Source organism: Odocoileus virginianus, chromosome 4 (genome assembly GCF_023699985.2).
Source record: "Odocoileus virginianus isolate 20LAN1187 ecotype Illinois chromosome 4, Ovbor_1.2, whole genome shotgun sequence".
NCBI classification, from domain to species: Eukaryota; Metazoa; Chordata; class Mammalia; order Artiodactyla; family Cervidae; genus Odocoileus; species Odocoileus virginianus.
In genome coordinates this window covers 90,175,783-90,247,871 of record NC_069677.1, presented here as the reverse complement: position 1 = coordinate 90,247,871, position 72,089 = coordinate 90,175,783, and the positions used below count along the sequence as shown (strand labels likewise).

The 72,089-nt window shown below is 42.2% G+C and overlaps 1 protein-coding gene across 1 annotated transcript; it reads left to right on the top strand.

Annotated features, from left to right (window-relative positions):
• The first annotated feature begins 43,849 nt into the window (after nt 1–43,849).
• On the top strand, nt 43,850–65,169 carry DAZL (deleted in azoospermia like). The gene is made up of 11 exons (XM_020870887.2): nt 43,850–44,068; nt 52,472–52,618; nt 52,898–52,989; nt 53,566–53,617; nt 54,061–54,124; nt 54,216–54,355; nt 57,439–57,510; nt 58,204–58,254; nt 59,004–59,117; nt 60,229–60,327; nt 63,198–65,169. The coding sequence occupies exons 1-11, from the start codon at nt 44,066–44,068 to the stop codon at nt 63,249–63,251; spliced, it is 888 nt and encodes a 295-aa protein (XP_020726546.1). The 5' UTR covers nt 43,850–44,065; the 3' UTR covers nt 63,252–65,169.
• The last annotated feature ends 6,920 nt before the right edge of the window (nt 65,170–72,089 follow it).

The following is a 72,089-nucleotide window of genomic DNA, read 5'->3' as shown; positions in this document are numbered from 1 at the left end:
CTCTCAAAGTTCAACTGTGGACAGAGATGCTGTCTGCCTGACCTCGGAGCCTGAGCGGTACGCTGTGTGGCCACTCTCTCCTCTCCTAATACTGTTGTGTAAGCCAGAGCACCACAGAACAGTAACATAGGCTACTAGAGGGAAGGAGCTGGACATTCAGACAGTGCACTTGAGATTTTGTAGGGCTTATATGGAAGCGATAAAGTCAAGGGTATAGCCCTGGGTATGTAGTCGGAGGTAAGACAGTCAAGCCAACAACTGGAAGAACACGCCTCACAGAACTCTTTGGTTAAAATCAAAAGTTTGTCATGGGTTCTCTGTAGGTCAAAACATGTGGCAAATTGTGACTGTATTGGAAGTTCCTGTTTGTCTTTTTCACTAGCGGGCATACCCAGCAGAAGATGCGGCCCTCCCTTTTCCTGCAGCTGATCTTTATTAGTGTTTACTGCTCACTGGTATAAACTGTGCTACTCAGAATTGGATTAGGGAGAGATCTGGTCTAAATTAAAGCTGTAATAAATGAGCACTGTTTACATTTCCTCACACCCGCCCTTCTCCACACACACATCAAATTACTCTGGAAATGAAATGCAAAATAAAAACGAGGAAGGACTCTGTTTTTCATTAACGTGTAATTATAAAGTGCTGGGGAGCCCTGCTGGGTGGAGAAGGAAGGCCCATAGTTGGGGCAGCGATGCTGGAGGGTGCGATATTTCCCAGTGCTTTAACTACAGATGGAGTATTATTTCCACATCTTTAAGAAGAGATGAATAACAGTGAGGACTTCGATGGATCGCCCCAGGCTCAAATCAAGACATGCGGGAGCTATGTTCCTTACTATGGGCTCTGAGTGGGGGCCACTTCCTGGTCATTTCCAGCTTCTAGAATTCACCTGCAGTCTTTGGCTCATGTCCACCTTCTGCCACTTTCAAAGCCAGCAAGCAAGTTGGGTCCTTCTTAAGTCATGTCTCCCTGACCTTCTCCACTAGCATCTGCCCTAGCTTGTCTACTACCTGTTTCCATTTTTAAGGACCCCGTGCTTACATTGGCCCCATTCAGACAATCTTCCTATTTTAAGATAATCTAATTAGCAACCTGATCTATCTAATTCAGATAATCTTCCTATTTTAAGATAATCTAATTAGCAACCTTAATTCTATCTGCAACCTTAATCTCCTTGTGCCAGGTTCCAGGGATCAGGATGGGATGTGGGCATCTTGGGTTGGGGCAGATGGGGGCACTGTTCTTTCTACCACATATCCTAACTCCAGGAATCCTTCCATGCTCTGGGACCTAAAATCCATTGTTTCTACAACTTAGAACTTTCTGTCACCTTGCTTCATAGCATCGTTTCTGACTTTTCTCAGCCAGAATTCCACAATCCACTATTAAAATTGTGTCTTTCATACACTTTCCGTGCCCTTGTCCCCATCTCTTGCGTCACTGTTCTTACCTGGCAAAACCTCAGAGAGTAGGATTGAACCCAGCTCTCTGCCTGCTCTCCACCTAAATCCATGTGGCTACAGATCTGGCCAGAGGACAGACACTACCAGTAGGACCGTCATGCTGCTCACCGACGTAGGACAACTCCCAGGCCCGTTCGTTCTGAATGACAATTTCACACTTCTTGTCCTTCAACTCTCGACCCGGCCTCCCCCATCAAAGTATGTCCAGGCTCTGTGGAATTCTCTCCAGCTCCACTGCTGGCGTCCTGGCCCAAGCCACCATCATCTGGACAGAGTCATTGTAAGAACCTCCTAACTGTTCTTCCTGCTTCCACCCTGGCCCCACCGTTGCAACACAGCACCAGAGTAACCCCTGCAAAACCCAAGTCAAAGAGTGTCTCCTGTCTCCTCCGTGGTCGCTCATCTCATCCAGAATACAAGCCAAGGTCCTCACAGGGCATCTCCTGTGCTGTGCTCAGTCGTGTCCGACTCTCTGCGACCCCCTGGACTGTGGCCCGCCAGGATCCTCTGTCCATGGGAGTCTCCAGGCAAGAATACCGGAGTGGGTTGCCATGCTCTCCTCCAGGGGATCTTCCCGATCCGGGATCGAACCCAGGTCTCCCGCACTGCAGGCGGCTTCTTCACCAGCTCAGTCACCAGCTGAGCACTCGTGGTGCCGGATGCTCCGGCTCTCACTCACCTCCGCGTCCTCTGATCGTGCTCTCCCCTGCACCCACACTGGCCTCCTTGCTGGGCTTCGGGTCTGCTGTTCCCTCTGCCTGGACCCCTGCTTCTGCCTCGCCCCCCACCTCACATGCTTGTATGGCGTGTTCCCCTGTTGAAGCCATTTCCCCCAAGGAAACCTTCCTACTCACTCAAAACCACAGGCCCCCATCCCTCCCTATTCTGCTTCCCCACCTGAATTTTTTCCCATTGGATTTATAGCCTTCAAAAAAGACTATAGAATGTGTTTACTTTGTACATCGTCTGCATTCACTAGCATCTAAGTACCAGGAGAGTCAGATATGGTCTATTTTTCTTCACTGCTCTATGCCCAGTGCTTGGTACATAATAGGTGCTAGAAAATATTAGTTGGGTGTGAATGAATGTGCGGCTTGTTTTAAAAAGATCATTCTCAGTGAGAAGTTGGACTGTTAAAAAAAAATTCAGGGAATTTCAGCCGATTATACACCTAAGTACATCACTCTTTTTTTTTTTAATTTAAAGGAATTGTAGTAAATATTATCATTACCTGCAAAAGCCATTCTCCTCTCTCCATCTCTTTCATGCTGATACAATTCTGATTTTGTTTGGGATGTGTGTCCCTACTTCCAAGAATGGAATTACAAGGGCCTAAGCCAGTTCTGGCAATTCTAGAAACTCACTTTTTTCATCACTTTGCACCTACAGCTGGCTGAGTGACAGAGTTACTGGATGTGACGATGTTAACTGGGCACAGCTGGGGAGGATTCTGCCCTCTGGTGGAACAAATGCTCTCTTTGACCTTTTCTGCTCTGAGTCTCCAGATGTCTGGGACAGCAATTAGTGATTGGGAGTTGACAGACATAAGAAAGGAAGCCCTCACCAAGAGGATGGTGGAACAGAAAGACACAAAGAGCACATCTTTGATGATGCTACTGAGCCTTTGGACCAAATCCTGGAGCTACCTACTTTCAGACTTCCTGTTTTGTGGAAGACTTTTATATCTTTTTGCTTAAGCCTCTGCTTGTCAGGTGTTCTGCTGTTTTTAACCAAAAGCATGCCTAATAGGTACAGACCTAGGTGAACCTTGGGGTGAACTGTGACATCAAGCAACACCATACCCAACTGAATGTATGCAGATTCACGGAGCTTCTCAAACCTCAGGGGGCATCGGAATCACCTGGCCAGCTTGTTAGGGTTCCAGTCCCAGGACCCTTCAGAAATTCCAATGCAGGAGCCCCGGGGTGGGCAGGGGACACCGGCTGTGGAGCCATAGAGAAGAGCCCCTCCGATTCCTACCAAGAAAAAAACTGCCTTTTAGCTGGGAGGAGCACAGTCAGAATACGGCCTTGAGGAGCTGGCACCTGCAGGATCCACCCTCATTTCTGAGCCACAAGCAGTGTAGCTTGGTGAGGGTCTAGGACATGGTCACTCCTGCCCATCGTGGGGCTCTTCCGGGCGGTCTTTGCTCTGAAGCTTCCCACTGGCTTGGCTGAGACTTGGAGGACCTGCGTCATGCTCTCATCACTCTCTGCCCAATTCCGCTTCCTTCTCTCACATTCCCAGGTGCCAGGCAGGCACTGGGGTGTGAAGGCGCCATGCTCAGTGCCACAGCTTCTTCTTTCTGCCCCTCGCAGGCACTGCTGCTCAATAAACCTCTGTGCTCCTAATTCCTCCCTAGGAACTGCTTCCTGGAGGACCCAACTAACATAACAAACGTTTGTAAGAAGCCCCGAGGGATGATTCTAATGCAGGTGATCTGTGAGTCACGTGTGGGAAATGCTAGCGTAGGACTTGGAGTAAGGAACAATCCTTACCCCAACTCAGGGAACGGTAAGAGATGTTGTCCCAGCCTCTTCACTCTTTGGTGATACTTCATTTTTCCCACCGGTACCTCTAGCGTGAACATTGGGCAAACGGGCCCAACCGTAGTACCAGAGAGCAAACTTTGTGGAACAGACCATTTGCTGTTGAGTCATTTTACAAAACTTGTACAAAATGGTGGTGTGTGCAGGTTCACCTTGTTCTGGGGTTGTAGCACCGGAACAACTGGGCCATGCCTTCACTTTCCTTTTTCTGCCGCTAGAAGGCCCATCCGCGGTTCCACTTTCTTCTGGACACTCTTATTTCCCTCTTTGGGATAACAGGGACTGGAGAAGGGAACTGCACACCCTGGGGGGAAGCATATCACGGAGGCCCACGGGAAAGAGGTGCCCTGGTATGGCGAACGCCACTTGACCACATTCCCTGGAACCAGATTCACCTGAAGCTCACTTTTCAGGTGTCTACCTTTCAAAACTGACTTTTTACTAAAGTCCATCTTTGGATTAGTGCTAAGAAACCACAACTGACAGATAAAGCCTAAATCGAAATTTTTAAATGCTCATTGAATAGAACCAACCCCTCAAAAGTCAGCAAAGAAAAAGAACATATGGTTCCCCCATTATTTTTTATATTCTATCCACATCGTAAAGTGCCATTTTGTAGAGTGAGTGGTTTAGTACTGAGTTTGGATGAAGTGAAGTGGAAGTCGCTCAGTCATGTCCAACTCTTTGTGACCCCATGGACGATAAAGTCCATGGGATTCTCCAGGCCAGAATACTGGAGTGGGTAGTCTTTCCTTTCTCCAGGGCATCTTCCCAACCCAGGGATGAAACCCAGGACTCCCACATTGCAGGTGGATCCTTTACCCGCTGAGCCACCAGGGAAACCCCAGGACCAGGAGAGCCTTACTCAAATTCGTCTGCACTCCCCGAGGAGGCAGATGGGCTCAAGGGGCCGCTACTGGTACCCAAGCTCCGGGTCCTCGTGGAGCCCAGTTGAAGGAAGGAAGTCCACTCTGGGTCGCTTCATCGGTCGCCATAACTGTTGACTGAAAAGAGATGTCCAACTTGAGAGCTGTGAGTTAAGTTTTATTTGGGGCACACTGAGGACCGCAGCCAGGAGGAAGCATGAGCGCTCATCTCTCCAGCTCTCCTGGTGTCGGTGTCCTGCGACGGCAGCAAGGACGTGAAGCACACACATCCCTCGCTGGCCCTCCACGCACTGGGTGGCTAAAGCCAGGAGTCTTCCTGTCATGAATCTCCTACCTTGCAGACCGAGCTCAGATGTGTCCGCCTACCCCCTGATGAGGCCTCCGACCCCGTCAGCGAAACACCTCGTCTCCTGTCTTTCTTGTTGGGCCTCGTCACCCGTCCTCTGGACTCCTCTGGACCGTCACAAGAGTCCCCGTGCTTGCCGCCTTCTCGATCTTTCTCTGCAGGGCCGTTTCCTAACTCCCAGCCTTCCGATGACTCTGCCCGAAGGCTCCGTGGTTGGCCTAGAAGTCCTGGAGCAACCCGACCCCTTCCCTCCTCCATAGAATCATCTCCCTGCTCCCTCCTCCTTGTTCAACATGTTCCAGCCACTCTGGGGTTCTTGCAAAATTTTTTTTTTTTTGAGTGGGCCAAGTTCTTTCTCATCCCTGCTTATAACTCTCTTCCATCTACTTCTCATCAGAGTCACCACCGCCTAAGTAAGACTTCCCCTCCCCAGCCCTGCCATCTGTATTTGGCCTCTTCTAGAACTCAATACTGGTTCTTTATAGACGTGACCATGTGATTATTGTGCAGTGTATGTTTCTTCTGCTCTATTTTAAGCTCCAACATCAGACACAGTGCAGGCTCACAACATATTAAAAAATGAAGAGGCTTCACTTTATCATACGCAATCTTACTCTCACCAATTTTTCAAGGAGAATTTTTTTTATCCGTCTACCAGGAAATAAAGACTTTAATCCTCACTCCTGATACTCTCTATTTTGCTGTATAAAACATTCTAGGCTTTTTGGAACTAAAGAAGAGGTGAACAGTAAATAATTTTTATTGCTACAAATATACAATATCTTTCTTTTTAAAAAACAAAAAAAAGCTTTCCTGCTTTTGAGATACCTTTATTCTATTTATTTAATTTTTTAAAATGTATTCATTTTGGCCATGCTAGGTCCTCGCTGTTGCACGGGCTTTTTCTAGCTGTGGGCAGCGGCGTCGGTTCACCGCAGTGAGTGGGCTTCTCATTTCGGCGGCTCCTCCCGTTGCAGAGCACAGGCTCTGGGGCCCAGGCTCCAGTAGTTGCAGAGGGAAGGCTCAGCAGTTGCGGCTCCCGGGCCCGGGAGCACAGGCTCAGCAGCTGTCGTGCGCGGGCCTGGTGGCACGTGGGATGTGCAATCATCCCAGAGCAGGAACCGAACCGACGTCCCCTACCCTGGCAGGTGGATTCTTACCACTGCACCACCAGGGAAGTCTCTCAAATACACACTTCTGTACAAAAAACATTTTGGAAAGATAAATAATCAGAAGGTGCTTGAAGGCTTCCAAAACAAAACCTGTGACTGTTATCTCTAGACTCAGATTCTCAGCAAAGCAGTAAATTCTGCCGCGGCTCCCCAGCCCAGCAAGACGCTGCACAGCCTGCCTCAGCTCAGCCAGCTCCCTGGAGTCAGCACCTGCTAACCCAATAAACCGCTGTGCTCCTAATTCCTCCTGAGGCTCTGCTTCCTGGAGGGCTCAGCTGACACAGGTCAGCACAGAGGTCAGGGCTGACATGTTCCCACAGCAGGGCTACATCTAGATTCTGGGCGGCAGACCTGTCGTGAGCTGACTCTCCACCTTTCAAGGCCATGTTTCCTCACTGGGGTGGAGGAGAAGGAAGGAGTTGGCGTGGGCGGCTGTCGGTATAAGCGGATGAGGAAAAGGAGGGAAGGCGTCCAAGGGGTTCAAGAAGATTCAGCCACTAATTACCCAGTGAGAATTTGTCAGAAAAGCTGAACACCAGGAGAGAGAAATAATAAGGACTTCATTTAGGGGTATGACCTGCAATTTGTGGATGTGGTTACGCAGTCTCTGTGAGGCTCCATGTCTGGTGTTAGAACCTGAAGCTACAGCAGGTTGTTGGGAAGAGAAGAGGGAGATAATGAAGTGGTTCTTTATCAGGGCCTACCCCCTTCTCGCCCCCCACGCCTTCGGTCACAGAGTTCACCATGCACTTGATTCACGTGTCAGGAAAGTCAAAGAGCTCCAGGGGCAGGTGGAAACTCTGCAGGCCCAGCTGGGGCTCCAAACCAATCAGGGGGTCCCTCCCATAGCAAAAAAGCACATAATCTACAACATCACCTGGAGCCTCTGCACTCGCCCCCCCCCCCCCCCACAAAAGCCCCCAGTTCCACCCCCTCCACATAAAAGCAACATGGCCACTGTTTCCAAATCTTGGAAAGAATGTACTTGTGGACCCCCCCTTAAACATCTGGGGAAGAAAATTCTGGAAAATGTAGTCTAACACTGTCAACTTCACATTTTATAAAGCCACCATAGGATATACATGGAAGAGTTATATTAGGGTTCTCCAGAGAAACAGACCTAGTTGGATATGTGGGTGGATGGATAGAGAGATAGTAAATAAGGAATTCGTTCATGTGATCATGAAGTCTGACAAGTCCCAGGATTTCTCCTCAGCAAGCTGCAGAACCAGGAGAGCCAGCTATGTAGTTCCAGTCTGAAAGTTGGCAAGCTGGAAATCTAAGAAAATCTACATTTCAGTCCAGGTATGAACACAGGAGTAGACCAGTGTCCCAGCTCTAAGTCAGTCAAGTAGAAGACATTTTCTCTTACTCAGCCTTTTTATTCTATCCAGACCTTCAACTGATAGGATGAAGACCACCCAAATTAGGGAGTTCAGTTCAGTTCAGTCACTCGGTTGTTTCCAACACATTGTGACCTCACGAACTGCAGCATGCCAGAATTCCCTATCCATCACCAACTCCCAGAGTTTACTCAAACTCATGTCCATTGAATCGGTGATGCCATCCAACCATCTCATCCTCTGCCGTCCCCTTCTCCTCCCACCTTCAATCTTTCCCAGGATCAATGTCTTTTCCAATGAGTCAGTTCTTCCCATCAGGTGGCCAAAGTATTGATGTTTCAGCTTCAGCAGCAGTCCTTCCAATGAATATGCAGAGTTGATTTCATTTAGGACTGACTGGTTTGATCTCCTTGCTGTTCAAGGGACTCTCAAGAGTCTTCTCCAACACCACAGTTTAAAAGCATCAATTTTTTGGCGCTCAGCTTTCTTTACAGTCCAACTCTCACATCCATACATGACTACTGGGAAAACCATAGCCTTGACTAGATGGACTTTTGTCAGCAAACTAATGTCTCTGCTTTTTAGTATGCTGTCTAGGTTGGTCATAGCTTTTCTTCTAAGGAGCAAGTGTCTTTTAATTTCATGGGCACAGTCACCATCTGCAGAGATTTTGGAGCCCCCAAAATAAAGTCTCTCACTCTTTCCATTGTTTCCCATCTATTTGCCATGAAGTGATGGGACCAGATGCCAAGATCTTAGTTATCTGAATGTTGAGTTTTGTTTTTTTTTGAATGTTGAGTTTTAAGCCAGATTTTTCACTCTCCTCTTTCACTTTCATCAAGAGGCTCTTCAGTTCCTCTTTGCTTTCTCCCATAAGGGTGCTGTCATCTGAATATCTGAGGTTATTGATATTTCTCCCGGTAATCTTGATTCCAGCTTGTGCTTCATCCAGCCTGGCATTTTGCATGATGTACTCTGCATAGAAGTTAAATAAGCAGGGTGACAATATACAGCCTTGACATACTCCTTTCCCGATTTGGAACCAGTCTGTTGTTCCATGTCCAATTCTGACTGTTGCTTCTTGACCTGCACACAGATTTCTCAGGAGGTAGGTCAGGTGGTCTGATATTCCCATCTCTTTAAGAATTTTCCACAGTTTGTTGTGATCTACACAGTCAAAGGCTTTGACATGGTCAATAAAGCAGAAGTAGATGCTTTCCTAGAACTCTCTTGCTTTTTCTATGATCCAACAGATGTTGGCAATTTGATCTCTGGTTCCTCTGCCTTTTCTAAATCCAGCTTGAACATCTGGAAGTTCATGGTTCACATACTGTTGAAGCCCAGCTTGGAGAATTTTGAACATTACTTTGCTAGTGTGTGAGATGAGTGCAATTGTGCGGTACTTTGAGCATTCTTTGCATTGTTTTTCTTTGGGATTGAAATGAAAACTGACCTTTTCCAGTCCTGTGGCCACTGCTGAGTTTTCCAAATTTGCTGGCATATTGATTGCTGCACTTTCACAGCATCATCTTTTAGGATTTGAAATAGCTCAACTGGAATTCCATCACCTCCACTAGCTTTGTCTGTGCCCACTTGACTTCACATTCCAGGATGTCTGGCTCTATGTGAGTGATCACACCATTGTGGTTATCTGGGTCATGAAGATCTTTTTTTGTAGAGTTCTTCTGTGTAGTCTTGCCACCTCTTCTTAATATCTTCTGCTTCTGTTAGGTCCATACCATTTCTGTCCTTTATTGTGCCCATCTTTGCATCAAATGTTCCCTTGGTATCTCTAAGTTTCTTGAAGAGATCTCTAGTCATTCCCATTCTAGTGTTCTCCTCTATTTCTTTGCATTGATCAGAGTAAGGCTTTCTTATCTCTCCTTGCTATTATTTGGAACTCTGCATTCAAATGGGTGTATCTACTACCAGGGAAGAAATGTTCTCAAATTCAATTTCCATAAGAGCCAGACTAAGTGAACAGGGAAACACCATAATCTTCATTTAAAGGGAATCTATCATAAGAAGTATCTTATGATATAATAGGTAAAAAGTCCTGATGGAATTAGTTTCAAAACTATGTGAAATGCCTCTGGTTTTATGGAAAGAATTCAAGATTTGGAGTTGGAAAACTTGGATTTAATTTCTGGCATTGCCACTTGTGAGCTCCATGACTAAGAAGTGGAGAAGGAGTGTTATGGACCCCCAGATTCCTATATGGAGGCTGTAACCCCAGTGTGACGATATTTGGAGATGGGGCTTATGTTAGATGGGGTTTAGATGAGGTCATGAAGGTGGGGCCCTTATAATTCCTTATAAAGGATTAGTGCCCTTATAGAATACACCAGAAATCTTGATCTAGCTTTCTCTCTCCTTTCCTTCCACCTCCTTCTGTCTCTGCCACATAAGGACACAAACAGAAAGACATCTGTTATCTGCAAGCCAGAGAGAACCTCGCCAGAACTTAACCACGCAGACACCTTTATCTCAGACTTACAGCCTTCAGAAGTGTGAGAAAATAAATTTGTTGTTTAAGCCACCTAGTCTATGGCATTTTGTTAGGACAGCCCGAGCTGACTGATACAGGCAGGCATTAAATTTCTCTGAGCTTTAGTATACCTTAGCTATAGGGTTATTGAGAGAGTCAATAAAATGATATACAATAATAATTTTTAATAAACTTCAAAAAATAGTACAAATGCATGGCCTTGTTCCATGATGACTTATATAAAAGTAGTTAACATCTCTAGAGTACTTTGGAGTTTATAATATACTTTAATAGACACTTTAATTTGGTGGTAAAAACAACTGTAGTAGGTACACAAAACAGATAGTATGCTCATCTCGTTGTTGAGGAACTGGAAGCCTGAGGAACTAGAAAACCAGATCTTCTGACACCAAATTCAGCAGTATTCCCACCCTGCTCTTGAGAGTTTTACTCAACTTTAACAAGACACTAAAAAAGTGTGATAAAGCCTGTACACAAACATAAGAACTATTCTCCCTGGCTACTGCCCACTCTATCTCCTTCCATTCATTGCTCACATGATGGGTGGTATTGATTTGTTTCTGGCACAAGTAAGAAGTGTGGGTACTCAGATTAAGAAAGAAGGTGAGAGATTCCTAGACTTCAGACAAAGCTCCCATAATCACCTGAGTACACTGATGTACCTTGTACCTTGATGTATATTCTCTCTCTGCTTATTTAACTTCTATGCAGAGTACATCATGCAAAATGCCAGGCTGGATGAAGCACAAGCTGGAATCATGATTGCCAGGAGAAATATCAATAACCTCAGATATTCAGATGACACCACCCTTATGGCAGAAGGTGAACAGGAACTGAAGAGCCTCTTGATGAAAGTGAAAGAGGAGAGTGAAAAATCTGGCTTAAAACTCAACATTCAGATAACTAAGATCATGGTATCTGGTCCCATCACTTCATGGCAAATAGATGGGAAAACAGTGAAAAGAGTGACAGACTTTATTTTCCTGGGCTCCAAGAAATCACTGCAGATGGTGACTGTGGCCATGAAATTAAAAGATGCTTGCTCCTTGAATTTTCCAGTAGTAAGGTACAGATGTGAGAGTTGGACTATAAAGAAAGCTGAGCACCAAAAAATTGCTGCTTTTGAACTGTGGTGTTGGATAAGACTCTTGAGAGTCCCTTGGACTGCAAGGAGAGCCAACCAGTCCATCCTAAAGAAGATCAGTCCTGGGTGTTCATTGGAAGGACTGATGTTGAAGCTGAAACTCCAATACTTTGGCCACCTGATACGAAGAGCTGAACTCATTTGAAAAGACCCTGATGCTGGAAAAGATTGAGGACAGGAGGAGAAGGGGACGAGAGTGGGGTAGATGGTTGGATGGCATCACCAACTCAATGGACGTGAGTTTGGGTAAACTCCAGGAGTTGGTGATAGACAGGGAGGCCTGGCATGCTGCCGTTCATGGGATCACAAAGAGTCGGACATGACTGAGCGACTGAACTCAACTGAACCCCTCCTTGGAAGAAAAGCTATGACCAACCTAGACACTACACTAAAAAGTAGAGACATTACTTGGCTGACAAAAATCCGTCTAGTCAAAGGCTATGGTCTTCCCAATAGTCATGTATGGATGAGAGAGTTGGATCATAAAGAAAGCTGAGCACTGAAGAATTGATGCTTTTGAACTGTGGTGTTCAAGAAGACTCTTAAGAGTCTCTTGGACTGCAAGGAGATCAAAGCAGTCAGTCCTAAAGGAAATCAACTCTGAATATTCATTGGAAGGACTGATGATGAAGCTGAAACTCCAATACTTTAGCCATCTAATGGGAAGAACTGACTCATTGGAAAGATCCTGATGCTGGGAAAGATTGAAGGCAGGAGGAGAAGGGGATAACAGAGGATGAGATGGTTGGATGGTATCTCTGACTCAGTGAGCGTGAGTTTGAGAAAGCTCCAGCCAGAATTTGGTGATGGACAGGGAAGCCTGGTGTGCTGTAGTCCATGGGGTCGCAAAGAGTCGGGCATGACTGAGCAACTGAATTGAACTGAGCTGCACTGTAGCATGCCAGGCTTCCCTTTCACTAATTTTTATTGTTGCTGTTTTTCTTTTTAGTTCACTGATTCCTAAAATGTTGATGTTCACTCTTGCCATCTCCTCTTTTAGCACATTCAATTTACCTTGACTCATAGACCTACCATTCCAGGTTCCTATGCAATATTATTCTTTATATCATTGGTCTCTACCTTCACCACCAGACACATCCAAAATTGGACATCATTTCCACTTGGCTCAGCCTCTTAATTCTTTCTGGAGCTATTTCTCTGCTCTTCCCCAACATATTGGACACCTACTGCCATGGGGGGCTCATCTTCCAGTGTCATATCTTTTTTGCCTTTTTATACTGTTATGGGGTTCTCAAAGAAAGAATACAGAAGTGGTCTGTCATTCCCTTCTCCAGTGAAATGTAAGACTGGATACTATAAAACTCCTAGAGTAAAACAGGCAGAACATGCTTTGACATAAACTGCAGTAATTTTTTTTGGCGGGGGGGCAGGTAGGGGCCTGTCTCCTAAAGTAAAGGAAATAAAAGCAAAAAATATACAAATGAGACCTAACTAAACCTAAAAGCTTTTGGACAGCAAAAGAAATCTTCAACAAAACAGAAAGTCAACCTATTGAATAGGAGAAAATACTTGCAAATGACCAATAAGAGATTAATATCCAAAAGATATAAGTAGCTTATACAACTCAACATAATAAAAAACAAAACCAAGCAACCCGATTAAAAAATGGGCAAAAAAAGCTGAATATTTGTGTTTCCAAAGAAGACATATAAACAGTCAACAGACACATAAAAAGATGCTCAATATCACTAATCATCAGGGAAATACAAAACCACCAAGAGATACCATCTCACACCTGTCGGAATGGCTATTATTAAGAATACAAGAGATAAAAAATGCTGTCCAGGATATGGAGAGAAGGAAACCTTGTGTATACCGTTGGTGAGAATGTAAATTGGTGCAGCCATTATAGAAAGCAGTACAGAGGCTTCTTAAAACACAAAAATAGAACTATCATATATGACTCAGCAATTCCACTCCTGGGTATATATCTGAAAGAAAGCAAAAACACCAGTTCTAAAAGATATACACACCCCAATGTTCAGAGCAACATTATTTACAATTGCCAAGATACGGAAGCTACCTAAGTGTCCACCAACAGATGAATGGATAGTAAGATATGGTATGTACACACACACACAATGAAATACTACTCAACTAAACAAATTAATTTTTGCCATTTGCAGCAACATGGATGGATTTGGAGGGCAATATGCTGAGTGATTAGAGAAGGAAATGGCAACCCACTCCAGTATTCTTGCCTAGAGAACTCCATGGACAAAGGTGCCTAGCAAGCTGCAGTCCACGGGGTCACAAAGAGTTGGACATGACTGAGTGACTTTCACTTCACTATGCTAAGTGAAATAAATCAAACAAAGAAATACAAATATTGTATGATATCACTTATATGTAGAATCTAAAAAAATAACAAACTAGTGAATATGACAAAACAGAAGAATATATCAGAACAGAAGCATACTCGCAGATATAGCAAACAAATGGGAAAGGGGATGGGGTGATATATGGGTAGGACATTAAGAAGTTCAAACTATTAGACATAAATTAAGCTTCAGGGATATAGTGTAAACATGGGGAATGTAGCCAATATTCTATAGTAGCTATAAATGGGATACAACCTTTAAAAATTATTAATCACTATACTGAACACCTGTAACTTATATAATATTATATAACAACTACATTGAAAAATTAGAAGTAAAGTAAAAAAAAAGAAAGGGTGAGAGAAGTTACTGGAAATCTGGACAACTGGCAGGCGAATTTAACCTAAATTGAGCCTCAGTTTCTTCATCTGTAAAATGGGGATAATAACAATACTAGGAACGTGAGTCGCTCAGCCACGTCTGACCCTCTGTGACCCCGTGGACTGCAGCCCACCAGGCGGCTCCGTCCATGGGGTTCTCCAGGCTAGAGTACTGGAGTGGGCAGCCATTCTCTTCTCAAGGGGATCTTCCCGACCCAGGGATCAAACCCAGGTCTCCCGCACTGTGGGCAGACTCCACCCTCTGAGCCACTAGGGTGTGACTTAACAATACCATAGGACTGCTGCTAAGAATGAGATGGGCTGACCTATTTAAAGTGCTTCTGACACAGAATAAGTGTCAATTTATGGAGCCTCATGAAGAAGGTGACAGTGGCAAGAAAAAGATGGATGACAAAATGAGAAATGAGGATTCATAGCCCCGTCCTGCCTTCCAGGGAGAGAAGAGCCTGTGTCCCTTCACAGGCCACTAGTACTAGATTTGCTGGCTGTGGTCGTGGGTAAAACGATCACAGAATTTATAGCTTTTGTGTGTAAAAGGGATGCGAAAAGAATTCATATTAGGTAATTTTTTGAAAATATTTTAAAGTGACCATTTGATCTCACTATATTAATAGATTTATAAGAGTTTTTGCTCAAAAACTATTTTCAAAAATAACATTGCTGCTGCTGCTGCTAAGTCAATTCAGTCGTGTCCGACTCTGTGCGACCCCAGAGACGGCAGCCCACCAGGCTCCCCCATCCCTGGGATTCTCCAAGCAAGAACACTGGAGTGGGTTGCCATTTCCTTCTCCAGCGCATGAAAGTGAAAAGTGAAAGTGAAGTCGCTCAGTCATGTCCAACTCTTAGTGACCTCATGGACTGCGGCCTACCAGGCTCCTCTGTCCATGGGATTTTCCAGGCAAGAGTACATTACTTCCCCCAAATAAATGCATCATATATTTTGTACATTACAGCAAATTTAAAACTTCTTTATAGTGATTATTTGAGTTTTAAAATATAACCAGGACAGTAAATATAATAGAACAGTTACTCTTGACATACATTCATTTACTTTGATAAGTTTCTTAGCTAAGTATAATACTACCATTGATATTTTTCAAGGTAGTCTTACTCTTTTCATAAGATAACCTGAAGTCTTCCTTAAAGGTGCATCCTGTGGTTAATAATTTTGAAACTGCTGATACCTTCAATGATCCTTTGCTATAAACCATACCATTTTTAATTGAGAAAATATTCTCTCTATAGACACTGAGGTAGCTGGTAAACTCATAGTATATTTTGCTACATAGAAGATAGTCTCAATTCTTATTTTTAAAATTTGAATGTTTAAATATTTCATCCCAAATATTTTTACATGTATTTTCTCCACTCAGAATATCTTTCTTAAACAAAGAATATTATAAAACTTAACAAATAAATGATCTGTTATTGGTCACCATAGATACTGCAAAATACTGCCTTCTCAATTTCATTACTTTCTAATAATATAAATTAACCCAATTAAAAGTTGGAGCTCAAAAGGAAATGGGGGGCTCCATCCAAAGAGTTAACCCTTCTTCTGGAAAATTCTGACTGCCCCTGAGGTCTCAGCATAACCATCTTCCCCAGACCACCACATTTCCCCTCCTCAGAGGCTAGTACAACCCTTTATCACATGCCTCCACTCCATCTGGCAATATTCTGCTTAAAGTTTCCACCAGGGTCCACAAGGCAGGGGTCATGTCTGTTGGGTTCACGGTGGGATCCAACATGGAACCTGTCACACAGTGAGTACACAACAACTGAATGAATGAACAGCCCATTCTAAAAGGGAACACATAATCAGATTTGACAGGTGAGAACCCAATAAGACCCCATGAACTCTAATTTAACACATTTTCTTTCCCTAATAGTAACTCTGCAGTGGAGAAGCTTGGCAGAGCTACTTTGGCCACGTGATCAAAATTAACATCACCAGTAATAAGACATGTCAACATCATGTACCCCCTAATAAGATGCACTGAGAAAAGCACATCATCACTTCTGTGGTACTCTTATCAAAAAGTCATAACATCAGTGCAACCATGAGAAAACATCAGTTCAGTTCAGTTCAGTTGCTCAGTCGTGTCCGACTCTTTGTGACCCCATGAACTGCAGCATGCCAGGCCTCCTGTCCATCACCAACTCCCGGAGTCCACCCAAACCCATGTCCATTGAATCGGTGATGCCATCCAACCAGCTCATTCTCTGTCGTCCCCATCTCTTCCTGCCCTCAATCTTTCCCAGCATCAGGGTCTTTTCAAATGAGTCAGCTCTTCACATCAGGTGGCCAAAGTACTGGAGTTTTAGCTTCAGCATCAGTCCTTCCAATGAACACCCAGGACTGATCTCCTTTAGGATGGACTGGTTGGCTCTCCTTGCAGTCCAAGGGACTCTCAAGAGTCTTCTCCAACACCACAGTTCAAAAGCATCAATTCTTTGGTGCTCAGCTTTCTTTATAGTCTAACTCACATCCATACATGACCACTGGAAAAACCATTGCCTTGACTAGAGGGACCTTTGTTGACAAAGTGATGTCTCTGCTTTTTAATTTGCTGTCTAGGTTGGTCATAACTTTCCTTCCAAGGAGTAAGCGTCTTTTAATTTCATGGCTGCCATCACCATCTGCAGTGATTTTGGAGCCCAGAAAAATGAAGTCAGCCACTGTTTCCAGTGTACCATGAGAAAACATCAGACAAGCCCAAACTGAGGGCCATTCCACCAAATAAGTGACCACGGCCTGGACTGTTCCAACATGTCACAGTTATGAAGGGCAGAGACTAAGCACCTGTCACAGATCAGAGGAGACCACGGAGACACAACCATTATATGCCCCGTGGGGTCCTGCGTTGGGTCCTGACACAGTCCAAAGGACATTCGTAGGGAAACTGGAAACATTTGAATAATGCCTGTCGATTATATAATAATATTTTACTCATGCTAATTTGGTATGGATAATAGTCCTGTGTCTATGTAACATGTTAATATTAGGAGTAATCAGGTAAAAGCTAAAGTCTCCCCAGGTATTTGTTGAAAGGCCAAAAACCTTAAGCACCACGTTTAGAGTGCCTGCTCTTGCCTGAGCACCTGCACTGGTCCATTAGTGCAGATGTAGGAAGCCCATCCACTCTGTCCACCTGTCAAGGCCCCTTCCAGCCTGACTGCCTGTGGGAGCAGAATGAAGCGGGTTCTGGGGTCCCCAGCACTTGTCTTATCTGTGTACTTACTCACCCAGTCTCCTGGGGATAAGGTCTTCATCTCTTCTGCTTTTGCCAAAGGCATGGTCCCTCTCCAGCTTTATGTGGCTCAGAAGTCATGAAGGCCTTCCAGAATTTGCCCTTCCCAGGGCTGATGACTCCTTCTCCTCCCACGGCCTGGCCCTTGGATGAATATGTGTCCCGCGGCACAGCTTCCTCATGCGTTGTCTAGTCTTACCTTGTGCGTCTCCTGGGACCCCAAACACACCGTGTCCAGCCCGCTCTTGGTTGACTTTTCCACCCTTACTTCCCTTCCCCGTTCCCGTTATCCAAACTCAAGCCAAACAGGATGCTCATTGCGTACTCACCAGGGTCTTATCCAGCACCCAGCGAGGGATCTCACACACCAAAGGAAAGAACTGCAGTTTCCCTCCCAAGTCTTGGGCAGTGATGCTCTCCCAGCTGGAAATCAGTGAAGACTTTTCCTTTGTCTCTTTGTACACATTTCCATCTCCTTTATTAAGGCCTAGTTCAAATACAGTCTGTCTATTTTGGCTCTGTTATAGGAGATGCTGTGGTACACTGCCCAGATGCCCTCTGCCAGGCCCATGCACCCATGCCCCAGCTTCCCTGAGGGCTGACTGCAAACAGCTCACAGATGCCTCCCTTGTCCTGAGAACAGACCTCAGCTGGTAGGACCTCCTTGTCTCTGGAAGTGACTCCCCCAGTCCAACCAGGGCAGCTGACAGCTAACTGCATGATATGAAGAGCAAAGAGCCAACCCCCTTGTCTCAATGGGGAGAGACGGTGGAGCTGTGGATGCTACAGAGCTGCCACAAGTCAGGCCAAGGCTGCTGAGTCCATGTCCCTGCATAGCTTCTTCCCCTGTCTTATCCGCCTGCACGCCCTCCCTTATAGGTTTCTCCTGAAGTACGTTTCCTCAATAAAGCACTTTCACGAGAATTCCCATTTCAGGCTCACTTCTTGGAAGCTGGCCGAGAGCAGACATGAAACCAGCAACATCCAGCTAAAGGCAGGCACAGGCAGTTAAAACGTGTCTGCAATGTGTCATGGACGGCAGCTATTTCACAGGCATTATCTCATTTCATCTTCTCAACAATCCTATGCCTTGGCATTGTTAATCGCTCTTCTGCAGAAAGGGTAACTGCGGAAAGGCTTAAAGTTAAAATCAGAGTCATGATTTCAACTTGAATCCGTCCTCTCCACCACACTCAGTGGCTCACTCGCATAACTTCAACTCTCAGAGGAACTCAATACCTGTTCCTGCGCAAATACATGAGCCACGGTTAGGCTGTCTCAACTCCATCTATACAGTTTAAAGTTGCCTGTTACTTTGTCCAACTCAAAGAAACTGGAGCCAGTACTGTGCTAAGCGTAGGGAGCTAAGAGTTGTAAACTGGGGGAGACTTAGTAAGACCTGTTTTTCGGATTCCTCTAGAGTTCCCGTCTTGGAGATAAAGATCTTCGTTTCTCCCAGGTATACGGAGGACACCTCTCACATGAGGGTCTTAGGACCTTCTTCAGGGGAAGGTCAAAGAGTTCTCATATTCCTTCAGCTTAAAATATTCAACACACCAAGGTGCCATGTTTGGGGGTGGCATATCCTGAACACCCCCAGCGCCCCTTTCCTTATTAAAAACCCTGTAAGAAGTGCTGCGCTAGGGAGAGAAAGACAACGGGTCCGCTTTGAAAGAACAGGGGAGGTGGCAGCTGCGTCTGACGAGGGCGGTGGCGGTGGGAGCGGGGGATCTCAGAAGAGCCTCAGGCGGGTCTTGAGGAACAAGGGAAGTGTCATCTAGCAAGCGAGCGAAAAGGGCGCGGAGGACGAGCTCGGTCCGAGAGGACGTCGAGGGGCGCGTGGGTGTGAGGAAGCGCTCGGACGGCCGCAGGTGTGAGACGTGCGTGGCGTGCAGGCGAGGCCAGCGCGGAGACACGCAGGAAGGCAGCTGCGGGTCGGGAAGCCAAGACGGCCCGAGAAGGAGCTCGAATCCAGAGGGCCCGGCCCGCAGAAGCCCGGAAGTCCCCTCCACGACGTCAGCGCTCTTCCGGCGGCGAAGGAGGGCTGGACGCAGCCCGGGTGAGACCGCCTGAGGTGAGTCGGAGGGAGGGCGGGTCGGCTCGCGGCAGAGGCTCAGCCCAGCGCCCGCCCGCTCAACCGGGCTGCGGGCAGACAGAGCCAGAAATAAACACCCAGCTGTAACAGAACCAAGGTGCGGGTGTTCTTCAAGTAAACAGCCTCACTTCACCTCACCTGAACTCACACGAATTCTCATTTTGTCCTGCCGGCTGGAAACTGACCCAGGAATGCAGGAATTTACTGATAAGATGTCTCGGTTGGAAGGAAAACTGAGCGGCACCCTCTTTGGTCCTTAATCATGTACTTTAGAACACGAGGCCTAGTTCTTAAGGGAAAACTCATCTTGGGTGTGAATTTAAGCCCAAAGGGGTAAGAAAACTGTTGAACGTTGGTTTCTGCATAAGCCATCCGGAATCAATGTCCCAGCCCACATTCTGGAGTCCAAATATTCTTTAAGCAGGAAGTTTTTCTGTTCCTGATTTCTTACCTCCTTGAACAACAGGGGGCCCAACAGTTTAGAGATCCTTATAAAAATGATGTATACTTTTACATAGGCTTGAAGACACTAGAAAATACTGTCTGCCTTCCATCCCGTATGATGAAGAACCATTATTAACATTTCTAAATAAACCGTTTTGCCTAGCAGCAACTAATGAGTTGTATTCAGTAGTCATGTGGCTCTAAATCCTTTATTCCCAGAGATGTGTGTGACAGTACACGAACTCTGCTCATTAGCTCTGGTGACCTGTCTGAGAAGAGATGGGAATAATAAGAGGAACTGGAATGTTCCTTGTGAGTGAACTGGGAGCAGAGCGCAGGAAGACACGGCCTGGTGCCGCAGCTGGGACCCCAGCAAACCCCGTGCCTGGTTCCAGCCTTCTCCCCCTGCACTGCAGTCCCTCCACAGCGAACCCAAGGCCGGCACAGCCCAGGGGCCCTGGGGAGTGCAGGCCCCTTTGTCCTCAGCCTAGTTCATTGCCCGCCGGCAAAGCAGGAAGGTTTCGCTCCCCTCCCCTTTACTGTTCAAATAATTACCTGGGCCTCCAAAACCCCTGTGGATCATTAATCGGTTATGGACCCTGGACTTTCTCCCAGCAGTGAGCTGGAATGCCCAGTGGGACTCTAGGGGCAGAGCAGACGAGGGAATTCGTTACGGGCACCTGCTGTCAGCAAGGTCTTGATTTCAGATCCCTAAACCTAAGGCAAAGCTCAGAAGCCACACAGCCCAGGGGCTGCAGGATTAGCTTTTCCCGAGAGCTGCTCAGTAATGATAAAGTTTAGATGGATAACCACTGGAGGTAGAAAGAACATAGCCATTTCCTCTTTCGGAAAGGAGCCCCAAACGGGTTACTCTACAAGCCAGTATACTAAAGGCCAATTTTTCTTCTTTTCTTTTTTCTTTCTTTATTTTTAACTAAAAAAAAATTTTTTGGCGGGGGGGGTCTGTGCTGTGCAGCTCACAGGATCTTTGCTCCCCGACCAGAGATCGAACCCTTGCCCTCCTTGGCAGTGAAAGCATGCAGTCCTGGCAGCCCCTGGACTGCCAGGGGAATTCCCCAAGGCCACTTTTTCTTGAAAGAAAGAAAATTCAGTCCTTGTCACGATAGTCTGTGTTATCCTAACTAGAATCTTAGACTTTGAGGTTTGAAAAGGTGTTTTCAAGGGCTTCTCTTGCGGTCTAGCACTGAGAATTTACCTGCCGATGCAGTGGACACGGGTCCCGTCCCTGGATCCCACATGCTGTGGAGCAACTGTGCCCACGTGCCTGTAGCCTGTGGCTCTGCCACAAGGGAAACCTCGACAATGAGAGGCCTGCACATGGCAGTGAAGAATAGCCCCACTCGCTGCAACTGCAGAAAGCCCACGGGCAGCAAGACCCGCCCGGCACAGCCAAAAGTTAACAAGCAAATACATAAGTCTTGTTTTAAAAAATGATTTCGTGATGATTTCACTTAAACAGGCCATCTTACAGATGAGGAGACTGAGCTCAGAGAGTCCACACGACTTACTCAAGAACCTCCAGCGAGTCTGTGTTCCCCGAACCTGGATGAGGAATCTCCAGGTCCTGGTCTAGTCCCTCTGGGGTTGAAAGTAACATGCTGGTGTATATGTACCACAGCTTCCTTATCCATTCGTCTGCTGATGGGCATCTAGGCTGCTTCCATGTCCTGGCTATTATAAACAGTGCTGCGATGAACATTGGGGTGCACGTGTCTCTTTCAGATCTGGTTTCCTCGGTGTGTATGCCCAGCAGTGGGATTGCTGGGTCATATGGCAGTTCTGTTTCCAGTTTTTTTAAGGAATCTTCACACTGTTCTCCATAGTGGCTGTACTAGTTTGTATTCCCTCCAACAGTGTAAGAGGGTTCCCTTTTCTCCAAACCCTCTCCAGCATTTATTGCTTGTAGACTTTTGGATAGCAGCCATCCTGACTGGTGTGTAATGGTACCTCATTGAGGTTTTGATTTGCATTTCTCTGATAATGAGTGATGTTGAGCATCTTTTCATGTGTTTGTTAGCCATCTGTATGTCTTCTTTGGAGAAATGACTGTTTAGATCTTTGGCCCATTTTTTGATAGGGTCATTTATTTTTCTGGAATTGAGCTGGAGGAGTTGCTTGTATATTTTTCAGATTAATCCTTTGTCTGTTTCTTCATTTGCTATTATTTCCTCCCATTCTGAAGGCTGTCTTTTCACCTTGCTTATAGTTTCCTTTGTTGTGCAAAAGCTTTTAAGTTTAATTCGACACAATGAAATATTACTCAGCCATTAAAAAGAATACATTTGAATCAGTTCTAATGAGATGGATAAAACTGGAGCCCATTATACAGAGTGAAGTAAGCCAGAAAGATAAACACCAATACAGTATACTAATGCATATATATGGAATTTAGAAAGATGGTAACGATAACCCTATATGCAAGACAGAAAAAGAGACACAGATGTATAGAACAGACTTTTGGACTCTGTGGGACAAGGTGAGGGTGGGATGATCTGAGAGAACAGCATTGAAACATGTATACTATCAAGGGTGAAACAGATCGCCAGTCCAGGTTGGATGCGTGAGACAAGTGCTCAGGGCTGGTGCACTGGGAAGACCCAGAGGGATGGGATGGGGAGGGAGGTGGGGGGGGGGGTTCAGGATGGGGAACACGTGTAAATCCATGGCTGATTCATGTCAATGTATGGCAAAAACCACTACAATATTGTAAAGTAATTAGCCTCCAACTAATAAAAATAATTGGGAAAAAATTTAAAAAAATTTTAAAAAGCAAGAAAGTAACATGCTGGCAAGAAGCAGAGAGCAAGGGGGTTACCATGGCCCATGCTCCCGAGCAATTTTCATGCAATAATAATTCATTAACACATTGTTTTTATATGAAAATATACATGCTATTTTTAAAATTAGATTCTAAAGATTTAAAGCAAGTCTCTTCAAGGAACTTGCACGCTTGTGGTAGTGTTTAAAGCTGTGTTCCTGAGCCATAACACTGGTGATACACTGTCAATGTGGAAGCCACATGTGGCTCTGAAGCATCTAAAATAGGGTTAATGAGAGTTGAGCTAGGCTGTAAGTGAAGACAGACTTCAAAGACGTAGGTCCAAGAAATAATAAAGTTTCTCAATAACTTATTGTGGTTACATGTTGAAACGATAATATTTTAGGTAAATTGGTTTAAATAAAGTACATTATTAGGGCTTCCCAGGTGGCTCAGTGGTAAAGAATCTGCCTGCCAATGCAGGAGACACAGAAGACACAGGTTCGATCCCTAGGTCAGGAAGATCTCCTGCAGTTGGAAATAGCAACCCACTCCAGTATTCTCGCCTGGAGAATTCCATGGATAAAGTACATTATTAAAAATAATTTCACCTGCCTTTTTCTCTTTTTAAATTTATTTCATTTTTTATTTCTCTTTGGCTGTGCTGGGTCTTCACTGCTGCACGTGAACTTTGTCTAGTTGCAGCTGAAGTGGGGGCTAGTCTTCAGTTGCATGTGAGTTTCTCATCGTGGTGACTTCTCTTATTGTGGATCTCGGGCTCTTGAGCGTGGGCATCAGAGTTGTGGTACACGGTGATAGTTGCCCTGCGGCATGGATCTTACTGAACCAGGGATCGAACCCATGTCCCCTGCATTGACAGCTGTATTCTTAACCACTGGACCACCAGGGAAGTCTTTTTCTTTGAATGTTGTTTAACAAACTGGAAGTTACATTTGGGCTTGTGTTATCCCTCTGTTGGACAGTGGCCAGACTAGAGGGTGGCTATTAGGGCTGCTCAATAGCCGGCTTCTCTCCCTTGCAACACACACAAAGATTGCAGCTCCCTGACCCCAGTGATATTAGGTGTGGTCTTGTAATTCATTTTGGTCAATGAAATGTGAGTAAAAAAGATGTACATTCTTCTGGGCAGTGCATGTAACTGCCCACGCAGAACACTCGAACGCCTTCCAAGGAACTTGTGGACATGAATGTGGAGACTCACCACTGTCAAGCTGTGGTGAGCTGAGGCTCCCACCGACTCGCCTAAGATCTGGAATGTGAGCTCAGAATCAACTTTTTAAAAATACACATTGAGATTTGGGGATCCTTCACTCCTGTAACATCACCTAGTGCTAGGAAGTGAAAGTCCCTCAGTTGCGTCTGAGTCTGCAGCTCTATGGACTGTAACCCACCAGGCTCCTCTGTCCATGGAATTCTCGAGGCAAGAATACTGGAGTGGGTTGCCATTCCCTCCTCCATTACCTAACATTACCTAACCTAAGCATTACCTAACACATTCCTAAATATAACTTTCTGGTGTAAAGGTGTGTGGAGAACTATGCCCTAGAGCATCTCCCAAACCTGCTTCACCCCAGCACACTCTGAAGGTGTGATTTATTGACAGGAGACTAATTAGCATTCATGCATACCCAGATTAGCAAAATTTAGAACACACAGATCAGTTAATTGAGCCAAAGATCAAAATTTGACTTGTCTTAGTCAATAAAACCAAAAGTTAATCACTTTTATGGTAAGAATGAACATCAAAATCATTTATTTTACTTTTTAAAATATATTTCATCAAAAATTTTTATAAGAATAATATTTTGTGACTTTTTAAAACTTGGGTGCCTGCTCAGTATCAGAAATACTGTTGCTGATCAAGGATGACACCTTGTATGGTCTTAACTTTTGTCTTTACTACATTATCATCTGAAAAAAGATCACCTTTTCCAGAAAATGAAGAACAACATGATCAGTGTGCTCTGATGTATTTGGGGGTTACTGAAACAGGCTTCTCCAAAATTCAATTATTTCATCCTGAATAGCTCACTTCCTTCTCTTTTTTTTTAGGAAACAAAGTCTGCGATTTTTCCTTTTCAGTTTGAAGGATTTACTTTGTGCTTGTTTTAGACTGACACAATTTGCTAACCACTGAGCCTGCTTTTGGTTTAAAACTTTCTGTTTTCAATCTCAGACCCACAAAGAGCAAGGTAATATAAAAATATAGTATAGTTTTACATTCACTGAGAACTATCATTACAAATTATTTTTTACTGAAATACAATTGCCGCAATCTCTTAAAGTGGTTTTTAGTATATTCACAAGTCATGCCACCATCGTGACTAATTTCAGAATATTTTTATCACCCCACAAAAAACCCCATCCCCATGAGCAGCCACTCAGCTGTCTGTCCCCCAAGCTCCTGGCCACCACTGGTTAATTTTTGTCTCTATGTATTTGCTCTTTCTGGATATTTCTTACAAATGAAATTATACAAGATGTGGTCTTCTGTCTGGCTCCTTCACTTAGCCTAATGTTTTCAAGGTTCATCCATGTTGTAGCATGAATCAGTACTTCATTCCTTTCCATGGATGAATAATATTCCAATGTATGGAGATTAAGAATTATCACGTTTTGTTTATCCATTCATTAGTTGATGGACATTTGGGTAGTTTTCACTTTGGGGTCTTATGAATAATACTGCTAGGAGCATTCCTATATGAGACTTTATATGAAAGTATGTTTTTAATTATCTTGGGTCAAATTACAATTTTAAGATGAGAAATTATTTTTATGACAAAATGCATTACATAGATTTGGGTGTTCTTTCAGCAAAATGGGGCTTCCAGGGTGGCTCAGATAGGAAAGAATCTGCCTGCAATGTGGGAGAACTGGCTTTAATCCCTGGGTCAGGAAGATCCCCTGGAGGAGGGAATAGCAACTCACTCCAGTATTCTTGTCCGGAGAATTCCATGGGCAGAGGAGCCTGGCAGGCTTAGTCCACGTGGTCTCAAAGGGTCAGACATGACTGAGCAACTAACACTCACTTCTTTTCACAGCAAAATGCAGACTAAACATCCTGCATCCATGCATCAGGCCGGGTGACCTCCTGGGGAGCAAGGGCACGCGGGAAGACTTTTACAGGGTCTGCTTTAGACCCAGTTAGTTCAGGCAGGAGCTTTTTCTTCAAGCCCCCATGACCACCACCAGCCTCGACCAGGATCCACCCAACTCTGCATGCCAGCGGGCTCCTGAACATCCTGGCTGTCATCCTCCCGTGATGAGAAGGAGAGGGGGCCCTGAACAAGATCTCAGAACACAGAGGGCCGTCACTTTTGCCAGAGGCTTGAAGAGCACAGTGCCCTCCTCTCTGGACCGCAACAGGAGGCATGGGCAGGCCTGTACTTGGCTTTGAGAGGGCCTCCTGGGGTGGAAGACATGCCGTACTCATTCTGGTGGGAACTCATGGTCTCTCCCAGGTACGCTGCACCCCTCTTTAGTGCTTCCTTCAAATCCTTCCCAGTGTATTTCTTCCATCCCCAGGGTTCTTTAAAAGTATCCTGCTCTTCACCATCTTAGCAATTGTCTACCTTTTGTCAGCATATGTTGAATTCAAGAACTAAAGTATATATTTTCTTGTCTTGGGGGGCCTCTGTCCACCCAGAGGAGAGGGTGACTCATGTCTGGCTACCTGGGCTGGGGGAAGGAGGAGGTGAAAATCTCCCAAAAAAGGAACTGATTTTCATAACGATGTTATCCCACATAGCAGGGAGTTCAGAAATGCCATACCATTTCTTAATGATAAATTATCCCATGAAACTAAGAACCACCACAGACTGGATGTTTTTCTTAGACATTTAAGATGCAAGGACATTGACTAGTATCCTGTGAGTTTTCCCCCCACTTAGCCCTCTAGAGCACCCTGATTTGGAGACGCAGAGCATGCAGCCACACTAAGGCTCTGTCTTGAGCTTTAGATGTCTTCAGCTGTCCCAGCTGAGGAGTCAGGATAGCTAGGTATGTTGCAGAAACAAAAGACCCCAAACGTGAGTTGGCTTACAATAACAAAGGTTTATTTCTCATGTCGTTATACGCCCACGTGGCCTGCTGCAGCTCTGTCCTGCCTCCTCCTCACTCCAGGAGTCCCAGGACAGCAGTTCCTCTCTGGGACACCGCACAGAAGGAAAGACACAGCGGGCTGAACCAGACACTGGCTCTTTGCCTCGCCCAGAGGTAACACACACCACTTCCTCCTATATGTCATTGGCCAAAGCAAGTCACGTCTCAGAGCCACGGCCAGACTCATGAGGTGGGGACGCACCTCTCGTTTGGAGGGGCACCACAGTGAGGAGCCCTGAGTTTTGGTGAGCAGTAAGTGAGTCAACTACAGGACAGGAGCCAGAAAGCCCCATAAGATACAGAACGGTGTGTGGGTCCTAAGTCACCCAGTCGTACCTTCTCTTCCCCTCCGTCTTTGAGATTATTCGGGTCTTTCTGTACCGGGATCACATCTCCTGGTCAAAGCCACCCCATTCCATCGCATCATCTTCCTCTGACTTTGAACCTCACACAGTAGGAGTCGGGGTCCCAGACTCTTCCCTCTGAGAATGCCCTCGGCTCCTTCCTTGGCAGGGAGCAGAGCGCTCTGCTGACTCCCTGTTCTGCTTCCTACCCAGGGGCAACGTCAAGGGCAGGGGAGCCATCTCAGGAAGGGGCCACATGGTAAGCTCCAACCCCAGGCCAAGTCGTGGAGGGCCCCAGAAGGCCGAGCCGCCGATTTTCTCTGCTCATGATTTCCTCCATACACTGATGTTGACTATATTATATAAAGTAGCACATCTTGGATATAAAACCATACAACCAATCAACTAAAGTCAGCAGGGGATGTAGTAATAAGTTGAAAGGACTCAACAAGTTCTCTCAAACATTCATGCTTTTGTTTATTATCTTGAATCTAAAGCTCTCCCTTTCTCTGATTGCTATATTAGTTAACATTGCACACATGGTAAGTTACTTCAGTAGTGTCTGACTCTTTGAGACCCTATGGACCAGAGCCCACCAGGCTCCTCTGTCCGTGGGGATTCTCCAAGCAAGAATTAAGATGGCATTAGTGTGTGCATGTGTTCAGTCACTCAGTTGTGTCTGACTCTCAGCAACGCTATGGACTTCAGCTCTCCAGGATCCTCTGTCCATGAGATTTCCCAGGCAAAGATACTGGAGTGAGTTCCATTTCCTCTTCCAAGGGATCTTCCTGACCCAGGGATCAAACTCATGTCTCCTGCTTTGGCAAGCAGATTAGGCAGGCGGGAATTAGGCAAATAACAGAACCCTCCCCTACCCCCATCCCCTCAACTGGTGACTTAAATGACTAGGTGTTCAAGGGAGCATGTTTTTTTTTTTTTCTTTAACATGACCTTCTAAGTTAAGCAGAGCTAGTACTGAAGTTCGATGATGCTATCACAGACCTAGGCATTTTCTCTTTTTCTACTCCTCCATCTTTAATAACCTGCAGAAGGAAATGGGAAACCACTCCAGTGTTCTTGCCTGGAGAATCCCATGGACAGAGGAACCTGGCGGGGTGCAGTGTATGGGGTCACAGGAGTTGGACACGACTTATTGACTAAACCACCACCATCTTTAATAATGATTTTCACGTCGCGCTTGTCAGTTCACAGTCCTCAGATAGTTGCTGCCCCTCCAAGCCTCACGGCTGTGTGGAAGGAAAAGAGAAAGACTGACGGGCAAGGGGCTTCTCTTCAGGAGGCTGTGCCTTTTCTTCAGGAGGTGACACAGTCAGGGCTGCCCCCTCAAGAGTTTCTGCCTGAATCTCACTGGCCTGAAGTATGTCGTGTGTTCCACTCACCATAATAGAGGATAGAAAAGAAACATTTCCGCTTCTGCCACCTTTGCAATTGAGACAGGCAAGGGAGATGGGGGTTAGAGGTTGAGTTTGCGTCAGCCAGCCTACGGTGCCTGCCATGATCCTTCCTTTGTGGGGTTCCAGCTACTTATACTACTCTCGGTCCGGTCTGTACAATCCCCACAATGCCACCTACTTCTGTGCTCAAATGAGGCATCTGATTAGATTACACATACCTCCTGTGAAACCTCACGACTGTACTCTTGGGAGTGGTAGCTATCCCAGCTTCCTTGTTTGATACCTCTGCGGTCCTCCCTTGGTAAATACCCTAATGCCAGCTGGTTTTCATCCAGGCGTGTAACTATATTAATCTTAGGTGATCAAAATTACACAAAGAAATAGACGCTTGCTTTCTATTATACATTAGAGACACTAGTTAATATTAATCTGATCTGATTTTTCACTGTCCTTGTATTTTTAATTCTATTCTTGGTTCAAGCTCATTTTTCCTCAGAAAAAAACTCCTTTTCTCTTTATATGAGGCTACTAACTTTTAAAATACTAACTGCACCTGATCACAGTTAAATATTTTATTCTCAGTTTAACTCCTCATGATTTGACTCCCTAATGTGTACCAATATAGCCCATGTTAAAGGCCTGATATTAAGAGGGCAGAAAAGAATTTCTTTGTACTGTTTCCCTAGAGAGGTGGGAATCTCTAATTAGATAAGGAAGGAAGACCATTTTAAGTGGTTCTTCCCTAAATAAAAAACTTGCTTTAAAATAATTTGCTGTGTCTTATCTAGTAGAGTTACAAGTTGTATAACAATTTATTTGGAAAAGTAGTACCACACTTTCGAAAACGGGTTGGACAAATAAGAACCTACAAATTCAAACAGTCTGTGTGTTAAAGCCAGTAGTAAACAAAAGTGAAGTCAAATATAATCATGTCAAACATGTATGACAGTGTTACTCTTTCGATTTAGTGAGATGCAGGAAAATATAGAGAAAGGAGAAATGGACTCATATTTCAGTCTCAAACACAAATCTACACACACAATTAAATCTGAGTGTTCCGTCAGTTCCATGTAACAGCGCCATCTGCGGTGTGTCTGTCCTCACCTAATTCCTGCAGCAGCATCATGCCCCTTTGAACTTCCAGGTGCCCTACAACAAATATGCTGATGGTCGTGCTGAAGACAGCACACACGGTGCTTCAGCACGTCCCACAGGGGCCTCTGCAAGCTTCTTTCCAAGCCGGCTGGCATTCACCTGTTGCTCCTTATCTTCTCTTCCCTCTCTTCTCTGGCCAGAGTGCACACATGATGGATGGAACTGGAGCCTCTATCTCAGACCACAAGGTGCCCTTGAGACTAGATGTCACACATGGCGGACCTATCAGACCCAAGCAACCCTGAGTCAAGGGAGACTTCCTGGAGCCAGATCTGCCCTGGACTCCCCACCTCCAGGTGTTTATATGATGAAAAAGGTAACTTCAATCTTATTTATGCCACTGTTGTTTTGTGCATACACTCCAGACAAGCCTGAGCGAGATACACTCAAGGCACAGTTAGAATATGTAAACGCTTCCTCTGTATTTTCATGTTCCCTTCATGGGGGATCTGGCTCTCCTCCATTCCCACTGCCTCTGCAGGAAAGGGCGACAGCCTCTGGAAACTGGCAAGACGGAGAAAAGTTTCCCCCGGCTGCTCAGGAGCCATGTGGGGAGAAGAAAGGGGAGCACGGGCTGTGAGACCCGTGTACCCTGCCACCCCACTCCAGGTCAAAGCCCCAGAGGGCCCGGATACACTGGAGGAAGGGAGGGAAAGCCCCAGGCTGAGCGCTAAGGTGGTGGGCACGCAGAGTGATGGGGCTGGGCTGGGCTGGGCAGGGTCTAGGGCTGGGCCAGCCCCAAGTCCCCCCAGCCCCCGTCCACTTGCTGTGCTTTATAGTGTGGGCTGTGGTGGGGCTCGCAGCGTGGTTTCAGGGTGAGCGCTGCCCAGACCCGCCCCTACAGGAGTATCAGGCCATACAGCTAGGGAGTTACCCGTGTCCAGGCACCCAGGCAAGCCCCCCAGGGGTCATCGGCACAGAGAGCCCACCCCCACCCCCCCCCAGACTCCCACTCTACAGCCCCAACCAGTGAGGAACCAGCCTGGGTCAGAGGCCCTTCTGCCCCCTCCAACAAGAGGCCTCGGAAAATCTCCATCTACCAGCTGCCATTTTTGAGAGAAATGGGAAGGAAAGAAAGCTTCCCTGGAAAGAAAACTGATCCCAAGGCCCAAATGAAATGAGTTCACCCTAAAGGGGACTGCTAAGAGAGACGGAAATGTTACCCACAGGAGCTCGCTCCGCCTCATTCACACCCTCCTCTGTCCCTGTTACCCCTGGGGACCCCATAGAAGAAAGTTAAATTTACAGAAGCCACCTTTTCTCTGCATGTCTGAAGGTAGCCTGGGTGAACACTGGCCTCTGGTGACCCTTGAAACATCAACAGCGGGAGATTGTTAAAGATGAGGAGTCTGTGTATCTGCTGCCACTGCTGTGACAGGAAGGTGTGGGCCTGATATAACATCATGGCTTGAAGCGCTTTGCTAAAACAATAGCATTTACTGAGAACAAGAGTACGGTCGCGGCCCTAATGTGAATTCATAAGTGGAGACTGTTTCTACTTGGAATCAAAATAACAAAAAAATGTACTCCCCTCATTGTTATTGTGGATACATCTGTGGTCCAGTCGTGACATCTGGAATCTGTTGGATCCAGCTCTCTTTACAAACAGAAAGAATTTTAGTATTAATTTTGTTTTTTGAAGACATGGATATTTACTTTACACTGGGGCTGTTTGATATAAAATGTTCAGAGTGTTAGGAGAAAAACAGATTTGTCTAATTTGTAGCTTGAAACAAAAGCTTTTGTGATACTGGATTCTGAAGAAATCTTGTTTTTACTTGTCAGGCTTTTGCAGAAATGCCCATTAAACATTTGGATGATCTGTTAACAAAGTAGCATCCCTTTTAAAAATAGTGAGATGTCAAGAAAACTCAAATGATTTTAGGCTTAAAACATAGCCAAGCAATCTTTTGTTCATTTTTAAAATTGTTTTCAATTAAATAGACCTTTTAAAAAAGTTCTCTAAGGGAAAACTTGTGATTTGGTATCATGTGTGCTTAAAATTGGGTTAAACTTTCCTATGAGAGTAACATCGCATCGACGCATGCTCAGTCACTTAAGTCATGCCCGACTCTTTGCAAACCTACGGACTACAGCCTGCCAGGCTCCTCTATCCATGGAATTCTCCGGGCAAGAGTATTGGAGTTTGCTGCCATGTCAACCTCCAGGGGATCTTTCCAACTCAGGGGTCAAACCCTCATCTCCTGTGTCTCCTGCATTGAAAGCAGATTCTTTACGCACTGAGCCACCTGGGAAGCCGGACATTAATATTATTCTGGACTTAAAAGTCAAAATTCAAATTTAACACAGTTCAATGAAGGCCAAAGTGTCTCTAACATTAAAGTTTATTTGTAGCATACCCCTAGAAAAAAGAAGGAAATTAAGGAACTTGTACTAAGTGGCCAAATACATTTTTCCCTGATTACCTCTTATGAACTTATTTCTTTTCAAATTCTGAAAGTAATTTCATGGCCTGTGTAGAAAATTTGAAAGATTAGTATGATGATAATAGATCCATACTACTACCTGTTAGACCATAATACAACTGTTTTTATATTGGTTTATGTCTCTTTGTTCTTCTGTCAATTTGCTATCTTTTAAACTAATCAAACCAGCAATCTGGAACTGCATTTTGCTAATCTGATAGATAATATATCACCATGTTTTTGTTTTTATCTACTTCTGGAAGTGTTAAAAATATTAACTAGAAAAGAGTAGCAACCAACCATTCAAACAGTTATTCAAAAAGTATGAAAGGAACTCTTCATTCTTTGGGGCCAATACTACGAGGAATAAGTACACAGCTGATTTCTGCCTTGAGGGATGTGCAAAATGAGACAAACATGCATGAAACCATTAAAACACAAAATAGGGCATATAATATCATAATAGTTATTATCTTAGTGATTATTAATTGAGACCATTTAAGTGAGTCTCAGGCTCAATCAGGCTCTCTGATTTCAAGCAACAGAAACCCCCTGAAGGAGACTTACTGGAAAGATGTGAGCTCTATCACAGAATGTCAGGCGCCGGAATCAGGAACTACTGACTCCTTAGCTCTTAATTCATATTCTAATGGGAGAGAACCTGATTGACCCAGAGGGCAGTCATGGTTGACACCTACATTATAGCCATCCCCTAGAACCCCCTTCTGGTATCAAGCGGGAATGTGCCTGAACCCAGAGGAAGAATCATGACTAGTTCAGGCTGATTACTACAAATGCATTTCCCTTTGGCCAGATACACACTTACCCAGACTCCCTTTGAGGTGGAAGTGCATACATCACAGAGTTCTGGCCAATAAGATATAAAAGGCAGTCTACTAGGAAAGATTTTCTTCCCCAATAAAAGAGAGATGTAAAAAGAGATTTCTTTTCTTCCTTCCATGAGGATAAGTCATGCTTTCTAGTATAACCAAAGTGACTCAGAGGTACTGATTCAGAGCCCTGACATCATGAGCCTCAATACCAGAGCTGGCATTGCTTACCCCCAGACTTTACATTTATCAGGTGTTTTTCCTTAATTAGTTTTACTTAATCACTTTTTACCAGGCACTTTTTTTTTTTAACCTGTATCCAAAAAGCATCCAAAACAGTAGGCATCAGTCTGGACTTGTGGTAAGAAGAGGTTCTCTCAGAAGGGTGTGGTGACAGGAAGCAACATATTGCCTTATCTGGGCTGTCTTCTCTTTGGGCCCAGTGTGATGTTAAGTACCAGATACCTATCCTTCCACCTACCTTCTTTCTCCACTGACTCTCTAAGTTAAAACAGCATTTCCCCCATTTACAGGCAAGAAAACAGAGCTCCAGAGAGGGTGAACAGCTTTGCCATCCCTCCTCACCACGAAGTGCTGGAGACAACGCAAACCCGATGTAAATCCAAAGACTTGCTATGCTCTCTCCCCACGTTCAGAGGTACTGCCACCAAATACTGCACATTACACAACCTGGGCTCTGAAACGTCTATGAGAGAGGAAGATAAAGGTGAAATAGACAGACGACTTCACAGAGAAGGGGAGGCTTGACTGTCCTTCAAGAACAGGCAGAATTCAGGAAGGAAATGCCCAGCTGGAAGGCTGTTCTAAAAGGCAGAAATGCAAAAGGCAGAATGAGAAGGGAAGGTCGGCAAGACAGTCTGGTTAGAGCAATGCCGGTGAGGTCATACAGTAAAGGCAACTAAGAGTCAGGTTGAAAGGTAAAATTTAACATGATGAAGCTGGAACCAGGAAATGCTGGAAGGCTTGTGAGCAGAGCGAGACAGCAATACTCTGACAGCAGTGGCTGATGCAGATTTAGGTGATGTGGATCCCAGTCATAGAGGTATCGGGATCATCCAGGCACAAGAAGAAGAGAATATGACCTGGCTTTTATTTTAACCCAGGGTATATCCTATGGTCTAAAAGAAAGTGGTATGAACAGAAAGGAAGCTCTGTTAGAGAATCAAAAAGTCCTGGGTATTCATTGGAAGGACTGATGTTGAAGCTGAAACTCCAATACTTTGGCCACCTGATGAGAAGAGCTGACTCATTTGAAAAGACCCTGATGCTGGGAAAGATTGAGGGCAGGAGGAGAAGGGAACGACAGAAGATGAGATGGTTAGATGGCATCATCGATTCGATGGACATGGGTTTGGGTGGACCCTGGGAGTTGGTGATGGACAGGGAGGTCTGGCATGCTGCGGTTCATGGGGTCACAAAGAGTTGGACATGACTGAGTGACTGAACTGAACTGAACTGATAAAGGATAACAGACAGAACTTGTTGACAGAACATATTTTCCAGATATGGAAAATGACAAAAGAATGCTTCCCTCAACTATCTTTCTTTCTTCCTTTTTTGAAGTATGTGTATTCTCTTCTTTACTATGTCTTTTCTTTATTTTCTGATTTTCCTTCAACTTGTGTTCTGTCCTTTTGACCTTTCACTTCCTTTTCCTTGTCCAGGCTGGCTGAAATGCTAGCAGCAGCTACAAAATACAAAATGTTTACCAGAAGGGAAGCCACAATAGTTCTAAAAACAGATTAAATAAAGACAGATTCGCTTCAGTCAGTTCCACAGAGAACACAGGAAAAATCCTTAGTAGGGAAAAGGAAACAGCTTCTCCTTTTTAGGGTGATCAGAGATTAATTTTTATTTGTGTTCATCAAGTTGTTTTCTGAGCCCATCCTGCTAGGCTCTAAATGCCAGTCCTGTGAATGTTGTATTTATTCATCTGAAGTCTCACCTTTTTTCTCTACAGGTATTCTCTCTCTAAACAGAGGGGATCAGCAGCAAGAACAGAACTTCAAAACTTGTTGGATCTTAGCATTGTTGCCCTGAGAAGATTTCTCTGGGTTTTTAGGCACTTTCTTTGATAGTGAGGGGCTGTTTGATTTAAGAAAGAGTTCTTGTTGGTTTTTTAGGAGGATGTCTAGGAATGGGTTGATGTTCAAAGGTTCAACAGTTGATCTTTACACCAGCGATTTCCTTTCCTCTCATTTGTGGCTTACATCTCTCCAAGTTAGGGAAAGAAATTCTTGGTAATGAAGGTAAGTAACTCATCACCTTGGATTAGAACTTTAGAGAGGTATCAATACCACCGCACCCTTTGCCAAAGGGGCTGAGGAAGTCAGACTCCCATGAGACAACACACAAAAGCCAAGCAACTCAGAAGTGACCAAAGGCTAAGAACAGGCCGGAAGAAGAACCTGGACAGTCAGCAGACAGCAAAGAGACTCGATTCCACCAGCAATCAGGGAAATGAAAAGTAAAATGAAAACGAGATGCTGTTTCTTGCCTATTGGGCTGGCAAATTCAAGTGTAGTAATATCAATATTAGGTAAGTGAATACACAAACTCACAGCTGTAAACTGGTATATAATGGTACAGCACTTAAAGGGCAGTTTCCTGCTATCTACCAAAATTTGAAAGTGCATATCCCGTGAGCCAGTAGTTACACTTTTTGGTGTTCACTGCAGAAAAACACTCACGTGGCTCTAATTAGACAGGCTCGCTGTCTATATTTGTAGCAATGAATAAGTGAAAACAACCTAAAGATCCCTTTAACAGGGAATAGCTAAGTAACTATGACATATCCATATTATGCAAAATTATGCCAGTTAAAAGGTATTAAATACTGATAGTAGAAGTCTCTTAATCATATTGTTAAAGGAAGAAAACCAAGTTTCAAGATGCATACAGTTTATCATTTATGTTAAAAACATACAACAAAGTATTAAATATAAATATATATAATCTACAGTGTGTTAAAAAGCAGAGACATCAGTTTGCTGACAAAGGTCTGCATAGTCAAAGCTATGGTTTTTCCAGTAGTCATGTATGGATGTGAGAGCTGGACCATAAAGAAGGCTGAGCACTGAAGAATTGATGCTTTTCAACTGTGGTGCTGGAGAAGACTCTTGAGAGTCCTTGGACAGCAAGGAGATAGTCAATCCTAAAAGAAATCAATCCTGAACATTCATTGGAAGGACTGATGCTGAAGCTTAAGCCCCAATACTTTGGCCGTCTGATGTGAAGAGCCGACTCATTGGAAAAGACCCTGATGCTGGGAAAGATTGAAGGCAAGAGGAGAAGGAGGTGACAGAGAATGAGATGGTTAGATAGCATCACCAACTTGATGGACGTGAATTTGAGTAAGCTCCAGGAGATAGTGAAGGACAGGGAAGCCTGGCATGCTGCAGTCCTGGGGTCGCAGAGTTGGACATAACTCAGCAACTGAACAACAAACAGCATGTGCTATATTAACTATATATAGTATATCTAGCATAAGTATCCATAGTACATATTTTAACAAGTATACTAAAAGGAGTACATATTTTCCCTTAGCACGTGGACTTTCTATAAATACAAGCCACAAACACTGCATATAAGTATCCAAAAGAGAAAGCCTAGAAAAAGGTCTGCAAGGATTCATACCAAACTGCCAACAGTGGTTACCTGTGTGGAGGGATCTGGGATGCAGAGCTGGTGGTCAGAGGGGATTTAAACTTTACCCTTAATATTTTTAATTTCTTTAGAGAGGGGAATGCATTCTTGAGGTATCAAAAATGGATAAGGAAAATAAAACATTTCAATGTGGAAAGAGCAAAACTACGGACATGAAGTGAGGGTGACTAGGGCAGAGGAAAGGGATCTGAGCGAGTTCCACCAGCCTTTTCTCCTCGCTCCTCCACAGTGTGAAACAGCTTCTGCCTCTCTGATTTGCAGACTTCTGCTCAGTGATGCCTCTTGACTCCAAAAAACACAGTTTCAAAGCGACTGGGAGGAGTACAAGCGTGAGTAGGGAGCCAGCAGGGGGAGCCCAGCCTGAAGATGAGGCTGTTGAACAGTTTAGATGTGCCCCCAACACTTGGGGAAAGGACTGGAAGACTTTCCAACAGGCAAAATTCAGAGGGAAACTTCTGTTCATCAGGTAGCCTCCTCAGGGGCCAATTGTGTTGGAGCAATTCACTGGTTAGGTTGGTTTGAGAGTAGATTCAGGGAGTTTCCTTCATTTTGCTCAAATGTCTGAAGTCTTGGTCCTGGCCCTATTTTTTAACGTCACTGTATCAGAAATACTGATCAGACTAAAACCCCCTGTTTTTTTTTAAATAAGAAAAGCCTCCCAGCCTTCCTTCTTTGGCTGCTCTCATGGAAACTAGGGATTTAATTTGTTCCACTATATTAGCCCTTTCTTCTTCCATGGAGTTTGCTAAAACAGCATAATAGTTAAGAACTCAGACTCAGAAGCTAGACTAGATTAAAACTGCCCCTCGGTATTTGCCAGCTGTGCAATCTTGGGCAAGCTATCTGACCTCTCTGTGCCTCTGTCTCCTTCTCTATAAAATTGGGATGATAATAAATGTACCTATTATTATTATAAAGACTGGATGAACTAACGGAAGTAAAATGGTTAGAATAGTTATGCAGTTAAATGGTTAAATGGTACGTAGTAAGCACCGTATCAGCAACAGGGGTTTTTGTTATCATTGTTATTTTGAATAAGTCAATCAGTTTCACGATTATCTGTTTGGGCAGGTCTTACGAAGCCCCTGTGAAGATTAGTCCAGCTCGATTCACATCAGCTCCCAAACTCAGGCAAACTGCTTACAAGGTTAAGAGTTGAATGAATAATGTGATGCAGGTACCAGGGTAAAAGGTGAAAAAGCAGGCCTTAAGCAACACGGCTCAGTGGAGAGAGACCTCTGCAAGCACGCATAGTGCCCTCAGGAGGTATGTGCTCTGCGGGCCTCGGGAACGCAGGCCCCAAAGAAGCTAAGGTAGCATACATTGGCTCAAACTCTAGTGTGCAGCTGGAATAGCACAAATGACTCTTCCTGTCTCTCTGGGAATTCTGAGTGCATGACTTATGGTTTCCAGGTCACTTCTGACTCCAAGCTTTAGTTCCTACTGAATTATTTCATCTCTGGATTGTCTTGTTGCAGACTGTGCCATCCCTATCTAAACTATGTTACTCCAGAGCAGGAAAGAAGACCCTCTCTTGACAATCCTCACAAAACACCACTGGCGCAAAGCCTTTATGTATGGAGCAGAGCCTTACTAAGGTTTGAAGCAATAGAGGGGCATCATGTTATGGAGTCCGAGCAAAGAGCCATAAATCTTTTAGCTGTCAACCCTCTTCTTAAAAGTACTTTGGGTGACCTCAGTTCAATTAAGTTCAGTCACTCAGTCGTGTCTGACTCTTTGCAACCCCATGAATCACAGCACGCCAGGCCTCCCTGTCCATCACCAACTCCCAGAGTCCACCCAAACTCACGTCCATCGAGTCGGTGATGCCATCCAACCAACTCTTCTGTCATCCCCTTCTCCTTCTGCCCTCAATCTTTCCCAGCATCAGGGTCTTTTCAAATGACTCAGCTCTTCGCATCAGGTGGCCAAAGTATTGGAGTTTCAGCTTCAGCATCAGTCCTTCCAATGAACACCCAGGATTGATCTCCTTTAGGATGGACTGGTTGGCTCTCCTTGCAGTCCAAGGGACTCTCATGAGTCTTCTCCAGCACCACAGTTCAAAAGCATCAATTCTTTGGCGCTCAACTTTCCTTATAGTCCAACTCTCACATCCATACATGACCACTGGAAAAACCATAGCCTTGACTAGAGGGACCTTTGTTGGCAAAGTAATGTCTCTGCTTTTTAATATGTTTTCTAGATTTTCCTTCCAAGGAATAAGCATCTTTTAATTTCGTCACTGCAATCACCATCTGCAGTGATTTTCGAGCCCCCCAAAATAAAGTCAGCCACTGTTTCCACTGTTTCCCCATCTCTATTTGCCATGAAGTGATGGGACCAGATGCCATGATCTTAGATTTCTGAATGTTGTGCTTTAAGCCAACTTCTTCACTCTCCTCTTTCACTTTCATCAAGAGGCTTTTTAGTTCTTCTTCACTTTCTGCCATAAGGGTGGTGTCATCTGCATATTGAGGTTGTTGATATTTCTCCTGGCAATCTTGATTACAGCTTGTGCTTCTTCCAGTCCAGCGTTTCTCATGATGTACTCTGCATATAAGTTAAATAAGCAGGGTGACAATATACAGCCTTGATGTACTCCTTTTACTATTTGCCACCAGTCTGTTGTTCTATGTCCAGTTCTAACTGTTGCTTCCTGACTTGGATACGGGTTTCTCAAGAGGCAGGTCAGGTGGTCTGGTATCCCCATCTCTTTCAAAATTTTCCACAGTTTATTGTGATCCACACAGTCAAAGGCTTTGGCATAGTCAATAAAGCATAAGTAGATGTTTTTCTGGAACTCTCTTGCTTTTTCGATGATCCAGTGGATGTTGGCAATTTGATCTCTGGTTCTTCTGCCTTTTCTAAAACCAGCTTGAACATCTGGAAATTCACAGTTCACGTATTGCTGAAGCCTGGCTTGGAGAATTTGGGTGACCTCACTCACCATCTATTTGAGTCAAGGTTTCTTGTTGCAAGCAATAACCACAGTACTTTTGGCTTATTTAAACAGGAAAGGAATCTCAAAAAGGACTGAAGAGTCAGGTTGGAAATCTGTGTCTCCAGGAAGGACACGTAGAACCATGCTGGACAACTAGTACAGTGAAGATGCTTCAGCCGCTACCTCTGGGCACTGAACAGCCTCACAGCTTGCACAACTGACCACGGCGGACACGGATGCTCTAACTGATGAAGGGCTTACTGCCGCTGTGGCCACCCTTCCAGAAAGGATTCTCTGCAGGCTCTGCCTTGCGGCATCTTTAGTCCCCTAGGGTGGATGAATCTCATCGGTGTTCTTCAGGTCACAGGCCCAGGTGCAGTGACAAGAGAGGCTGGAAAAGCAGTCTCTCCCTATAAAGTGAGGGATTCTCAGAGCTAAGAATGTAAGTTGTTTATGGCAAACATTCTCCATGTGTGTACTTCCTGAACGTTTTGTTTGTGAGCCATCTGGAGATCTTGTCAAGGTGCAGATTCTGATTCAGTAAGTGTAGGTGGCGCCTGAGATTGCACAGCAATGCTGCTGGTCTGAGGACCATACTTTGAGTAGCAAAGCTTTATACCAAAGATTTTCAAATTTAGTTGCATATTAGAGACACTTGAGAAACATAAAATAAAAAACCAACATCTGGGTGTCATCCTCAGCTGACTTAACTGGTCTGAGGGAAGGCCTCGTAATGCAAACTTTGAAAGCTCCAGATGATTGCAGTGACCTCAGATACCATCTTTCACTGCAGGTTCCAGCTGTTCGTCACTTTGCAAGGTTATTTCTTTTTTCCAAAAGCCCAGGTTGCCACTTTTCCAGTCTTGGTTGGTTCCCCCTTCAAACTGAATAACTCTTATTTATTATGCAGAACAATTTGACACTCTACCCCCTAGATCCTGAGACCTAACTCTGTAAATCCAAAGACTGGATAGAGTTCTCCTAATCCAGGATTTTCCTGTTGCCCTGGGAGAGTGTGAGCTAAAGTGATCCATGGACAATATTGTTAGGAATGTTAACAGTTCTATATTTTAACATGCATTGCCAAAAGATGTAACTAACACAATAAATATAATTTCATAAATATTTTTCTTTAGGACAAGTCAGTATTTTTTAAAAATAGGTAAATAATGAAATAGAGATTCTTAACAGATACAATTTAAATTATGAAAATGGTTTGCAAATGAATGAGAGTGTTTATACTGCTAATTTTAAGCTTTCTATCCAAAGTCATGGGCTTTAGGAGCACAAAAGAACTGGCAGAAATATTTTATTGGTCTTTTTTCTTCTCTCTTCCCTATCTGTCTCTGGAGGACAGGAAGCAATACAGAGATTTATTTCTGAATTTATGTGAATTACACTATCAATCTTAGCACACTGAAATAGTTACAGTCAACCTTGATCTTAAATCACAATTGTTTTTCTCTATATTACATGGAGATTTTATAAGGTTTTAAGAAAATATGATCAACCTTTGAAAAGTCATGAGCTAAACAAAAATAACCGTAAGAATTGCTTATGGAATATGAAAAATATGTGAAATTCCCTAACCAGTTAATCTTTGACAAGAAAATGGGTGAAAATTTTTAGAATCCTTGAAACTTAATCTACAATTCCAGAGAGTCCAAAAACTCCTGAGGAGGAGAAATTTTTAAAACTCTTCACCTTGCCACATCATTGTGAAATTTCAGAACACCTAAGAAAAACAGCAATTAGAGTGACAGCAGATTTCTCTAGCAACAGAAACCAGAAGATAACAGAATAATATGTTCAGTATTCTGAGGAAAAAGACAGTGGCTAACCTAGTATTACATATCCAGTAGAATTATCTTAAATGAACAAGGGCAAAATAAACGTGTTTCGGGTGAAAAACTTGAGTTTGCCACATATCACACTTATTAAAAGAAATTCTATAGAATTTACTTCAGGCAAAAGGAAAACCAAGCAGAAACAAGATCTGAGATATGAAAAGAAATGGTAATCAAACTATTTTTACACATGCAGACGGGTCGAAAAAAAAAATGTCTAATTTACAGAAGGAAAACAGGATAGAACTAAAGTAGGGATTAATAATAGTTTCTAAATTAGTAGGGGTGTGCCAAGTTAAAACATCCTAAGACCTTTGAATTATTCAAGAGGTAAGTAAAGATATTTAGTGGCTTGAGACTTTGTTTACAAGCTATAAAACAGTAGAAAAATCACCTTACAATATACAAGGCGAATGACTCCAAATAGAGAAAAAGACACATGCCCAAGTGCATGCACTCACATAGGTGCATGCAATCGCATGCGCACACGTGCACGCGCACGCGCGCGCGCGCACACACACACACACACACACACACACACACTCCAAAAGAAATTTCTTTTGCAAGTTCTTGACATTTTAGTCTTCACTGTCTGCCACTCTTATTCATGGTAGATAGTATAATTTTTCATCCTGAGCTTAACTTTAAAGGGTTCTTTTATCCTGAGAATCCCTTTCACCCTTTTATGGAAGCATCCCTACAGGTTGGTTTTGTTTGTTTTTGCCAGGCATTCCAGTTGCACCCTGTCTGGGAACTTTTTGCCGGGAGGAGGCAAAGGTTAAGAGGAATTAATTTGTAGGTTTTGAAATCCCAACACCAGCCCAAGTGCTATAAACTCCAAACTCATGAAATGCAAGCTTAGGATTTTTAAATTTCATCAGTTAAATAATTTTCATTTTCATCCAGAAAGAGGACACCTGCTTGTCTCCTGGGTAAGTTTTCCACTTGCCCTAGTCTGCCCTTTTCCTGAGGTGATGTCTCATGGCCAACGGCCTTTTGTAGTGTGCTCGTGCCAGAGCCCACCCTGCGCCACTCCACACCCTTACCTCTGCCCTGCACTTTCAGGCCTCAGGTTACAAAGACCAACGTTTTGCCCACACCTAAGATGACACAGCTGTTCTCGTCCGCCTCTGACCTGGTTTCCAAGGATGTAGCGGTTTTTCAGTTCCAAAACCAGGAAGGTTCAAGGCAAGGCAGATTAATCACTATACACCCCAGCCCTCACACCAACAACTGTCAGAGAAGAATCAGTTCAACAAGTCACTGCTCTGATTTTCAGTAAATAAACTGAAAATAAACTGAAATCAAGTAAGATTTCTGGCATCTTGGTATTTGCCTTCATTTTTATGAGTTTAGCAGCACATTCAAAATAAGGTTAATTACTATACTATCCAGTGATGTTAGGTGTTTGTGGTCAGTTTTTCTGGTTGCTGAAAAAAATAACATTTTCTTGTTTCTCGTCGGTACAGAAGTGAAATCTGAGGATAAAAGCCACGGGTACTCCTTGTGGACACAGCGTGCTGGAGGAGTTTCCAAAGTTCTGCGCTTTGCTGCCCCAGCTGCCCTGCAGTTCACCCTTGCTCTAGGCCTTGTTTCTCTGACCTTGAAACGGTTTTAGAACTCTCTAGGCAGGCCTGGCTTCTTTCTGTGAGGCTTAGAAGGAAAATTCTCCCCCTCACAATGTGAACTCCCCAAACAAAGGAATGTCTGACTGTTTTGTTCCCTCCTACACCTTGGGTTTCTGGCAACCGCAGGCCTCGATGACTGTTTCTTCAAAGAAGGAACATCTTGAACGCCAAGCTGGCCTGCCCTAGCTGGTGTTTCTTCCAATCCAACCCCATCTTCCTCAGAGTTGAAAGGAATTCGCCCAAGTTTTTGTACTTTTGACGCCTCTGTGCCTGTTCTCCATATCTGTACTTCTATTTTCTATTTCTGTTGGCGATTCCATCGATTTTGGTGGCCAGAGTAGGGGTGACCACGATCGGGCTAATCCTGTGCCTTCGGGACGCCATTTTGAAACTAGCGCCTGGACATATTCAAGTTTGTCTTCCACTTTAATGTATATGTGAGTATGTCTAGTTATGTCAGGCGTGCCTCCACGGCACTTTCGGGGTAACAGGCCTATCGGTGGGTCGGCCAGCCCCCTCATGTGGGGGTGGCGCTTGTGGGGGTGTGGGATGACCGCCCTTACGTGCCCCCTGCGTACCCTCAGCCTGCGCAGTCGTGCTCAGAGAGCCTCCCACCCACCCCCACCCCCACCGCGGGGGCGGGGGTGGGGGGGCGCCAGCGCGGCCGCCCATTGGCTGAGGCGCCTTCCCGACGAGCCCCCGGCACCTTGCGCAGGAGCCACCTCCCGGCGCCCTGCTGGCCACGCCTCAGTTCGCAGGCGCCCCTCGGCCTCGCCACCCGTCTCTGACTCTCTCCGCCTAGTGTGCCACCTATCCCTCTGCCCAGTCCGGCCGGGCAGCGGGCAGGAGCAGACCCAACAGCAGCTCCGAGCACGGTGCCCGAAGCCAGCCTCTGCTTCATCCTCGAGCCCCTCGGAGGGAACACTGGCTGTCGCCATCATGGTGAGTGGAGGAGGCCCAAGGGGGCTCCTTGGGGCGGCCAGGACGCTGAATGGGGCGTGGGGTGGGACCCAGAGCTGGGCTGCCGGGCTTGCCTGTCCTGGGGGCCCAGTCTGAGGGCGGACTAGGCGGCCTGGCGCGGCACCGAGGGCGGGCGGAGGGGATGAGGCCGGGCTGTCGGAGCGCTGGGGCCCGCTGCCCAGCACGTGCAAGGCCTGTGGCCTTCGGGCGGCAGCTGCCGGGGTATGGAGGGGCGCCTGGCAGTCCGCCGGCTGTACTCCGAGCGGGGCCTGCGCTCCCACGCCACCTCAGAAGCCTCGTTTCCCGCGCTTACCGAGGCAGACGGCGGCCTGGCCTCCGCGAGATGGCGTCAGGCCTGGCGCGGCACTTGAGGCGCACGCGGGCGGGACGCCAGGGGGCGGGAGGCACCGAGAGGCCTCTGGAGGCGGGGGCCCCACGGGCCGGAGCGAGGCTGGGGCCGGGGCCTGGGGGCCTGTGGGAGTGTGTCCATGCGGGAGGGTGCGGGCGCCGGGAAGCCCGAGCCCCTGAGGTGACCTCGTGCGTGTGCGGTGGCAGCCGCCGCAGAGACCTCGGGTAGGGACGCCATCATCTCCTCATGAGGTCAGAGCTGCCCTCGCCTCGGGGCGGTCGCGGAGTGGGAAGCTCGAGGGATTTTTAACTTGGGAAATACTTTCCCTTAAACCAGAAACCTTCCAACAGAGCGTCCCTCGAGTATTAACATGGTCTGTTGGGTGACATTTGTGAGCGTTTTGTTAAATGCATTAGAGTTGATTTACCACCTCAAGGGGCAACTCTTGAGAACACTTTGACCGATTATCAAGCCTCGGATGATGTCCATAGCATCAAATACTGTAGTGTAGTATCGTCTGTAGTGTAACATACACTAGTATACACTATTTTTAGAAGTAAAGGGAGAAATTTTATATACAATTTATTAGTGCTCACAAAGTTTAAAAGTTTACAAGTGTATGCAACTGTTTGTAATAATCGTGTCTTGTACTTATCCGCTGTAATAATCGTGTCTTGTACTTATCCGCATCAGTAATTACTTAATAAGCTGTGTTACTGTGAATGTTTACGGCTTTGTCCTCTTTTTTTAAGAGGGCAAGGGAAGAAATGCATGTTTATTGATTTTTTTCTTATGTAAAACTAGCATGTTAACTCATTAGAAAGTAATCAGTGTAAGGAAGTAGAGATCCATCTTAAACTAGGTATGTAAACCACTCTGAAGTTTTGATGAATGTCAAGATTGCTTTCCTGTATGGATTGCAAATAGATAGGTATATTTTATAAAAATTGTACAGTACTTTGTAATACTATATTATAACCTGTATCTTTCACTTAATATAGTGGGCCTTAGTCCAAAGAGAAATTTAAAATAATTTTGAATACATAATTGCTTACTTTACCAAAAATTGTATATGTAAATATTACCATTAGTTATTTTTACAAAATTCCCTTATAATGAATAATTTGTGTACATGAAAACAGTACAGTAGTGGGTATCTTTGTGAAAATGTTTTGGCCTGTTTATTCTATTAATAGCTTGAAATAAATTTCCAGTAGAGTCACTGGTTGAAAGGGTTATGCCCATATTTTAACAGTTTTGAACTATGATAATTTTTTCCTAGTAACTCTTGGTAAAGGATATACTAGTATATATTCCCACTGATGGTGTATATATGACCCCCTTTCCATGCACTTCCCAGTGAAAGGTAGCATATGTTTTAAAGTTGCCAGTCTAATTGGAAAATATTCCACTTGTGTTAATGTACTTTTTTTTTAATCATTAGTGAAGTTAAAGTTTGTCATTAACGTTTTCCGTTTTTCTTTTTTTCCATTCTTGATCCACCTTTCTATTTGTATTTGTCTTTTCATGGTGATTTATAAGAACTCTATATTAATATTTACATTTGTCATATATAATGAAAAAAATTTATAGTGATGATAAGGAGAGACCCTTATTTCTAGTTTCAGCATAAATTACTGTCATGTTTTACTTTGAACTTAATGATAATCTAGAATTAGACTGATAGAAAATAAGGTTCTTTCATTTTACTTGAGTTTTTTTTTAATTAAGAAATACTGTATTTTATCAAATGATTTTTCTGTGGTGAATTACAGTAACAGATTTCCTAATGACCATACTTGAATTTACAATAAGCTGCTCTTAACTGTATATTTTTTTGTATGCTGCTAGACTTTCCCATCTCTGTGTTGGGTGCAGGAGTGGACCATCTTAACCAGGTTTTGCGATAGTAGTCATATCCCATTTTTTCAAGACTATTGTGTATTTTTGTATTCTTGCCTTTTTCTTGCTTAGTTTTCCCAGGATTGTATGTTTATTGTTTGGATTCCACCCCCCTCCCCTGAGAGTTTACTCTTGGATTTACTTAAAAGGTTTTATTCTGATTTTCATGTACAGTTTCCTTAATAGAATTTCATTTTCTCTTTAATAACTACTTCCTTCTCTGATGTAACACTGATGACTGCAAATTAGAGACTGTTAGTTTGACCTAGTCAGTATACATAGATTTCAGTTTGCTTGCATGTAGACGTTAATAGTTGAATGAAATGTTGTCAAAGAGCTGACATCCCAGCTTTAGTGATGATAAGTTTTATTTCCAGCTTTTAGTTATCTTTGTCACTTGGTCATTCAAATATAAAAGGGAGTCCATTACTGAAAATAGTAGTGGTGAGAATTGTGTATATAATGGCCTCCAAGTTTACCCCTACTTAATATCCAGAATTACTCATTTTAGAACCCATCAACTCAGGTAAAGGTGTAATTAAGAAAAATAATTACTTCTGTCACCTAATTTACATGTAATTTATTTTCTGCATGCTATTGATTAGTTATGATTAATTCTTTAACACCAAACTTTTAGCTTTAACCTAAACTAGCACCACTAGCTCAATGGACATGAGTTTGAGCAAAATTCAGGAGATAGTGAAGGACACGGAAGCCTGGCGTACTGCAGTCCATGGAGTAGCAAATAATCAAACACAACTTAGCAGCTGAACAAAAACAAGAATTCATTTGTAGAGTATTTTTGGCAGTAGTTTAAAAGTAATGGAAGATTGTCTATTGGTTGTGGATTTTTATGCATAAGTTGTGCTGCTAATGCTAAGTTGCTTTAGTTGTGTCCAACTCTTTGTGACCCAATGGACTGTAGCCTGCCAGGCTCATCTGTCCATGGGATTCTCCAGGCAAGAATACTGGAATAGGTTGCCATGCCCTACTCCAGGGGATCTTCCCCACCCAGGAATCAAACCCACGTCTCCTGCAGGCGGATTCTTTACCCACTGAGCCACCTAGGAAGCTCATATATAAGTTAATAATTGTATAGAAATACACACACAGGCAAAGTTTTTAAAATCCCTGTTGTTTAGGCCTCTTAAAAGGAGTACGTTCCTTAGTTTAGCTTTGAGCACCACCTGCTGGCTAATAGGATGGACAGAATGGTGCCTTCCTTAAGACCTGACCATAGTGAAATGGTTAGATGAATTTTATACTTAATATCTCAGTTTGTACAACCCAAAGGAAACTGTCTATAGCATCTAATGGGTTTCTCTTTTTTGCAGATTACTGTTTTGTTGTCTCAAATATCCATTTTACTCTGTAAACAGAACATGAGATTTAGAACTTTACTGTTCAATTCTGGCAACAATATCACCGGGTTTTTCAACTGTCAGTTCAGTTCAGTCACTCAGTCCTGTCTGACTCTTTGCGACCCCATGAATCGCAGCACCCCAGGCCTCCCTGTCCAACACCAACTCCGGAGTCTACTCAAACCCATGTCCATCGAGTCAGTGATGCCATCCAACCATCTCGTCCTCTGTCGTCCCCTTCTCCTCCTGCCCCCAATCCCTCCCAGCATCAGGGTCTTTCCCAATGAGTCAACTCTTCGCATGAGGCAGCAAGGTATTGGAGTTTCAGCTTCAGCATCATTCCTTCCAATGAACACCCAGGACTGACCTCCTTTAGGATGGACTGACTGGATCTCCTTGCAGTCCAAGAGACTCTCAAGAGTCTTCTCCAACACCATAGTTCAAAAGCATCAATTTTTCAGCGCTCAGCTTTCTTCACAGTCCAACTCTAACATCCATACATGACCACTGGAAAAACCATAGCCTTGACTAGACGGACCTTTGTTGGCAGAGTAATGTCTCTGCTTTTTAATATGCTATCTAGGTTGGTCATAACTTCCTTCCAAGGAGTAAGCATCTTTTAATTTCATGGCTGCAATCACCATCTGCAGTGATTTTGGAGCCCAAAAGAATAAAGTCTGACACTGTTTCCACTGTTTCCCCATCTATTTGCCATGAAGTGATGGGACCAGATGCCATGATCTTACTTTTCTGAATGTTGAGCTTTAAACCAACTTTTTCACTCTCCTCTTCAACTTTCATCAAGAGGCTTTTTAGTTCCTCCTTACTTTCTGCCGTAAGGGTGGTGTCATCTGCATATCTGAGGTTATTGATATTTCTCCTGGCAATCTTGATTCCAGCTTGTGCTTCTTCCAGCCCAACATTTCTCATGATGTACTCTGCATATAAGTTAAATAAGCAGGGTGACAATATACAGCCTTGACATACTCCTTTCCCTATTTGGAACCAGTCTGTTGTTCCATGTCCAGTTCTAACTCTTGCTTCCTGACCTACATACAGGTTTTTCTGTGACCCTATGCTGATTCGGGGCCAGATAATTCTTTGTTATTGGGGGGCTGTTGTTTGCATTGTAGGATGCTTATTGTATCTCTGGCTTCTACCAACTAGATACCAGGTTTGTTGTTGGTCAGTCACTAATCCTTGTCTGACTCCTTGAGACACTGTGGACTGCAGCTCACCGGGTTTCCCTGTCCTTCACCATTTACCCAAGTTTGTTCAACTCATATCCATTGAGTCAAAGATGCAATCCAACCATCTCAACCTCTGTCTCCCCCTTCTCCTGAAGCCTGCAGTCTTTCTCAGCATCAGGGTCTTTTTCAGTGAGTTGGCTCTTCTCATCAGGTGGCCATAGTATTAGAGCTTCAGCATCAGTCCTTCCAGTGAATAGTCAGAACTGATTTCCTTTAGGATGGACTGGTTTGATCTCCTTGGTGTCCAGGGGACTCTCAAGAGTCTTCTCCAACACCGTAGTTCAAAAGCATCAATTCTTCTGCACTCAGCCTTCTTTACGGTCCAACTCTCACATCCGTACATGACTACTGGAAAAACCATAGCTTTGACTATACAGACCTTTGTTGGTAAAGTGATGTCTCTGCTTTTTAATATATTGGCTAGGTTTGTTGTAGCTTTTCTTTGAAGGAGCAGGCAACCTTTAACTTCATGGCTGCAGTTACTGTCCAGAGTGATTCTGGAGCTCAAGAAAATAAAGTCTGTCACTGTTTCCATTTTCTTCCATCTCTTTGCCATGAAGTGATGGGACCAGATGCCATGATCTTAATTTTTTGAATGCTGAGTTTAAAGCCAACTTTTTCACTCTCCCCTTTCACCTTCATCAAGAAACTCTTTAGTCCTCTTCATTTTCTGCCATTAGGGTGGTGTCATCTGTGTATCTGAGGGTGATATTTCTCCCAGCAGTCTTAATTGCAGTTTGTGATTCATCCATCCCGGCATAAGGAAATGGCAACCCACTCGAGTATTCTTGCCTGGAAAATCCCATGGACATAGAAGCCTGGTAGGCTATAGTCAGTCCGTGTGGTCGCAAAGAGTTGGACACAACTGAGTGACTTCACTTTCACTTTGACTTCACTCTTTATAGAAGTTAAATAATCAGGGTTACAATAGAGCCTTGCCATACTCCTTTCCCAATTTTGAACCAGTCTTTTGTTCCATGTCCGGTTCTAACTGTTGCATCTTGACCTGCATACAGGTTTCTCAGGAGGCGGGTAAGGTGGTCTGGTATTCCTATCTTTTGAAGAAATTTCCGGTTTGTTGTGATTCATACAGTCAAAGTCTTCTAGCATAGTTAATGAATCAAAAGTAGTTGTTTTTCTGGAATTCTCTTGCTTTCTCTATGATCCAAAAGATGTTAGCAGTTTGATCTCTGGTGCCTCTGCCATTTCTAAATTCAGCTTAAACATCTGGAAGTTCTCAGTTCATGTTTTGTTGAAATCTAGCCTGAAGGATTTTTAACATAATCATCCTTATGTGAAATGAGCACAATTGTATGTTAGTTTGAACATTCTTTGGCATTATTCATCTTTGGGATTGTAATGAAAACTGATCTTTTCCAGTGCTGTGGCCACTTCTGAGTTTTCCAGATTTGCTGGCATACTGAGTGCAGCACTTTAATAACATCATCTCATAGGATTTGAAATAGCTCAGCTGGAATACCATCACCTCCACTAGCTTTGTAGTAATGCGTCCTAAAGCCCACCTGACTTTACACTCCAGGATATCTGGCTCTAGGTTAGTGACCACACCATTTTGGTTATCCAGGTCATTAAGACTTTTTTGTACAATTCTTCTGTGTATTCTTGCCACCTCTTCTGAACCAGTTCTGCTTCTGTTAGGTCCTTACTGTTTTTGCCCTGTATTGTGCCCATGTTTGCATGAAATGTTCCCTTGGTATTTCCGGTTTTCTTGAAGAGATCTCTCGTCTTTGCCATTCTGTTGTTTTCCTCTACCAGGTACACCCCTCAGTTGAGAAAACCAAAAAGTGCCCCTGGGTCACAAAGTCTTCCCCAGGTTGAGAATCAATATATTATCATAACCCTTTTTACTCCAGTTTTCTGGGTGAATACTATACCTCTCAACTGAAATACATCTATCCATTGTGGTTCACAAACAGCTAATACTATAAAGTTTATAAAATAAAGAGATATTGAAAATTCATCCACAAATGAATGGGAAATTGAAGAGAAAGTCTTTAAGAATTTTAGAACTGCCTTGGGTGTTTGAATGTGAGTTAATTGAAAGAGATTAGTAAATTTTCTGTCGTGGAAAGAAATCTAGTCAAATTTCTCTATAGGTCAAGGTATATGACTTATGTAATATAGTCCCATTTAGAAAAAAGTTATAAAACATTTAAAAATGGAATAGCTTTAAAAATAGTTTTTTTTCTCTCTGACTTCATTGTCATGAAACATCACTGTAACATAGTTAAAGGAAAGAGTTAGGAGATATTCAGATAGGAACACAAAGTATGTTAGAACATTAGCATGAGCAGAAAAGCCCAAATACTCCAGTTTGGTAATTCAGCAATTTTTATTTCATCTCTATAGCTGTTTGTAGAAATCTTAAATTTATCATAATTTCTGGCATCTAACAAAATAGGAACTCTTAATTTCCATTATTTTAACTAATTTATATAACATTCTGCTAATACTTTCAAAAATATCTATCAGTTTCTTTTGTCCTTGTTTCTGTTTTCCTTCATAAGCTAAGGTATAATAGCTTCATCTTTATTTTGCATTCTTTTTGTACTTAACTATTATTGTTGTTCAGTCACTCAGTCCTGTCTGACTCTCTGTGACCACACGGACTGCAGCATGCCAGGCTTCCCTGTCCTTTACTGTCTCCCTGAGTTTGCTTAAACTCATGTCCATTGAATCGGTGATGCCATCCAACTATCTCATCCTTTGCCACCCTCTTCTCCTTTTGCCTTCAGTGTTTCCCAGGGTCAGGGTTTTTCCAGTGAGTTGGCTCTTCACATGAGGTGGCCAGAGTTTTGTAGCTTCAGCTCAGTCTTTCCAATGAATATTCAGGGTTGGTTTTCTTTAAGATTGACTGGTTGGATCTCCTTGCTGTCCAAGGGACTCTCAAGAGTCTTCTCCAGCACCACCGTTCAGAAGCATCAGTTTTTCGGCGCTCAGTGTTCTTTATGGTCCAACTAACATCCATTCATACAAGCAGTGGACCTTTGTCAGCAAAGTGATGTGTCTGCTTTTTAATACACTATCTAGGTTTGTCATAGCTTTTCTTCCAAGGAGCAAGCATCTTTTAACTTCATGGCTACAGTCACCATCCACAGTGATTTTGGAGCCCAAGAAAATAAAGTCTGTCGCTGTTTCCATTTTTCCCTGTCTGTTTGCCATTAAGTGATGGGACCAGGTGCCAGGATCTTAGTTTTTTGAATGTTGAGTTTCAAGCTAGCTTTTTCACGCTCCTCTTTCACCTTCATCATCATCTTTAGTTCCTCTTCACTTTCTTCCATTAGGATGGTGTCATCTGCATATCTGAGGCTGGTGATACTTCTCCCAACAATCTTTGATTCTAGCTTGTGATTCATCCAGCCCAGAATTTTGCATGATGTACTCTGCGTAGAAGTTAAATGGGCAGGGTGACAGTATGCAGCCTTAAAAACAAATTATGTTTCATAGCATCTATCATTTTAGCCTGCGAATCTAGTGATGACATCTGCTTTTCAAATTACAGTCTGCTGCAAATCCTGAGACTCCAAACTCAACCACCTCCAGAGAGGCCAGCACCCAGTCTTCTTCAGCTGCCACCAGCCAAGGCTATGTTTTACCAGAAGGCAAAATCATGCCAAACACTGTTTTTGTTGGTGGAATTGATGTTAGGGTAATGTATTCATGTTTTCATTTACTGAAAGTATTTCATGAATAGTGGGATTTGGGTACTGTTGCAAATGTAAGACTTCTTTTTTTTTTAAGTACTTCATGCAGGTTTGGAATTGTTTTTTATGCATAACCTTTAGGGGCTAAAAGTATCTTTGATATAGATACGTAGTTTGGGGATGCTTGGAGGAGATATTTCCACATCACCAAATCTTCTTTATAGTATAATTGAAATTTTTTAATGTTGAATTTTTACTTTTAAAAATCAAACTCTTCTGCATAGATGGATGAAACAGAAATTAGAAGTTTCTTTGCTAGATATGGTTCAGTAAAAGAAGTGAAGATAATCACGGATCGAACTGGTGTGTCCAAAGGGTGAGTAAAACATATGTTCAGTATAAATTATAATAAATATCTGAACTGTAGCATGTATAGAATTTCAGAAAAGAAAAATTGAAAACTGGTATTCTAACATTTGTGTAAATGAAATTTGTTACTTTTAACTTCTTTCATGTAGAGGATAAGTTTTGCTGACAGCTCTTTTATTTAATCATTTGCCTAGTGTTTGTATTTAAACATTTCTTATCTTCATTTCACATAAGAGGATTAGTCAGTTTTACCAAAGAATTTTTTTCTTCATACGTTTCACAGCATCTTAAATTTTGATGATTTTGCCGTAGATAATAAGTTAAACTCAGATTCATAGGTATGAATTTTTTGTTAATTAAGTTCCTACACTACCTTAATCTTCGTGAATTCTGACACAGATCTGTAGATCAGGGTAGGAAAGTAAAACAGTAGTATTTATAGAGAATCTAGCAGGTACATGTTAGTTATTTATCTCAGTATACTTTTTATCCTTTATCATTATTTAGTCAGTTATAGAACACTAGTTTTAAACCATGTACTGATACGGTGGTGATTTTATACTTCATCTATCTGACTTTCTAGCTATGGATTTGTTTCATTTTATAATGACGTGGATGTGCAGAAGATAGTAGAAGTAAGTAATCATCTTTTGGAAAAAATCTCTATTACGTTATGGATGTGGTGTTTAGTATTGTTTGCATCCTCAATATATATTCATTCTTTTATAAGATATAGAAATAAATATATTTCCTGTTTGAAATTCAGGCTTGGAATAATTTACATAACTTATCAGAACCTCTGTATTTTTGATTGAGCATCCAGCTTCATGAACTAGAGATAGGAAAGATTAGAGACAGAATAAAGGTTTTTTTTTTTTAATCAAATTTCATAACTTCTCAAAATTTGATTAGAGTGAAGGTAAGTAAGGTGATTTCATGCTGATAAGTTTTGATTTGGTATATTCTTACCACTGATCTTATCTGATAATAGTAATTTTAGAGAACTTGGGTATTTATCAAAGTCTTGGAAGTAAAGACTTGGACGTTAATTCTAGTTTTGATACTGTTTTATTTTCAGTCACAGATAAATTTCCATGGTAAAAAGCTGAAACTGGGCCCTGCAATCAGGAAACAAAATTTGTGTGAGTAAAGAAGGAATTGTTCTTGTTGACACATGTATGGCTTTTCAGAGAACTGAAAATAGGCTTTGTTTTCTTTTTACTCTTTAAAAAGGTGCTTATCATATGCAGCCACGTCCTCTGGTTTTTAATCCTCCTCCTCCACCACAGTTTCAGAGTGTCTGGAGTAGTCCAAACACTGAAACTTACATACAGCCTCCGACCATGATGAATCCTATAACTCAGTATGTTCAGGTAAGAAGTACTGTGTTCCTTTTTTATTTTTCTTGGTGTGTGTGTTATATTAGAGATCTTACTATTGATGGGAGCACCTTAAAAGTTAAGCCAGTCTTAGTTCTTACCCTCTGTGGAATCATGTCAGCAATTTCCATAATAGATGACAATCCTAGCGCTGTTTGAATACTTTTGAATGATGGGACATCTTGTGAGAAATGTCATTCTTAGTGTTGCTTGTTCTTGTTCAGTTGCTAAGTCCTGTCCAACTCTTTGCAACCCCGTGGACTGCAGGATGCCTGGCTTCCCTTTCCTTTACTATATCCTGGAGTTTTCTCAAACACACATCCATTACTTCAGTGTACCATCCAACCATTTCATTCTCTGTTGTCCCCCTTCTCCTCCCATCCTCAATCTTTCCCAGCATCAGGGTCTTTTCCAGTGAGTTGGCTCTTTGCATCAGGTGGTCATATTGGAGCTTCTGCCTCAGTATCAGTCCTTCAATGAATAATCAGGTTGATTTCCTTTAGGATTGTCTGGTTTGATGTCTTTACTATCCAGGAGACTGTCAAGAGTCTTCTCCAGCACCACAAAAAGCATCAGTTCTTAAGTGCTCACACTTTATGGTCCAACTCTCACATCCATACATGACTACTGGAAAAACCATAGCTTTGATTATACAGACCTTTGTCAGCAAAGTGATGTCTCTGCTTTTTAATATGCTGTCTAGGTTTGTCATAATTTTTCTTCCAAGGAGCAAGCGTCTTTTAATGTCATGGCTGCATTCACCGTCCACAGTGATTTTGGAGCCCAAGAAAATAAAGTCTACCACTGTTTCCATTTTCTCCCATCTATTTGCCATTAAGTAATGGGACCAGATGCCAGGATCTTAGTTTTTTTAATGTTGAGTTCTAAGCCAGCTTTTCCACTTGCCTCTTTCACCTTCATCAGGGGGCTCTTTAGTTCTTCACTTTCTGCCATTAAGATGGTATTATCTGCATATCTGAGGTTGGTGATAATTCTTCCGGCGATCTTGATTCCAGCTTGTGATTCATCCAGCCCGGCATTTAGGATGATGTACTCTGCATAGAAGTTTATTTATCAGGGTTACCATGTACAGCCTTACGATACTCCTTTCTCAATTTTGAACTAGTCCATTGTTCTATGCCTGGTTCTAACTGTTGCTTCCTGAGCTGCATACAGGTTTCTCAGGAGGTAGGTAAAGTGGTCTAGCATTCCCATGTCTTGAAGAATTTCCCATAGTTTTTTGTGATCCATACTTTCAAAGGCTTTAGTGTAGTCAGTGAAGCAGAAGTAGTTGTTTTTCTTGGAATTCTGTTGCTTTCTCTATGATCCAAAAGATGTTAGCAATTTGACCTCTGGTTCCTCTGCCTTTTCTAAAACCAGCTTGTACATCTGGAATTTCTTGGTTCACATGCTGTTGAACCCTAACTTGAAGGATTTTGAGCATTATCTTGATAGCATGTGAAACAAGCTCAATTGTATGATAATTCAAACATTCTTTGGCATTGCCCTTCTTTGGGATTGAAATGGAAACTAACCTTTTTCAGTCCTGTGGCCACTGCTGAGCTTTCCAAATTTTCTGGTATACTGAGTGCAACACTTTAACAACATCATCTTTTAGGATTTGAAATAGCCCAGCTGGAAATCCATCACCTCCACTAGCTTTGTTTGTAGTAATGCTTCCTAAGGCCCACTTGACTTCACACTCCATGATGTCTGGCTCTAGGTGAGTGACCACATCCTCGTGGTTATCTGGTTCATTAAGACCTTTGTTGTACAGTTCTTCTGTGTATTCTTGCCACCCCTTCTGAATCTCTTCTACTTCTGGTAAGTCCTTGGCATTTCTGTCCTTTATTTTGCCCATCTTTGCATGAAATGTTCCCTTGGTGTTACTTAAAGCTTGAATCTGCTTCTATATAGTTTGTCTTTATCTGAGAACTGATCACTGTAGCCATATAGAGTATATCTCTTCTCTATTTTTTCCCCAAATAACTCCTAAAATGCTTGAAGACAGTTTTCTTCATGTGTTTACCTGGTTTCTTCTTTCCTAGGGTCAACTAGGAAATAAATTGCAATTTATTTGCAATGATTTCCAGGTGCCTCTTCATACAGATTGTTGATTTCTAGATGTATTATGGTTCTAACATGGATAAATTTCTGATGATTTAATTATATTTGTAAGTTCTATGAGTTTCTGGCATATAATTTGTCTTGCCTTGATTTAATATTTGAAGTGAAATTTGGAATACTTGTCTCCTATTGATAATAAATAACATTTATTTTATACCTACTTCGATTTACCTTCTTCAATTCAAAAGACATTTTATCCTTAGGAAAAGAAATAAAATAATAGTGAAAAGGGTCTGCAGTGTCTCTCATTTGTTTGCATTTTTCATCTGCCTGAGGTATAGAATATATCTTTCCTTACAAAAGAAAAAAAAAAAAAAACAGAAGAAAAGCCCTGCTTGTTCATAAAATTTACCATGAGGTATTATTACCTATTATGGTATATTTTTGTATGGTACTACCTAGATATTTTCAGTCAATAAATATTTATTGAAATATATAATACATTGTACTATCTCTTTTCCAGTTTGGGGTTGTACATTGCCCTTAACTTTTAGAAGCAAAACACAGAAAGAGCCAGAATGTCTGTGGGGAGTATTCCATGTTACCCCAAAATACTGTCAAAGGAATACAAAACTGCCTAAAAATATTCTTACCAAAAAAGCACATGTATTAATATAATGCTAATATGGAAAACTATTCTAATAGGGCTTCATCATGATTAAGAAAGAACTTCTGGGTGGGAATAAATATACAAAAAAGATAAACGTAGGCTTGCAAAATTAGTCACTTCCTTTATTTATCTCTTCCTTCTCCCAGCCCAAAAGGCTAACATTTGGCAGAGAATACTTATTTCTTCATGAAAGCTGTCACTCAGATAGCATTTTAGTTTGAATATAAAAAAATGAAGATTTCCTTATTTTCATGTTTTTATTGCATTGGGAATGATACTCCTTTCTGATTTTTAAAAATGTACGTTGTTCATTCATTCTTTCTGTAAACTTTGTTTTCAGGCTTATCCTCCTTATCCAAGTTCACCAGTTCAGGTTATCACTGGATATCAGCTGCCTGTTTATAATTATCAGGTAATTTAATAGGGATCAAAATTATTTATTTTGGAATATTATTTAGGCCTTTATGTAAATTTCCCTAATAGTTTGTCATTTAAAATAGTTGAGTGTGCCTAAAATTTAAGAAAAATAGAATTAGTCTAGAATTAGGGCTTCTCTATTATTTAGAATAAGAGAATAATATTTTGACAGAAATGAGCTTGGCAAGCTTTCTGTTGTACTATCTTACATATTTTGGTGTCCTCTTCTGTATTTCAGCTTGTAGTCTTCATCTTTGCTGTCTAATAGCTAAAACATACAGGCTGAATCTTAGGAGTCTTTATAGAGGCATAGATTGAGATAAAATGATTACTCAGTTCTTAGAACATTGAATTCCAGTTACGTTTGATAATGTTTATTTTAGCTGGCTACTAGAATTTCTGTCCGTAGATATGACCATATCTGTGACACTGACTATGGTAATAATTTCAAAGAGCTACTGTCTCTTGAGTTTTCCTGAAAACCAACTCCAGAAAATTGAGAAAAAGATGGAGTTTATATATGAAAGTAACAATAAAATCATACGTATCATAAAGTACTTTTCTCTTCCAGTTTCTTTTGTTATAACAAGCTCGAGGCCAGCACTGGCACCTCAGCATTATCTGTTTCAGGTCCTTGTGGCAGGGTAAAGGGGTGTTTATTTAGGTGTTATTTCCTTCTTGTTTTAAGATGCCACCGCAGTGGCCTGCTGGGGAGCAAAGGAGTTACGTTATTCCTCCGGTAAGGTGAAGTAGCCAAGCATGTACTTCCTATTCTGTATTTTAAAAGTATTTGCATATTACATTTCTTTGCAACTCAAGTGTGTGTGTGTGTGTGTGTGTGTGTGTGTGTGTATACACTCCCATGGGAGAAACTATGCTTTTTGTTTCTCAGATTATTTTGTATGTACTTAAGCAATGGCTGCCCTGCGTACAACAGTGCTCGGTTACTTACTGATAGAATATGTCACCAAGAAAGGTAGTACTAATAACCTGTGCTATTTCTAACTCCAAGGATTTATAATTAATATTGAATCTGCCTCGAGTTTTCTAGCCAAAAAAAATCTGTTGAGAGAAGCAAAAACTATTTTCCTCTTAACACTGTTATATAAGAAAATAAATAAAACAAAAGAGGAAGCTACCTCTAAAATATCTGAGCCTTTGTTACCTTCTGTCTTTCATCAGGATTGGATATTTGAAGGACATAATATGAGCAAAAATTCTGAGGCACTGGGAAATTCCCTTTCCATTCCCACACTACATGTTAAAGTTTCTTAGAGAAATTGTCCTTCTAATTCTGGTTATGTTGACATTTCGAAATATAAGACTCCCATATTGCATTTCAACTATTTAGTTTAAAATAGTTTCTGAAATAATGTAATTGAACTTCAGAACAATGCACATTTAAACTTTCAGTACAAGCTCAGTATTTTGAAGAATATCTATTTAATGTACATCTCTTTAATTATACTTTTATCCTTTTAAATGTAGGCTTATACAACCATTAACTACCACTGTAATGAAGTTGATACAGGAGCTGAAGTTTTGCCAAGTGAATGCTCAGTTCATGAAGCTACTCCATCCTCTGGAAATGGCCCACAAAAGGCAAACATTGAATTTTGTTCATTAATGTTTATATTTCTATATGTGCTTTTTGCAAGTTTTAATAATAGCGCTTTGAGAAACAGGTATCTTTGCTCAGATTTAAATATAATATGGAGCTTGAGTTATTGACTAAAAGCCTCACAATTTACATAAAAGTAAATGAAATTCTAGGTACCTGCAAACCAGTTACTGATTCAATTGTCCTTCCCTTTCTTCCATTTTCATTGGGTTTTTTTTTGGTTTGTTTTTTAACTGTAGTTTAATAAGTATTAACATGGTTTGACAGAGTCCAGTGGGTAGTTTTTCTCACAAATCCTACTCTTCAAAAGAGGGATTAGTATGACTTATATCTACCTGTCTTTTACCAATTTAAACATTTACTTAGATAAATAATAATAAACAATTATTTATGGTATTCTCACCATAACATATCTGGTGGCAGTTCTCAAAAGTGGTGGACTCATTAGTAATTGAAATACTTAAATAGAGGTATTTCTTTTTTATCATTTTAGAGCAAATCCCTGTAATAATAATACTCTCATTCTTGAATTCTGTGTTTTTTGAATGGGTGAAGATGTGAAAAGTAATTGATCTGATTGGAATATGCGTAACACTGAATGATTTTCATAACAGTAAACAGTTCCCATTGGAGTATGTGTACTTCCTCCATGTATTTCTCAATGGAAAATTTTTTAAATTACTGAACTGTGCAGTGAAAATAATCCCAGATTTGTTATACAACTTAAAATTTGAAAAAAAAAAGAAACACCAAAATAATTTGCAGTTATATTATCAGAGTTTAACCTGAATAAATGTTTCTTGAAATATTGAGACTCACTATTTCCCATCTAACAGGAAATATTAAAGAGACTTAAAAACAGCTATCTTAAGGCTTGACTAATTGAGCTTTCTAAACCAGTACTCTATCACTAAGTTTCTGAAATAAGTCTTAAATTTGGTATAAAATTTACATACTACATGACATGGTAAAAATTTAAAAATTGCATGAGAATTCTTTAGAAATAAGTATATGTATTCATTAAGCTTTTCCAAAAGCTTGTTACCAGTGAGTAAAAGAGTGAATAGTCTACTGAAAACTTCTGTGTTTCAGAAATCTGTGGACAGAAGCATACAGACGGTGGTGTCTTGTCTGTTTAATCCGGAGAATAGACTGAGAAACTCCTTTGTCACTCAGGACGACTACTTCAAGGTATGAGAAGAATAGTATGCAGGATAAAAAGCACGCTTGTCACCCATACAGCATCTTTCTTTCCTGTGGTATACATATATTTATATATATACTGAGCTTACATAGAGCATATAATTGAACTCTTAGCTTTTGACTGTAACCCGAGAGTGAGTTTTAAGTAGCAGTGTATCTGCTTAAATCTTGCTTGGTATAGTGTAGGTTACCCGTAGGGAAGAAATCTTTAGCAGAAGCGTATGATTCAGGGACTAAACAACAACAACAACACTGTAATTCAAAGGGTTCTTGAAAGAAAATATTGTCTTGACTAAATAGGAAAAGAAAATTTTAAATACAGAAAACAAAACTTAGAGTACGTGGATATTGGACTAAGAAGAAGAAAGAATTGAATACTCAGAGGATGCACTTAAACCTTTGTGGAGGATGTAAGTGAAGTAGTAAAAAGAGCTGAGTAGAAAGAAACAAAAGTTGTTTCAGAGTTTCTAAAGTGGAGAAGAATGTGGCTGTTTGAATTTAAGAAAGTGTCTATAGTTTCTGATCCTAGTGCTATCATCTTGGACAAATCACTTAAATCTCACTAAGGCTCTAGTTTTTACAATTCTGAAATGAGGAGTCTCTGGAATCCCTTTAGTTCTCAGTTTCTGAATATGGAAAGAAATTTGTTACTTCACCAAAGGAAGAATATTGTGCTTATTATTAGTAAATGGAAGTTCTTTGTTGTTTTTTTTACAGCAGTCTTACTGAGATACAATTTTCATTCCCCGCAGTTCACCCATTTAAAGTGTGCAAGTTAATGCTTCATAGAACATGCACAGAGTTGTGCAGTCATAAGTACAGGAAATTTTAGAGTGTTTTAATCACCTCCAGAATAATGCTCCCTACCCATTACTCACTCTCTGTTCTCCCCAGCTCTCTAGCCTTAGGCTGCCTCTCATCTCTGTTTAGGAATTTGCTTGTTCTGAATGTTTCATGTCAATAGAGTAATACATGTAACCTTTGTGACTGACTTCCACCAACTGAAATGTTTTTGAGGCTCATCAATATTACAGCAAGTATTAGTACTTCATTTTCTGTTTATTTATCGATCTACAAGTTTGTGTTTATCAATTCATCACTTACTTGATAGACATTTGGGTTGTTTTCCACTTTGAGGCCCTGATGAGTAATGGTATGAACATTTGTGTACTAATTTTTGTGTGGACATACATTTTTATTTCTCTTGGGTATATACCTAAGAATGAAATTGCTGAGTTAAATAGTAACAGTGTTTAACTTTCCAAGGAGCTGCCAGAATTTTTCCAAAATGCAGCATTTTACATCCAAAGGGAAATTTTAAACCATTGCTTTGTATCTTAAAACAGGGAAAGGAGCATAGCTTTTTTCCATCAATGAATGGAAATAGGATAAAACTTAAAGCATTTTTAGAAGAAGTACTTAGGGCTTCCTTTAATATAAAAGACTAGAGCTGTAGCACAGTTAAGTTCTTAGCCATCTTCTCAATAGGGAGTAGACTTAGTCATTTAAAGTTGACTTTTGTTTTCTTGTTTTTCATTGTACATAGATAGTAAATTTAAAGGGAAAGAATTGGGGGGCTGTGTGACAGCTTACTTTGCCCAGGGTTCTGAAGGTTAAATAGTCAGTACTACCGAATTTGTTTGTAAAGCAGAAAATGTTTAACCAGCGAGTCTTTAAACTTGATTTTTTACCTGGTATTAAGCAGAAGTCTACCTTTGAACCTTCCAAAGTTTTCTGCTCCTCTGAGCTAAGAGTTAGAAGTTGTCTAGCATCTAGACCTGTTTATTTTGATTAGCTAAATGTTGTTACTGTTGTTTTAATTGAATTTAAATGCACTAAGGCAGGATATGGAGAAGGAAATGGCAGCCCACTCCAGTTATTCTTGCCTGGCAAATCCAGTGGACACAGGAGCCAGGTGGGCCCCAGTCCCTGTCGTCGCAGAGTCAGACACAGCTGAGCACTCACACAACGCAGGATGTGCCCTCGTTCCACGATAAGTTCCACTCTTAACTCCAGCCCCTTCATAAGCTTCCATACCCTATCTGATTGTTTAAAATACTTGAATTTGTGACCACTTTTCTGGACTTTAACCTAAATAGGATATTACCCTGTTAACACGTTACATAATTTCCAGAAGCTACCCTTTATATGATAGCGGAATTTAATTCCTAGGAAAAGGGCACAATTAAGCTAAAAGCATAGAGAAGAAAATACTTTTATTATGTTATTACTGGTTCTCAGCTCCATCCCTCTTTGTAAGGCCTCATTTCTTCTATCTGCACATCTGCTGGCAACAAAGTAAAAGGAAATTTTTGCATATACTTTAATTTTTCTATTCATTTCCTTAAAAATTATATATCTTCTCTATAGCTTAAGGATATGCCTTTAAAGATGCCAAAACATGTATCTTTTAACCTAAAAGCATAGGGTTTCAGATTGAAATGGAGTGCTGTTCTCAAGCCATCATTGAGAAGCCGTGATTTCTGTTACATGTATTTTAGTAAAAATTCGACTGTTTAAAATTTCATGTTTTTCACCTGCTCTCTTTGGGACATCAGTGCAGAGTCATGAATTAATAAGAATCTGCATATTAGAAAACTGTGTTGTTTTCTAAGTCCTCGTTTTCTGAGTCACCAAGACTTGTTTTTTAACTGAATTGTTGAATAAAACTGAACATTGGTACATTTGTTACCTGAAAGTTCAGGAATGCTTTCACAAAAGGATCACTTTTCTCTCATTATTTATAGTTTTACATTAAAAAAAAAAAGCTTTCTTTAAGTAATTTTCAAGTCTCTTAGGTCGTAATGGTAATAGGAATTTTCAATGAAATTAAAATGGACTATTTCTGTCTTTTCTAGGATAAAAGAGTTCATCACTTTAGAAGAAGTCGGGCAGTGCTTAAGTCTGTTTGATCCTTTTTGCTAACTTTCTAGTCTCATAGGAAGTCACAGGTTTTGAATAGTAAGAGACTGAAAGTTTTCCACTACTATAGAAATTTAATTCTGAATTTTGATAAATCACACTCAGACTTTATATGTTATATTAGATTGCCTAGTTTTATTTTACATTGAAAGTTTTTCATTAGACATTTACTTAGAAACTGGTTCTGTGTTGAATATATAGTTAAAAGTGAAAAAATAATTGAGACTGAAAATAACTTTAAGATATATCTGTAAGGATTTAAACTTGACATTTTAAGAGTTTAAAAACAAATGCTGATTTTTCCAAAAAAAAATTGTTTTAGAAAACCTATTTTGAAAGGTCAGAATTTTGATGGTTTAAATACAAGCACTACACTTCTCCAACAAGTACCTATGAACAGTACAATATCTGCAATATTGTGCTTTTATGATTTATCTATAAATTTACCACAAAAGCAGAGTTTTTAAACCTGTATTTTTAATCAGTGAAACTCAATATATAGTTAGCTTTATTGAAGTTTTCCTTATCTAAACCCAGTAAAACAGATTCTATACAAACAGTCCAATCAGTGGGTCTTATATTTATTACTTCAAAATACTTTATCTTTTATCTGGAATCCACACATAGAGATAACCGATTGGGATGGTAATTAGGATAACTAAAATTCTGGGCCAATTTTTTTTTTTTTAAAGAATCTAAAACAAACAACTTTTCTAGGTACATAAACTTCTTAGTTGAGTTACCATTCTCCTTTTTTCTTTTACTTTTTTTCCCCTTGAAACGCTAAACTCAATGGCTGTATCTTAAATTGTGCAAAATATTGGTATTAAAGAAGACTGAAACTTTTATGTCACTTAAAAGTTAATCAGAGTATCTGAAAGGAATTGTTTTTATAAGAAACATTAAAATATTAGTTATTTGTTAAAGAACAGAAAGATTTTTATTTTGTTTTTTTAGCCTGTTTTTTTTTTTTAAGTAAAATATGTCCAGGAAAGTCAGAGCAGTTTTGATGTTTCTAAACCACAAAAGATGTTTAGTAATAAGCATATCCCAAAAATACACTTGAGTTAGTTAACAATCCATTTTTAGATTAGGTAGGCTCCTCCTTAGACATTGCAAATCGTGACGAATAACTAGAGATCCAGAGCCCCTTTGCTGTACGCACGGTCTTGCCTTTCCAGTCTCCACTGTTCTTGCAGGAGGTTTGCTCCTGGAACAGGTGATGTGAAGCAAAGAAGCAGTAGCATAAGCAGTGTGAGAGTTAAGCCTTGGAAAGGATAGCAGTGGGACAACCCCGTTCTAAGGGAATCACTTGTAGCAGCATCATTTGACCTGCCGTGGGTTTAGAGGAGCCTCCTGGCTTTTCATTCTTGGGCCAGCCCCTTCATTAACACGTGGAAACTCCATATAGCCCTGTCCTAATGACGCTTCCATGGGCCATGCCATCAGTGCCCATTGTCTTATAGTTCCTAATAATTTTCCTTCTGAATCTGAAGGGAAGAATCTTTTAAGGATGCCCAAGAGGACTTTCTTATGCCTCAGAATTTCAAAGTGCCCTGAAATTTGTTCTTTTTAAAATTCTCTATACTTTTTTGTGTGTGTGCTATAACATTCTTACATGTATTATTCTGTGATTAAATCTCCAGGTTACTATAAATGATACCTAAATTCTAAAGAGCCAATTATTATTCCAGTATGACCTTATTCCCTTAAGAAAAGGGGAATAAACGTTTTGCCTGCTATTTTGTTGGACTGAAGTATTTAAAAGAGTAAGGTAGAAGAGACAAAATCCTGAACCTTTCAAAATGGAAAATTAATTTTAAACTTAAAAATGTGTTCCTATTACCTATGCTGATACTATCTTTGCATAAATGAATAAATAGTAATAAAGAAACTTTTTTTTCAAAAGTGTTTTGACCTGCTTACTCATCTCATGTTATCTTTAAAAAATGGTGACAGTTTGAGTGGGTAGTATGTGACAAGATTTAGTGAGATCCTTGAAATTCAAAAGTGTATAAATATTGTTCAGTTTCTTAAATCTGTCCAAGTTTATAAAAGCACATTTTGGTACATTGTAGTTTTGTTGCTTTATCTTATGAAGCTGAGATATTTTTGTGAGGAAGTAATTTCTTTATTTGATTCTTTATTTGGTTCTAAGCGAAGCTAAATTAGTTTATAACATTTTGGGACCCTAAAACTAGACTATGTATGTATCTTAAAACTGTTGTTTTTTAAATATGCTTGATAATTTAAGCATATTTGCAGTTAAGGATTACCAGAAAATTCACAACAAAGAGCCAAGCCATTAGGATGGAAAAAAATTTTATACCATGCTTTTTTTTTTTTTTAAGTTGCAAATTATGGCAAAAATCAACTCCATAAAGTTTGGTCACCCCTGTAAGAAACTTATTCTGCCTGCTTTCTTTTTTTTTCTAATAAAAACATGTTATCCTTGTGATTGTTCAGAATAACTATTCAATATTGATTAGCACCCTTGAATTGCAAGGAAGTCATTGGGTTTAGTTTATAAAACCTTGTATCCACCTCTCTGAAATTCTCTTGGTTGTCTTTAAAGGTAAACTTATAAAACTGGGCTGCCACATTGCTTAGTTGTTTTACCTCCTTTCATTGGTGGTTTGGAGGTAATAAGGAGCAGCAGTGATAAGATAGCATGCCACTCTGCTTTCACAGAGAAACACTAGAGAGGATGGGAGGCCCTAAGGCAGAGAAAAGCTTTCCATTGACCGAGTCTTACAGATAGGCCCAGCTGTTGAGTATGATCATTTGGAATCCTCAGAACACTTCTAGATGAAGATTGCTCCTGCATACATTTTGATAACTCTGTAATCTAGCTCTTCCCAATGTTATGTGTAATATGTTTCTCTGTGTGTAACTGAATATTTTTGAGCAGTTCCTCACCACCCATCATCAAAGACTCTGAGTTTTCCATCTGTAGATGGTACATTTGGCAGTAGAACACAGTGAACATAAGAAGCTGAAACTATAAGCATGCGTTTTGAATGCTCGTATGGAATATTCAATCTGCATGGCAAAGGAATGGTAGGTAATTCTGCATTACATTCAGAATTAAAAACATCTGTCCAATACGGCGACAGCTGTGGGCCAGGATCACGAAAATGCAAAAAGAATTGTCTCTTGATAGAGAAACTGAAGCTACCACTGTACAATTGGCTCTCTCTGTGGCGGCTATATTTTATGTTTTTAACTGGTCTGAAAAGTTTTCCAGTTGAGTCTCCAGTTCATTTTCCCAAGACACATGGGGCTTTGTACCTTACATTCACCTCTATTAAGGCTGTGTGCTGGGAATATGCCTTTTCTCACATAATGAAATCCTAGATACCAGTTCGCTAGGTCCTTACAGTAGGACAAGTGCTCGCATCACTGGGATGTTGGGATCATGAAAGCTCTTTATAAATTTGAAGTGATATTAACAGTTCAGGCAGTTCAGGAAGTTGAAGGTATTAACCCTTAATCAGTTTTTTTTTTTTTTACAAAAAAACTAGCAAAAGCACATTAAGGCTGTAGTTATATAGTCTTTCCCCAGAATGAAATGAATAGAGATACACTATATTCTAGTTCACCATTGGGTGAAGCTATTGACTGTAGAAGAAAGTCAGGGCAGACATGCAACTGTAGGTGCTGGAAAAGCCAAATCAGCTGTTTCCAGTGGGCTAGTCCCCTCTGCCATGCACATGTGTTGAACATAGTTCATTATTACCAACTTATACCCATCCCCTAGAATAATCTGACTGGACCAGTGAGAATAGGAGGAGTGATTTAAAATACAGAGGCCATTTTCTCTTCATTTTTACCTAAGCTAGGCCTCCTTCTGAGTGTCAGTCAAGTTTGAACAATATTAAAATAGCATAACTGCTATTGAGGGCAGGAGGAGAAGGGGGCAACAGAGGATGAGATGGTTGAATGGCATCGTTGGCACAATGGACATGAATTTGAGAGAGTGAAGATAGTGAAGGACAGGGAAGACTGGCGTGCTGCAGTCCATGGGGTTGCAAAGAGCTGGACACAACTTAGTGTCTGAACAACAACATACCTGCTAAATGAGTAAAGTTCAACTGCACTTTTTTTCTGAATGTGGCATGGTTGCAGCTCATTATTTTGGTTGGTAATATGTCTATCTTTGATGAAAAACCTATATACTGCCATGCAAGGTTTTATCCATGATTAGATCAGCCTCATAGGATGTCAGAGGACCTTGAAACCATCACCCAGGGTGCTCTTCAGAGATTCAGACTCCTGGGCCCCAGGTTCAGATACACTTACTCTGTAGACACAGGTGGGCTCAGTAACATGCATGTTTCTGAAAGTTGCTTGGGATTGATCTCTGTGACATTCACTTTGAGAAGTATTGCCCCAGGTGGGGATAGCTCAGTTAGCATCTCAGGCTACTTCTAGTTTGAGGATAGCTGAATTTGGAGAACAGCTCTATCAGGTCCATTCTGATTCCTTCATAAGAAATTTTATTGGCTTCATCTTTCCCTACCAAGCCTGTGCCCAGGAGTGCCGGTTGTCCAGGGGTGACTCATGAATAGGCAGAAAAGTGAACCAAATGAAGTCTGAAAGTCAAGACTTGCGACCAAAAGTGAATGGTTAAGAGTGACTGCAGGAGAAAAACTGAACATTGAGGCCAGGTGTATGTCAAGGGTGAGGGACTAGCCTCAGCTAGGAGGGCAGAGTGGACTCTTTGGAGGCTGAGATACCATGTTTGCTTCCTGGAGGAAGGACCAATGTCTTTGGTCCACTTGGCCAATTTTAATAACACATAACTGAAGTTTAAAAAAATATGGCCTTAACTCTTTGAGAGTCCCTTGGACTGCAAGGAGATCAAACCAGTCTATCCTCAAGGAAATCAGTCCTGAATCATTGGAAGGACTGATGCTGAAGCTGAAACTCCCCAATACTTTGGCCACCTGATGCAAAGAGCTGACTCATTTGAAAAGACCCTGATGCTGGGAAGGATTGAAGGCAGGAAGAGAAGGGGATGACAGAGGATGAGATGGTTGGATGGCATCACCGACTCAATGGACATGAGTTTGAGTATACTCTGGGAGTTGGTGATGGACAGGGAGGCCTGGTGTGCTGCAGTCCATGGGGTCGCAGAGTTAGACACGACTGAGCGACTGAACTGAGCTGAAATAATGGCTTGTTTCCCCTATTCCTTCCTTGGAATGAACTAATATGTCTCATCCTTAACAAGATTACTGGTAACATCAATATTGGAAATAATATGTTAAAAAGTCAAGTTCCAGAAACAGTTTTGAGCATAATGAAATCCGAATTGTGTTTATGTGTGTGTGTGTTTTAAAATTCACCCATAATTCATGTTGAGTGTAAGAATAAGTATACCTTTAAAGAATAATAAATACCCTAATTAGCTTAAATATCTACCAATAAACAGCAATTCCCTCAAAAAATAAAATATTCTATTAATTTAAAAATTCCCTATATGCCTTCCCTGACCAAAGCCTTTTTCTTCTTAACAAGTTAGCCACTAAATTGAATTTTGGTTTAATTATCCACTAACTCATTTGTTGCTTCTTTTCACGTGTTTTTAGATGCTTTTAAATTATTTCACTTTTGGGGGGATTTTATTTGTTTATTTAAAGACTTCATATTTTTTTTTAGAGGAGTTTTAGGTTCATAGCAAAACTGAGGGGAAGGTACACAGATTTCTCATATACCCCCGACCTCATACATGCACAGCCTTCCCCATTCTCAACATCCCCCGACAGAATGTGACGGTTGTTACAACTGATGAACCTACACTGACACATCAGAATCGCCCCAAATCCATAGCTTACTTCAGGGTGCACTCTTGGTGGTGTGCGTTCTATAGGTTTGGACAAATGTATGACATCACTCCACCATACAGAGCATTTTCACTGGCCTGTAAGTCCGTTCTCTGCCTATTTATGCCTCCAACCTTACCCCCACTCCCAGCCTGGCAACTACTGTTCTTCCTCTCTGCAGAGTTTTGGCTTTTCTGGAATTTCATATAATCGGAATCTTAAAGTGTGTCGGCTCTGCAGACTGGCTTATTTCACTTACTGACACGCACTTCTTTCCTTCATGTCTTTTTATGTCTTGATAGTGTATTTCTCTTTAGCACTGATGAATAATATCCTGCTGTCTAGATGTACCGTGGTTTATCCTTTCACTACTAAAAGCATCTTGGTCACATAACAAGTGTTGGCAATAAAGCCGCTGTAAGCATCTGTGTGCAGGTTTCCGTGCACGGGGAGGTTTTCAAACCGCTCAGGTAAATACCCAGAGTGCAGCTGTTGAGTCACATGGTAAGCGTAGATTCAGTTTTCTAGGAGACCGCCAAACTGCCTTCAGAGCGACTGCACTGTTTTTCCTTGCCGCGCCAGCACGTGGTGGTGTCAGGATCGCGGCTCCTGGTCCTTCCGGTAAGTGTGCAGTGGTATCTTACTGTTGTTTTAGTTTGCGTTTCCTGGATGACACCATGACGTGGAGCACCTTTTCATACACTTGTTTGCCATCCGTGTATTTTCTTTGGAGAAGTGTCTGCTGTACCCGGATCGCGGAATCCCACCAAACACCACAGGAGCCGCGGATCGATGCAGAAACAGTGAGGAGCTTTATTACAAGCTGGAGCAGGGGCTCTCTTCACACACGGCGAAGGAGCCCCGCCTGAAAGCAGAGAATCGTTTTATACTGTGCAGCAGGGGAAGCGGGAAGGGAAGCTTAAGGGGATTGGTTAATTCTTCAACTAAGGGTGTCTTGTTAGCTACTGATTGGTGGGTTAGAGTAAGGGGGGAGGGACTTTCCTGTCCTCCCCTGATTGGCTCGTTGAGTTTCTTTCTCTTTAAATTTCGTTTTCTCTCCTCGGGAGGGGGTTTTACTCAAAATGGCGGTGCTATCCTAAAATGGAGTCGTTTGGGTTTCACATTTCATTTCCCCCTCTTCTAGTTTCTATGGGAGGCCCAATCATGGGTCTTCTACAGAGTCAACTCTATCAACTGTGGAGACAGTCGAATATTGAGATCTGAGTAACATTAGGTGGACGGTATTAAATCTATCTTTTACAAAGGACATAATTCTATTTAATATACAGGGACCTACAGTTAAGATTAATATCAGTAGAATGAGGGGTCCTAATAGAGAAGAAATCAGGGTGGTCAACCAAGGGGAAGTATTAAACCAAGACTCGAACCATGATTGTTCATTTTCTCTTTCTTGTTTTCGCCTGCTTAGGCCTTCTCTAACTTAAGAGATTTCTGTACTACTCCTGAATGGTCAATATAAAAACAGCATTCTTCTCCTAGGGCTGCACATAGTCCTCCTTGTTGTAAAAACAGCAGGTCCAAACCTCTTCTATTTTGTAACAATACCTCAGCCAGAGAACTTAAGGATTCTTGGAGGTGGGGAATGGATTTTTCAAGCTGTTCAATATCTTCATCTATGGCAGCCCTCAGTTGGTTATACCGCTTATTTTGGAGCGTTAAGGCTGCAATTCCACTTCCAGTTCCTATAGCCCCCAATCCCAACAGGACAGCTAAAGTTAGGGCAGCGACTGGTTCTCTTTTTACCCTGTACTGACCTGGCGTCTCTAACCTTGGTTGCAGTTCTTCTTCTGAATAATAGTTTAGCCAGGGGATTAGGTGGACCAGGACACAGAAATCTTGAGAGGTTTTTAGTGCCGCCTGATGGGCACACAGGGCTAGTCCAGCGGAGCAAGCCCTCCACCCATTTTCTGGTGGGATGATCCGCTGGTGGTGGGTGGAATTGATGAGGTTGGTCGTAGGGACTGTGTGATTACATAGGTGTTGATAAGTCTCAGGGATAGCCCCTATGCAGGTGCCTATACCCGTAATGGAGCCTACTGTCAGGCGGCCCGTACCAGGTTGTTGCTGCCATCTACAGGCTGATATCGGCAGCCACATTGAATCCTGAAGCAAAAGCAACTGCCTCATAGTAAGGAGGCCTTATGTTAGAGCAGAGCCAGCAACCATTTGTTAAGTCTGGACAAGAGGCATTAAGGGTAAGATATGCTGAAGAGATCATCTTTATAAGGGGGTCTGTAGGTGGAGACATGTCGGCTATGGGAGGAGTGTGTGGAGTAGGCCCAGTATCCTGACTTTGCTTCTGGGAGGGAGGTTTTGGGGTTAACACCTGGAAGGAAGGTTTTGGGGCTATCACCTGGTTTGGTCCCAAAGCTACCTTGGGGGTTAAGTAGAGGGGTCCCATCTTTAAGTTCAAATCGGACTCCATTGTCAAACCCAGTTTTATAAAGACGTAGGCCCCAGGCTCAGCCTACATCCCACCTGGTAAACTTTTTCCCTTTATCTGTGAACTTAATCTGTAATGGAAAACATTGTCCAGGTTTAGACGATATTCCCTGAGACCTGCATTTTGGGGCATTCTGGGATAATTTTATCTGAATGAGGTCGTTGCCAGGATTGATGGGCCAAGGGACCGTTCCCAAGGTTTCGCATCCCCAAGCGGTGCAATAAAAAGAGTCAACTCCCCCACATTTTTCAATTTGGTTCCGATCCCTTCCTCCCCTTGGGCAGACATAGACAGGCACTTGTTCTGAATACTGTGGGCCCTTACCCTCACAGTTATGGGTGAATAAGCCATAGGAGCCATGAGCAAAAACGTTGGTCAGTTGGCTGGGACCATGGAAGCCGTCATTGTCGGCCGCCAGGACGCACAAATCAAAGGTCAATACGGGCCACCATGTCCCTTTGGGGGCTACGTTGGAACTCGAGTTAAGTATTTCTCCAGTCTCAGGGTTGTAGACTATCCAGGTCATGTTAACCAGA

Coding starts and splice junctions, on each gene's coding strand:
- DAZL (XM_020870887.2), top strand. Junction 53,618..54,060: donor ATGTGCAGAAGATAGTAGAA/GTAAGTAATCAT, acceptor TTTTATTTTCAG/TCACAGATAAATTTCCATGG. Junction 57,511..58,203: donor TGCCTGTTTATAATTATCAG/GTAATTTAATAG, acceptor TCTTGTTTTAAG/ATGCCACCGCAGTGGCCTGC.